This window comes from Panicum virgatum, chromosome 9K (assembly GCF_016808335.1).
Source record: "Panicum virgatum strain AP13 chromosome 9K, P.virgatum_v5, whole genome shotgun sequence".
NCBI classification, from domain to species: Eukaryota; Viridiplantae; Streptophyta; class Magnoliopsida; order Poales; family Poaceae; genus Panicum; species Panicum virgatum.
Window position 1 is genome coordinate 34268222 of NC_053144.1, and position 72089 is coordinate 34340310.

Genomic DNA, 72089 nt, shown 5'->3' on the forward strand with positions numbered 1-72089 from the left:
TTACAGCCCTGGCGGACCGTCCGCGCCCCAGGGGCGGACCGTCCGCAGTTAAGTGTTCCACACCACCAGAGACGAACATCGTCTCTGGTACAACTTTGAAATTAGCCGGCGGACCGTCCGCGCCCCAGGAGCGGACTGTCCGCATTTCATCCTTGAAATCCACCAGAGAAAACAATGTCTCTGGTACAAACTGTCAAATAGTCGGCGGACCATCCGCGCCCCAGGTGCGGACTGTCCGCAGCACAGATCATAAGCCCAACCAGAGAAAACACCCTCTCTGGTACATTTTGAGTTAGAGCGGCGGACCGTCCGCCCACCTGGGCCGGACTGTCCGCCAGACACATCTAATTTCCACCAGAGCCAAACATGCTCTCTGATACGTGTGCGGACCGTCCGCGCTCTAGGGAGCGGACTATTCGCTCTTGTGCAGTCAGCTCTCAAACTTGTTCTTTTTTTAAATCTTGTCAAAGCGTCATTAGCCCTCATGCATGCACCTAGACATTTTGAGCAAAATTGCACTAAAGACCCATCAAGCACGAGTACACAACCCCTCTTGATAGTACGGCTATCTATCCAACAAATCCGGTCACTTTTCATCCACTAAACGCCTTGTGAACGGTAAAATACAAAAGCCCTATTTTATACCATTGCCTTGAGCCCAAGCTTTGCATATCATCTCCAAACTTCACACGTTCACAACCAAAACCCTTTCATCCGTGGATCAACCTATGCTCATTATCTCGATTGAAATTGTTAATCCACAAAATGTTGTCATTAATTACCAAAACTCGAATTAGGGGCCTAGATGCTTTCAATCTCCCCCTTTTTGTTAATTGATGACAACACAAAATTTTGGAGTGATAAAAGTGTTTAAGTCAACTTTATATACTAGGCATAAGGTGGACTTGGAATTGAACTTTAGAAGAACTTACTCATTTTTCTTGAAAATTTCAGAATATGGTATGAATAAATTCACCAAGTTCGATGAGTAGAGAGAACTCCCCCTTGATATGTGCATATAAATTTGAATGAATACCAACAGCACATATAGATGAGATTTGAAAGTTTTGACGGAGTTTCCCCTACAAGTGGAAATCGAGGCATATGAGATACAAGATATATATATGATATGAATTTTAGCTTAGTTAGCACAACCTCACAACCACAAGATGATCATAAGTAGATAAGAGTAACACAAATCAACATAGTTCATCACACATTACAAACCAAATGTTCAAATCCAACCACAAATCACAAACCGAGTTCATGCAAGACACAAATCATAAACATGTAATGCAATAGTTCAACACAAATAAACACGAGTAGCAAGCGGAAGCCAAACGCGAATGATTTCCATGTGAAGTCCATGAGCTCCCCCTAGATCCAAGCACTCCAAAGCTCCTTCTTCCCCTTTGGTATCAATTGCCAAGAACGTCAATCCATTGGCGGTGGAGGAGGTGGCGGTGGGTAGAACGGTTGGTGCGGGTAGAACTCTGGAGGCGGCACTGGAGGCGGGAACACTGAGTAGAAGTGGTTAGAAAATCCGGCGAAGGTTGTGCTGAAAGTATCAAAGCTCTGCTCTAGATGCTGCTGTCTCTGCTCAAGCTGCTCAAGCTGCTCAGAAGAAGGCAAATCCTCAAACCGTGAGTCAAGAGCTGCTATGTCTAAGTGTAAACTCTACTCAACCCCTTGCATCTGAGCCATCATGGGCTGGAAGTTGAGGTTCATCTGACTTTGCATCTGACTGGCCAACCACGCAATCTGAGAGGACATGCTCTCCTCCATGGATGCAAAGTAAGGATCAAAGTAGCCAGCTGGAGGAGCCCACTGCTGCTGTACTGAAGGATGTGGTGGCGGCATGGCATGCTGAGCTGCAGCTGCTCCTATGTGAGCATCATCATCACTATCATCATCACCATCCTGCCCCTGTACTTCAGCATCTATATCATTTCCAGGGAAAGGAGTCAAAGGCCTCAAAAGAAAAGCATTGTCATTCTTGAATGGCCTGAAAGGAGTGTGCTTGCTCTCACATATCCCTCTGAAGCTAGACTTGATCTTGATGATGGACATAATATATGGAGCAAAATATAAGTTCATCTCCATGTTAAGCCTTAAATCTGCAACCTGATCCATAATAAGAGCAATGACATTTATTCTATTTCCGTTCATGATATGAGATATCACATTCCAATAGACCCCTCTAATCTTGTCCTTGTTGCCACTCTTAGGCATGAATGTGACTCTGACAATCTTATTAATCACCACAGGATGATGCCTCAGACCCTGAGTACCCCCAAAGCTTCTAGCAATACCAAGATGTGCAGGCTCATAGTACATGGGGTAGTCATTCTCATCTAGAGGGTTTTCTAACACAACATTCACACTTTGCTCACTAGTGATGAAATCATAATCCAACTGATTAGCCTCAGCAAACTGTGCAAATGTAGCATAATAGGTTCTCTTGCCAGTTGTCCACCAAAATGTTTCCTCAACCATGTTGATCTCTAGGGTGGAATAGAACTGATGTATGACTGTTTCATTCCAACCACACTTATGCTGCAGAAAATTTGCTAACCCCATTTGCTCAAATCTATCCACTAGATCAGACATGACTTGTTGTTGTCTCATATAGCCTAGGTCAATGGTCTGATGTTTGAATACATTCTTCTTAACTAGATGACCAAAGTAAACATCTTTTTGCACCTCAGTTTTGAAGAAGGGGATGTTGATGTCCCGAGGCAAGTTGAATTGATTCACTGCTCTAGCATTGACATAGCTCTCAGCAGTCCTCTGTCGGCTAGGAAGATCTAGCCCCATCAGATCTGTAACATCATCCTCAACTTCCTCAGTCTCTTCCTCTGAAGATTCATCACCAACTTCACCCACTGAAGATGTTGCAGCCATCTCACTAAGATTGGGAGCATAGTCCACATCATCAGAGTCATCACTGTCTCTTTGTCTTTTGGAAGTCATAGCCTTCTTGATTTTGGAAGTAGTGGCCTTGAGGACCTTCCGGGGTGGCTTGAGATCAAGATTTAACCATAAGAACAATTACTAAAGCAATAGAACCAATCCATAATGATATAAGTTAATTCAGCAGCCATCTGAAAAATCTGACACTGGCGGACCGTCCGCACTTCTGAAAGCGGACCGTCCGCGGTCAGAAGCGGACCATCCGCGGTCAGAAGCGGACCGTCCGCGACTCATCTGTTCTGTACAGGAACACAAGAATCGCCCCCAACTTTGATTCACCCATAATTTGAGTTTTGATTCAAATCCACCAACCAAAATTTAACCATAGTACCTCCTCATCACTAGGAACAAGATCCCCCAAATATTTTCAAGAATCCATATTCCAAAAACAGATCGGAGCACCTAAACCTAACCCTTTCCAATGAAGAAATCCAAGAAAAAGAGTTAGGGATTCGTCAAAATACCGAGAGGACATGATGTACAATCTTGAGAAGAGTCCAGGGATGTGCTCGGACCGTCTGGGAACCACGCCAAAAAGCCTTGACCTTGTCGTCTCCCCCATGTGCTTGAGAGAGAAAGAGGGAGAGCTTTTGGAGGTTTGGTGCGGGTTGGTGGGGGAAAGGAAAGGGACCCTTCTATATAAGTCAATTCTGGCTGACCCCACTACTCTGCGCAAGAGCGGACTGTCCGCGACCCTTGGAGCGGACCGTCCGCCTCTGAAAAATTTGATCTAACAACCGACTGGAACTGCTTGGGGTAAATTCTTCTCACCAACGGCGGGCCGTCCGCGGACCTTTGGCGGACCGTCTGCAGTGTAATTTTGATGTTGAGAACAACTCTGCAGAGCCTCTGGCGAACAAGACTCATGAACGGCGGATTGTCCGCCTCTTACCCGCGGACTGTCCGCTGTACCAAATTTGAGACAGCCCAGAATTTTGCCAACTTTCTCAATTCCAACTTCAATTTTGGATCATTGCTCATATAAAAATCTAAAAATCTCAAAACTTGCATGAAAACCTTCCAAAGACTCATATGAGCAAGTTTCAACAAAAAATTAAAAATAAATCAAATTAAATCATGAAAACTCATAAATGGTTCAAAAATACCTCAAAAAATCAGAAAATTGAAATCAAATATGCATGAAAGAAACATATGCCACATGCGCTAGTTCTCAAGCCACATTTGAGAAGTCAATGATATTAAGCTCATTTCTCAACTTGCAAAACCGAGATTCATCCAAAGCCTTGGTGAATATGTCCGCTAATTGATCATCCGTGCCAATTCCATCAATCTTGATATCACCCTTGTTCACATGGCCTCTAAGAAAATGATGACGGATATCAATATGCTTGGTTGTTGAATGTTGAACCGGATTAGTAGCAATCTTCACGGCACTTTCATTATCACACAACTAGAGAATTTCATCAAATTTCACACCATAGTCAAGAAGAGTTTGCTTCATCTATAACAATTGTGCACAACAACTTCCGGTCGAAATATATTCCGCTTCGGCGGTTGAAAGAGCCACGGAATTTTGCTTCTTTGAAGACCAAGAAACAAGATATCTTCCAAGAAATTGGCAACCACCGGAAGTGCTCTTCCTATCAACCTTATACCCCGCATAATCCGAATCCGAAAATCCAACCAAATCAAAATGAGCACCCTTGGGATACCATAAGCCAATATTAGGAGTATATTTCAAGTATCTCAAGATCCTTTTGACGGCGGTCAAATGACATTCTCTAGGTGCGGTTGAAATCGTGCACACATGCAAACACTAAACATGATGTCGGGCCTAGATGCGTTCAAATAAAGCAAACTACCAATCATAGAACGGTAAAGCTTTTGGTCAACTGGGTTACCTCCCTCATCTAGGTCGAGATGCCCATTGGTGGCCATAGGAGTCTTGATTGGTTTTGCATCTTCCATACCAAATTTTTTCAAGATATCCTTCACATATTTTGATTGACACACAAAGGTGCCTTCCTTGAGTTGTTTGATTTGAAGTCCAAGAAAGAAACTCAATTCACCAATCATGGACATCTCAAATTCCCGAGACATCATTTCACCAAATTCCTCACAAAAACTTGGGTTAGTTGAACCAAAGATAATATCATCAACATAAATTTGACAAATAAACAAATCCTTACCAATTGCTTTAGTGAACAAAGTAGTGTCAACCTTACCAATTTTGAAGCTCTTAGAGATAAGAAAGTCCCTCAATCTTTCATACCAAGCTCGTGGAGCTTGCTTAAGACCATAAAGAGCTTTAGAGAGCTTGTATACATGATTTGGCTTCTTGGGATCTTCAAAACCGGGAGGTTGCTCAACAAAAACAAGTTCACTAATCTTGCCATTCAAGAAAGCACTTTTCACATCCATTTGAAAAAGTTTTATGTTGTGAGAGCAAGCATAAGCTAATAAGATAATAGTAGCTTCTAGTCTGCCAATGGGGGCAAAAGTTTCACCGAAATCCAAACCTTCAACTTGAGTGAAGCCTTGAGCCACCAATCTTGCCTTGTTTCTCACAACCATTCCATCTTCATTTTGCTTGTTTCTTAAGACCCATTTAGTGCCAATGACATTATAATTCTTGGGCCTCTCAACTAGATCCCAAACTTGATTCTGGGTGAAATTATTTAATTCTTCATGCATAGCATTCACCCAATCCGGATCTCTCAATGCTTCATCTACACAGTTAGGTTCAAGAAAAGATACAAAAGAATAATGTTCACAAAATGAAGCAATGCGATATCGAGTTTGGACACCCTTACTAATATCACCCATGATTTGATCCACCGGGTGATCCTTTGCAAGAACATGATGCATTCTTTGAGGAACAATGGGTTCTTGAGTTGATGGAGAAGGTGCACTAGATGAACCAACTTGATCTTGTACTTGAGAATCATCATTACTTGAATCTTGTACAATTGGTTGTGCTTGATCATTTGAGATAAAAGTTGAAGGATTAACTCTAATAGAGATAGAAGGACCATCTTCATCTTCATCTTCTTCTCTTGGTCTAACATCACCAATTGACATATTTTTCATTGCATTTCTCAAACCATCACTTCTCACATCATCAAGATTTTCTTGTTCATTATGAGACCCATTGGTTTCATCAAACTCAACATCATATGCTTCTTCAACAATGCCATGTGTTTTGTTGTAGACCCGACAAGCCTTGCTACAAGATGAATACCGAAGAAGAAAACCCTCATCACATTTGCTTTGAAACTTTGATAACCGAGTTCCCTTCTTGAGAATATAGCATTTGCAACCAAACACTCTAAAATATGAGATATTTGGCTTTCTTCCAATGAGCAACTCATATAGAGTCTTGTTATGAAATATATGGCAATACAATCTATTAGAGGCATGACAAGCCGTGTTGATTGCTTCGGCCCAAAAGCTATCCGAAACATTGTATTCGGAGAGCATTGATCTTGCCATATCAATCAAGGTTCTATATTTCCTCTCAACAAGACCATTTTGTTCCGGAGTGTACTTGGTTGAGAATTCATGCTTGATTCCTTTCTCATCACACCATTCCTCAACTCTTGTGTTCCTAAACTCACTTCCATTGTCACTCCTCACTTTCTTCACCTTGAGCTCAAATTCATTTTCGGCCCTTGTCAAGAATTTCTTGAATGTGTCATATGTATCAGCTTTGTCATGAAGAAAGAAAACCCATGTATATCTTAAGTAATCATCCACTACCACAAGACAATAGCAATTCCCACCAATACTTCTATATGTTGTAGGACCAAATAAATCCATATGCAATAATTCCAATGGTCTCTCAGTTGACATGACACTCTTAGTGGGATGAGTATTTGCAACTTGCTTTCCGGCTTGACATGCACTACATAACTTATCTTTTTCAAACTTCACATTCTTCAAGCCAACTACTAAATCATGCTTCAAAAGTCGGTTGAGTTGCTTCATGCCAACATGACCAAGCCTTCTATGCCATAACCAACCCAAAGATGATTGAGTGAACAAGCAAGTAGACAAGTTTGCCTCTTTAGTAGCAAAATCCACAAGATATACATCCTCATGTCTAAATCTCATAAAGATGTGATCTTTTCATCCAAGCTAGTCACTACCACATCATCTTTAGTGAAACTACACTTATATCCAAAATCACAAAGTTGAGTGACCGCTAAGAGATTAAACTTGGGAGAATCAACCAACAATACTTTTGAAAGAGAATGATTGTGGTGGAACCACCCAAAACTACTGGGCCCGGGTGCACTGATCTTTGTTGCTAAGCAACTCTGACCCAAATTGGCACTCACCGGTAGTTCCTCGAGTGAAGCCTCGATTAAAGCCACGCTATTCCAGGATCAGCAGACAACACTCACACGAAGGTGAGCCCAGAGATTACAACACAGAACATTTCATACATCTCAGAGTGATTGCAGCGGAAAGGAAATTTATTACAAACCATGTTCAGAATAGTAAAGTACTACAGAGTTCCATCTACTCAAATTATTCAAGTTTCATTATTCAGCGGAAGCATTAAAAGATAACTAGCGAAATACGTGACGCATTGATAAAGCCCGTACAAAAGCGTCACTCAGCAGGAGGGCGATCAACACCAGCTGAAGGGCCATCCCACTCAACAGACCAACCCGGAGGCAAGGTACACGACCAATTAAGACTCGCAAACAGATCTTCAAAGTTAGTACCTGAAAAACAGTGCCACAAGCAAGGCTGAGTATACTAATACTCAGCAAGACTGACCCGTCACCGGATATAACATAGTCCGATAACTAGACATGCAAGGCTTTTTGGTTGGTGGGGTTTGTTTTGCAAAAATGCCGCTAAATGTTGATCCTTACTTTCAGGTTTTTACTTAGCCATATTCTAGTTGGATTAACCATTCTAAATTTGCAGCTAACTCTACATAAACATAGTAGAGCAACCATTTAATCAACCAGCAGTATTATCATCATCATGTCCACTTGTTACTCTGTGTGACCGAAAACATTAAGCAATCTCATGCCGTGAGAGGCGGACGATTCCAAATCGAATTTCAACCTGGCCAGGGGAACCTAGACCACACGCATGGGGATCGACTTCGCTCCCGCCCACGCTACAGTTCCCCTTTCTTTCCAGTCCGTGGATCCGGGGCACCCTCCCCGACTACAGAGCCCGACGTCTCTGCACCCGTACGTCGCAACAAAAATAAAACCTACTTCTACCAAGAGGGTGCAAAGGTCGTTCCACTCACCGGTCCAATCAGGTACTTAAGCTTACCGATTACCATATTTCTCGGCATGTGGCTAGTACTTTCAAACGCTTAACGCAATGAGCCACACACCGCGACCTTAGCCATTTTTGACTACACCAGCGGGGTATCACAACTACACAACCCCGCCCGTTGTCCTTATATTTCAGCAGGAATTAAAGTCAGACAAAATCCTATTTGCTCGCGAGAGGCAGGAAACCACTCGACTTCTACCGTACCTAATTAGCATGGCAACTAGTCGATAAAAAGATCCGGTATCAAACATAAGTACCTAGGGATCATGCATCTAAGGTTTCCAATCAACGCCTAGAAAACTTAAATGCAGAAAGAAACTATTACAACACATTATAAATAGCTAAAATGAATAATTCGGAAAATAAGGCATAATGCACCGGGGCTTGCCTTCTTGGGCACTGTCAGGCAGAAAAGCCTCTGGGGCTTGGCCCAGGTCTTGAGACACGTTAGCACAGTTCAGATTAACCTCCTATTCCACACGAGAGTCCGCGGGCACCAGTTTGTAGTCACCGTCCGCGAGATTAACCGTTTCTATATGCAATGTAAGATTATGAGTTATTCATGAATATCGATTTCTTTCCTTCACGATAAAGTTGTAGTTCAACAAAAGTGAATTCAAAGATGATCTTATCAATTTCATTTCATGGGCAGTCATTTATAGAGTAGTAAACATGACTATGATTCCTCATGAATGGGTGGGGGGTTTTCGTTTTCATTTTTAAATTTAACACATAGCATGCTTTCATTATTAAAAAACATAAATCTACTCATGGCTAGGGATGAAAAACTAAAGTAACACAGGTCCAAACTTAAGCACTTATGGTATAATTTTCAGTCTCTAACCATAAAGCAATTACCATTACTAACCATGTAAGTAGATTACCCTAGTTACTTCATCTTTTTGTGCAGAATGTTTAACATGGGTTCTGGTGCTACAACTTTTACGAGAGCAACTTTATAGCATACACTCAGCACTGTAAGTTTTCTATATTTTATACACTTATACAGCAGAGGTGACAAAAAGAACAAATTTAGCAAGCTTTTAACTAAGATTAATTCTACAGAGAGTTATACTAGGGATATGGTTCTCAAATTTTTACCAGAGCCTAGTCATGAGCTAAACATACTCCAGAAAATTTTTCAAGATTTATATCCACAAATTAGATTAGTTATGCAGTTAACTTAACATGAGTTAGCAATAATTTCTCAAAGTTCATTTGACCAGTAAAGCATGTGAACTTTTTATTATAGACAGAACATACTCTAAACAAGAACATGTCCAAAAAATCATGATCAGATAAGGTGTGGTTTACTCAGAACAAAAATAGTAAATCTAACCACAAGATGCTAAGCATGATTATTCACCAAAGCAAAACTCAGTAACTGCAGCTCAAAATTTTTAGGCAGGATCACAGAGGCAAAAAGAGACTTCAGAAATAAATATAGATTTTTCTGAGCATACAAACTATATATGATGAATTAAGTTTATTAAACAAGCATAAAACATGGTATATAGCAAATGAACTCTAATAAATTTGAAATTTCTTTTAACAAGGTTTCAGTTACACATGTACGCAGTAAAATTTCAAGAGTAAGTTCATGTATATATCTTCCAGTATTAAATCGAGAAAGCTAGCAACAGATTAGAGAATCTTGATTGTTCCAACATGATAACTGTTTTTTTTGGGTGTCATCTTTTCACTGTGATCTTAGTATTCCATTAGTAATAACATATCCAAAAATCAAGGTCATTTGCTGAGTATAACTTCCTGAACATGCATAGGTCGATTTTCTTATTCTTTTTCCTAGATTAAATTTGGTTGAGTTTCTACAGGTGTGACTGTTACAAAATTTGTAGATATTATTACAAGGATTCAAGATCAGTTGAGTTTACATTTTTACGATTTTTCTGTGATTTTTTGTGCATTTTAGAAGTTCACTGGTATACACTGGAATTCTTGCAAACACACCCTTGAACGAAAAAAAGAATTTACAACCGGGTCCTTCGCCGGCCTTCTCCGCCGTGACATCTTGCCGGTGGTGTTCAGCTAGGCAGGGCTTACCGGGGCTGCCACGGGGAGGCGCGTGGGAGAGTAGAGATCGAGGAACACCTACCCTGGTCGGCGTTCGAGGGTTCTGTGCACGGAATCAAGCTCGTCGGCGTCAATGGCGGGGCGGTTGTTCGGGTCGCCGGCGTTGTAGGTGAAGAAGGGCTCGGGGTAGGGGAACAGGGCGCGCACGAGCACCGATTGAGCTTGAGGATGCGCCTGGGGTAGCTGTAGTGCTCGGTCTCCCTCTGGGCTGAGCGGTCCGCGGTGAGCTTGAGCTCGCCGGCGGCGGCGCAGAAGAGGAACGGCATCGGGGGTGCATCTGGGTTCGATTTCGCGCGCGTGTAGCTTAACTAGGAGGTGGCGAAGCTGCTGCAGTGGTTGGATGGGACAATGTAGGGCTGTGGTGGCCGGTCCGCGCGAGCTAGATCTCGCCGGCCATGGCGGAGCGGCGGGAGGAGAAGGACGGAGGGGAAGCCACGCGATGGTGGAGTTCTGGGGGTACTTATAGGCCAAGGAGCTCCTGGGCGAGTGGAGTGGCGTCTGGGGGAGGTCAATTTGGTCCGGGGTGCACGACGGCGGGCTGGCGGGGCGAGCGGGTGGCGCTGCGCATGGCGGGGCGGCGTGGCAGCTCGGGAGAGCGTCTGGGACGCGTGTGCGCGTGGGGAGGTGCCAAGTGGCGGGCCAGGTGGCGCTGAGGGGTTTCCCCGGGTCCATTTGGCCGCGGGCGCGCGGTGGACGAAGTCCACCGGTGGCGTACGGCAGGCGGCGCGAAACAGAGCAAGCGGAGAGGAGAGAGATGGGGGTGAGGGCATATCTACAATTTCTGAAATTCCAGTGATTTTTGACTGAAATTCAATTGAGCACATTTCATTTGAAGTACCTCCCATGAGCCAACAAAAATTTTGTGCACATTTTTGAATTGAAATTTGAGTAGTTTTTCACTCCTTTTTCTTTGTCCTTTAATTTCTTTTGTATACTTTGACTTTTATTTGACCCCTTCTTTTTGAATTAATTTCCCCCATTTTTCTTTTAAGGTTAAATAAGGTACAGTGATATGTATTTAAGTGTACTGACACCTGAGGTGTCACAATGATCACTTGAGATAGAAATTGTACCAACTCCTTTAACTTTGCCCCGGCTATTGTCACCAAAGATGATGTCACTATAGCCACCCACATTCTCATCTAGAGAGGAAAACATCATTGGATCTCCGGTCATGTGTTGAGTGCATCCACTATCAAGCACACAATGCCTCCCTCCGGACTTGTAATTCACCTACAAAAAGGAAGTAACTCTTTTAGGTACCCAAACTTTCTTGGGTCCTTGAACATTAGTGACCAAGACTTTTGGCACCCAAATGGCATTCTTTTTAGCACCATCTATAGGTATCCCAACAAATTTTGCACTAACATTGCCATTTGAATTTCTCATAAGAATGTAACTTGAATCAAAGGATATGACTTTCTTGTTGGTGCAATTCTTCTCAACATGACCAACCTTCTTGCATTTTTCACAATATGACTTATCACTACTCTTCACAAAAGTAGTTTTGGTTTGCACAAAAGCCTTCTTCCAATTCTTAGGAATGTATCCAAACCCTTGCTTGTTCAAGGTGAACTTTTGGCTTGCCCAACAATGATTAAACTTGGCTCTACTATCATAGCATTTTCTCAAATCATTAGTCAAGCAAGTAATCTCTTTCTTTAACAAATCATTTTCCATAATGAGAGATTCATTGCAAGATGGGTTATCAATTTTGGTGCAAAAAGAACTAGTAGAGCTAGAGCCACAAGGTTTATCATCAATTAAATCACAACTAACACCAATGCTCAATGTTGCTTTCCTTTCATGATTAAGTAAGGTATTGTGAGCTTCCTCAAGATTCTCATGAGTTTCTCATGAGAAGTCTTTAGCTCCTCATAGGAATCTTGAAGAGAAGTAAACTTCAACTTCAAGTCCTTTAACTTAGCCTTTTCCTTTGTCATGAATTCATCGGCATCATTGAGCATTTCAACAAGATCATCATATGAAAGTTCATCAAGTTCACCATCTTGTTCTACCTTTGCACCATCCTTTGCCATAAGACAATGTGGTGTAGAGAAGAGTGATGGAGCCTCCTTGATGGCGATCCCGGCAACTCCCTTGGATGGCTTGTCATCATCATCATCATCATCATCATCATCATCATCATCATCATCATCATCATCATCATCAGAGCTTGCATCGGAATCCCATTCAATAAAATAAGTTTGGCCATTCTTCTTCTTCTTGATGAACTTCTTCTTCTTCTTTTCATCATTTTTCCTGTCCTTCTTGTTCTTGTCATCTTTCTTGTTTGAACAATTGACAATGATATGACCTACTTCACCACATTGGAAGCAAGTCTTGTCCACAAAAGGATTTTTTCTTGATGATTGACCTCTCTTGCCAAAGTTCTTCTTGCTCATCATTCTATTGAATCTCTTGACAAAGAGAGCCATCTCCTCATCTGATTCTTCTTCTTGGCACCCACTTTCTTCTTCATTTTTGCTATCTTGAGCTTTGAATGCCACACTTTTCTTTTTCATATCAATTTCTCCCCCATGAGCTTCATCTTGAGATTTCTTGAACATGTCATGGGTGAGAATTTCTCCCAATATTTGTGTGGGAGTTGCGGTCTTCACATTTGACCTTACAAGTAAGATCACAATTGTGTCATATCTTTCCGGAAGACATCTAAGAAACTTGTGGTTGAAATCCGCATCCGGTACCTCAAATCCAAGTCCCTTGAGGTCATTCACAATGTCATTTAGCTGGTTGAACATCTCGGCTATACTCTCATCCTTCTTCATGGTAAATTCACTAAAATTGCCCTTAAGCAAATATAACTTGGCCTCCTTCACACTTAATGTGCCCTCATGAATTTCCATGAGCTTCTTCCATATGACATTTGCATTTGTGAGGCTCTTGACTCTATTAAATTCAGTCACATCAAGAGCACTAAAGAGCACAATAACCCCTTGATCATTTAGTATCTCATTTTCCTCATCTAGGGGTGTAAATTTCATTGAGTCCAAAATGACATATCCATCACTTACTACTCTCCATAGCTTTCTACTCATGGCTTTGAGATGAGCCGACATCCTAGTCTTCCAATAATCATCCCATCAAAGAACGGTGGCTTCCCAACATGAATCCCATTATCACTAGTCATTGTTCTACTCCAACATGGTTAAATCTGCAATTAATGGAGTACTTAGCTCTGGTACCACTTGTAGGATCAAAAACACCGACTAGAGGGGGGTGAAGAGGCGGTTTAAAATCTAAAACCAACAACACTAGAAAATTTTAATTAGTAACAAAGGAAAGCCCTATGTCATGCTACTACTATCTCTAGATGGGTTTGCAACCTAGGGTGACAAGATACAAATCAAGCTCTAGTAAAGTAATTTGCTCAAAGTAAAAACAAAAATTAAAGTGAGCAAGAGAGGTAACCAAGCTTGACACACGAATTTATCACGTGGTGTCGATGACTTGCCGGTCACCCCTAATCCACGTTGAGGTGGATTCCAAGAATCAACTGCTCCTCTATCAAGAACCTCTTGATCTTGAGCCGGCATGAATCAAGGAACCGCTCCACACCTCGATTCCACTAGAGTTGCTCTTCACCACTCCGGTGAGGTGAGCACAAGACCTCTCACAACCGAAATCGGGGCTCCTCAACAATCTCCTGGAGGAGCTCCACGAAATCCTCTTCTCCAAGCCGTCTAGGGAGCGGCAACTCCCAAGAGTAAAAAGTCGATGACGCTTGCTTGAAGTTTCCCTAGTGCCACAAAGCTCAAACTATTGATGCAATGCACTAGGAAGCCCTCACACTCTGAAGAATGCAATCTCTAAGCAAGTGTGTGTGAGAGAGGGATGCCTTAGCTCTATAGTGTCAAGTATGTAGTCCAAATGGCCAAGAGAGAGACCCAATGGCCGGGCATTGGGTATATATAGACATCCCCTCAAAAACTAGCTGTTACACTCTTTTCTGCGAAGTCGCGGACCGTCCGCTGTTCAAAAACCGGACTGTCCGCCGTTGTAAGCCAGTGAGTCAGAGTGCATTTAATGCGTGTCAGAACTAGCCATTAGAGCCCTGGCGGACCGTCCGCGCCCCAGGGGCGGACCGTCTGCAGTTTAGTGTTCCACACCATCAGAGATGAACATCATCTCTGTTACAACTTTGAAATTAGCCGACGGACCGTCCGCGCCCCAGGAGCAGACCGTCCGCAGCACAGATCATAAGCCCAACCTGAGAAAACACCCTCTCTGGTACATTTTGAGTTAGAGCAGCGGACCGTCCGCCCACTTGGGCCGGACTGTCGGCCAGACACATCTAATTTCCACTAGAGCCAAACATGCTCTCTGATACGTGTGCCGTCCGCGCTCTAGGGAGCGGACTGTCCGCTCTTGTGCAGTCAGCTCTCAAACTTGTTCTTTTTTAAATCTTGTCAAAGCGTCGTTAGCCCTCATGCATGCACCTAGACATTTTGAGCAAAATGGCACTAAAGACCCGTCAAGCACGAGTACACAACCCCTCTTGATAGTACGGCTATCTATCCAACAAATCCGGTCACTTTTCATCCACTAAACGCCTTGTGACCGGTAAAATACAAAAGCCCTATTTTATACCTTTGCCTTGAGCCCGAGCTTTGCATATCATCTCCAAACTTCACACGTTCACAACCAAATCCCTTTCATCCATGGATCAACCTATGCTCATTATCTCGAATGAAATTGTTAATCCACAAAACATTGTCATTAATTACCAAAACTCGAATTAGGGTCCTAGATGCTTTCAAAGCTGAGCCTTAAGAATACCCGTTGAAGAGTTGCCACTCTCCACTGGAAGGAGTCGGCAGATGGCAGTGCCAAGTGTCCGCGCTGCAACTGTAGCGGACAGCTCACACTTGAAGTCGGCGCCAGACCGGGCCATCGCCAAGGAGGCACGAATCCAGCGGAAGAGCTCCGCCACTTCGATAGTCTCCTCTTGCGACATCTCTGGGGGGTCAAGGGCGAACTTCCCAAGCAGCTCATGCATATCAGCCAGCACCGAATCTGCTGCGGAGCTGATAGCAGTGCGCCATCGCTGGATAGTGTCCCTCCTGCGCGCACTGTTGACGTTCACTAACGCCCCCGATTTGTATACCGCAAGCGCACGGTTCGTGGTAGCTTTTCCCTTAGAGTATTCCCCCAAGGTTTATCAATCCGTGGATCGACAATGAACTTACTAGGGTTTTCCATCTAATCTAACGGATCTATCCTAACATGAAGCATTAATTGCATATAAAAGGTGAACCTTTGATAAATATGAGTGATGTACGAAGGTTGATCTCATCCATGAACATCGGTAAGGATAAAGCATGACCGAAGGCATGACTAAACCTATCACACGCATTCTAGTTGTAGTTCTAGCTAAACGAGTAAGCTCAACATGCATCTCATCCAAAGCCTCTTTAAATCAAAACCTCCAAACCGATCCCTCGATACCCAACCTACTCTGTGGAGACGGCCTGTCACGACGCCCCCCTTTTCAACGGGATACCCTGAAGCAAGTCGAACCCCCTTTGGGTAGATCCGGTATGAACTCCTAGCCACCATAGCTACAAGAACACCCCATGCAATCTATCTTGAGAATAGATCTAGGAATAAGCGCATCCAAAGCAAGAACGAAATCGAAAGAGGAGAGACATGATCACTAAATAGATCGGATGACATGAAGACATTACTCACATAATAGATTCGTTTGGATCGCCACCACCACGTATACACCATTGACGACTCCAACTAGCTCATGAACTCCACCATGACACAACCACGCAAGGAGGCCATGGCGGCTAGGGATGGCCTAAGCCATCTCCTAGACAACTTCGAAGACTTGCGGCGGCCGTCGTCTCCCTCCGGTCTTGGCCCTAGGTTTTCGTCGAGTTCTGGTTGGATGGATCCTTCGAGTTGAATAAGGTGCGAGCTATTTATAAGCCGAGGAAGCCACCGGTCGAAGGGGAAGGCAAACCGCCTCAGAAAAGGGCTGGGCCGGCCGGCCCCATGGGCCTAGGCCGGCCGGCCTACCCCTTTTCGGGCTCGCCTCGGTCTCATCTTTGGCTTGTAGACTCCTCGCATCTTCTAGAGTTTCTGTCCTTCACGATTGCACCCCTTTTGACGTCGTTATCTTGGAGATATCTTCGAGGAAAGGATAGGATAGGGAATCCTTCCCTAAATCTTCATTTGCTTTGCTTAATCCCGAAGTATCTTGATCTCATCTTCGTGGGCTTGGTCCTTTGGGCTCTCTTAGAGGATGGATGTGCATGAATGTGCTTCGAATCAACATGGGCTTTGGTCCTTCCTTTGGGCTTTGGCCTTCGTCTTTCTCCGTGTTAGTGCTCTATCACGGGCCTTGTCATTTCATGCTCCAAAATAGGCCAAAAACCTACAAAAACGAAGTTCCTCCAAAATATATGTGCATATGTGAAAATGACCAATAATTAGGCCGGGGTTAGGACGGTTAGTGATTTTGATATTGAATTCATGCCATTATCAAGGATAAACAAGGGATAAAAGGGGTACTTAAGGAGCGCCAACATTCCCCCCATGCTTAAACCTTGCTCGTCCTCGAGTAAGTCTAGGAGCTTTGCTTATAAAGAAATCAGCGTTGCCCCTCAATGTCCTCTCTGCACTTAGTCATACATAACAAGACATATTGCTCTCTCAAGTATTTAGTATTTAAGTTCATGTTGTGACCGGCTACTTTTTCATTATGGAAGATAGACTAGCAATTAAAGAACAAGCCACAATAATAAATAAATGCAATGCTCTCAAACTTAAGCGAACTTCAAACCTTTACCTTGTTTCATCGTGAAGAGTTTTCAAAAGAATGCATATCAAACATAAGTGAGGTTCTCTTGCAAAAGATCATGGAAATACTCATCTCATCAAGTTGCTCAAGCCTACATTAGATTGTTTTCAACCTATTATACTCATATGTAAAAGTGGAAGGCTTATGTGGAGCTTGGTAGGTAAAAACAATCCTAACAAAACATTATATCTGAAATATTGTCAAACTAAGAGAGAGATCTATTGGATTTACTGAGATTAGTCAAAAAGGCCATTGGAAAGTAATATTGGAGAGGAAGAAAGATGAAACACACACATTTAGATAGGTGGACATGTGCAAGTGCAAATGGATGATCCCGAGACACAAATGAAGTTCTCGTTATCGGATTGCACATGGTTGGAAGATTTGAGTATGGAATAATTCTTCAAAGTAACTTGGAAAATTAATGAAACCAAAAAGAACTAAGGAGCATTTTATTCTTCTCTTTTTTTTCTTTTTTCCCCTTTTTCATTTTTCTTTTTTTTCTTTCTTTTTGCTCCTTAGAACTTTTGATAACATAGAATACTTACCCAGCCATCTTCCCCCCATGCTTAAACCTTGCTCGTCCTCGAGTAAGTCTAGGAGCTTTGCTTATAAAGAAATCAGCGTTGCCCCTCAATGTCCTCTCTGCACTTAGTCATACATAACAAGACATATTGCTCTCTCAAGTATTTAGTATTTAAGTTCGTGTTGTGACCGGCTACTTTTTCATTATGGAAGATAGACTAGCAATTAAAGAACAAGCCACAATAATAAATAAATGCAATGCTCTCAAACTTAAGCGAACTTCAAACCTTTACCTTGTTTCATCATGAAGAGTTTTCAAAAGAATGCATATCAAACATAAGTGAGGTTCTCTTGCAAAAGATCATGGAAATACTCATCTCATCAAGTCGCTCAAGCCTACATTAGATTGTTTTCAACCTATTCTACTCATATGTAAAAGTGGAAGGCTTATGTGGAGCTTGGTAGGTAAAAACAATCCTAGCAAAACATTATATCTGAAATATTGTCAAACTAAGAGAGAGATCTATTGGATTTACTGAGACTAGTCAAAAAGGCCATTGGAAAGTAATGTTGGAGAGGAAGAAAGATGAAACACACACATTTAGATAGGTGGACATGTGCAAGTGGCAAATGGATGATCCCGAGACACAAATGAAGTTCTCGTTAACGGATTGCACATGGTTGGAAGATTTGAGTATGGAATAATTCTTCAAAGTAACTTGGAAAATTAATGAAACCAAAAAGAACTAAGGAGCATTTTATTCTTCTCTTTTTTTTCTTTTTTTTCCCTTTTTTCATTTTTCTTTTTTTTTCTTTCTTTTTGCTCCTTAGAACTTTTGATAACATAGAATACTTACCCAGCCATCCCCCCATGCTTGAACAAATGCTCGTCCTCGAGTATGAATAGTGGGAGAACCAACTAGCTAGGGTAAGTATCTCAAATTCACCTTCTTCTTCGTAAAACCGCTTGAAGGTGTGTTCCAGGATCAAAACCTTTCCCTCCCGCATACTGTCACTACACGAGGATAATCGGTAACGAACAACAAGAACACGATAGTTGATGTACTCTAGGTAAACCATGCAAGAGCAAAGCAAACCCAAAGCCAAGTCGCGATTCTATTAGGCATCAAAGTATCTCCGGGGAGCCTTGTCTCCCAAAACTTTTCTTTATATGGTGCCCTTGATTCTTTTGATTCCGTCGAAATGATAATCCATACTCAAATTGGGTTGTGGTCAAGGAGGTAATCACAAAAAGATATTTTTGGTTTAGGGTGGATATCCAGCGAGGTTTGCAAAATTCCCGAAGTGGAAACTCACAATGCATGGATAGATAGGCTAGCTGACAGAAGGTTACACAAAAAAAAACAGAATGACCAGCTTCTTAGTCTCATACCAAAGAAATCAATCTTAATCCAACTCATCAAAATATAAGTTTGCAATCTAAAGATTTCATCATGAAAGAATGTGTATGTATAGGCTTTGGTAGGTAGAACTTTGCAAGAGATTCACAAATGTAGATAGCATATGAATTAAGTTTTCAATTTAAACAACACAAAGTGTAAGGTCATCGGTAGACTTAAATCAAAGAGCAACATAGAATATGTGGGTTTAGAATTTAGTCATTTAACCTCCACAAATAAAAGAGCCGGTATTTAATCATTTTAATTCCATTTAATTGAGAGCAAGTGGTCAAGTCATATACAACATAGCGTAGGTAAAACAAAGCAGCAACTTTCATCATTTTTCCATAAGCATAAGGCATTGCCAAAATGTATCATTGTGGTGAGCTCAAAGTGATGGTGATCCTACACTTATTGAAAACAGAAACAAAACTAGGTTGTCCTCCTAGAAGCCATGTGATAGGTTGAGAGATATATACAAAGGTTGCATCTATGGTTGAAGGCATATATGTACAAGCATTTAGAAAAAGAGAAAGTTGAGGAAGAATTACCGTCCTTCTCGATGCTCGTAATGAAGTGTAGCGCGGCCTCCCCCATACTTAAGCATTGTGCTAAGCATGGAAGAAGAATCATGAGCATCTTGTGGCAACTGTGATTATCTTACTTCATGAGATCTTTCTTCCTTGTCCACGAAATCCTCCCCCATGCTTAGCATGATGCTAGGCGTGGAAGGAGAAGATGGACCATCTTGAAATTCTTGAAGTCCTTCCCTCATGTGTATGAATATCATCTTCAATGTGTCTTCACCTTTGTTGCCTCAATTTCCTTCAACTTCTTCTTGTACTAAGTCATGGTCCCAATCATTGCTTCACGTCGTCGTCGCCACCTTCAATTCCTCGTTGTCTCATTGCTGCCTCATCTTCACGAATTTTTCTTTCAATTTCCAGAACAGAACCTGTACTGAAACATTACTCCATTGCGAAGTGCACGAATTTTCCTTTCCAACGAGTCCTTATTCGCCCAAAATTGATTCCGAACAAGAGAGTTATGTTCATTTTATCCAAGCGCTGCAATCTGTCCCGACGAATTTCAGAACGCGCAACGTCCAATGTTCTTGTCATATCTCCTTGTACGGGTCTTCAAATTCATTGATCTTGAATGCGTTGGAATGGGAATTTGATGGAGCTTCTGAATATCAACTTTTTGCTTCTTGTACAGCTCTGAACATGTTATCAAATTGATGAAAACAGCTGCGTCCTTCTCGGGTTTCGATGATGTTGACGATCTTGATTGAAATTATTTTGGTCTTGAACTCATGGGAGCGCTTCTTCATACCTGCAAAACATTTTAAACACACACTACCCCCGGGGTGATGGTCGGGAGTAGAAACAAATGCCAACAAGCTGTGACACCTCTGGTGTCAGTTTAACTAAAGCCAGGCAATTAACATAACCTCACACTTAAATGAGCCAAGAAAGCTTAAATAAAACCTCATCAAATTGCTTTTGTAAACTTGTGTGTAAATGTAGGTGTGCATGTGTTTGAGTGCAATGCTTGAAAAATAATATTTGGTACACTTTTAATCTTGGCTTAACATGTGTGGTAATAAGGCAATACAATACACCTTTCATAATGGGCCATAAACTTTCATTGCAAATCAAATTTCAAACTGGAAAACCATCACATGAAATGATTAATGGAACCATTCTTTGATTTGTGAAGATCTACTAGTTCAAACAAAATAATAAAATGAGGCCACAAATATTCAACGCACAAGTAGTTTGAAATCTTGAAATTTCTTTAAGGAAAAGAAGAAATAAAACATACTTACTTCGGAGGTCTAGTAAGAAAATATTTAGTTCTTCCTTAAATGACAAATTGGAGTTGTGAACAAACTGAAATTTTGAACAAGGGACCATAAACATTCCTTTGGCTCATGATAACAAAGATTTTTTGGCAAATACAAGATTTAAACAAATCAAATAAACAAGAGTTCAATTTCTAGTAATAAGGAAGTTAAAAATAACTTTCAAACCAATGCAAACATGCATATGAAAATAAATAGACATATTTACCATGTCATGTTAAACAAAAACCTAGTTGAAGCCTAGGAGTAAAAGTGCCAAAATTCACATGAAATGATAAGTACTTTAAATGGTAGTTTTTGAAAATAATTAAATAACTCTCAAACCATTGCTCTAATGAAAAAGTGCATAACACGAAAGTTGTAGATCTCGAAAAACTGAGCAAAAGTGGTATTCAACACTTTTTCATTTGGAGCCAAGAAGATGGAGAAATTTTGAAATTACAGAACTTCTTTTGGAACTTCGGTTTATTTACGAGACTGCCCCTGACCGTTTCTTCAACCTCTCGCTTCCCTGAACCGTGCCTACGGCCGGAGCCGTACGCCGGCGCCGCCACCTGGCCGCCCACGCATCGCAGCCCGACCCAAACCACCCTCGAGCGCCCCCTGTATTGCCGAAACCAAGCTCCCCTGTCGCTCGCGGAGGTCGCCACGCGCCCCCACCCTTCCTGTGTTGCCACGACGCCATGGCCGGCCACCACTGCCGCCAGTCCGAGCTGCCCCGGTTCTGCACTCCCCCAGCCCCACTTTGCGTCCCAGGCGAAGGAAACCGGCCCCCAGTGACACCCATGCGCCTATAAAAGCCCAGGCCGGCCCCCTTCGCGCGCCTAAAGCGCCCCAGCCACCATTGCCATGGCTGCCGAGCTCGGCTCGCCGCGGAGCCCCCTTCTCCGGCCATCGACGCCCCGAACCAACCCCTGAAATGGAACCCCATCGCCCTCCTGAAGCTCTCCGACCCATCCTTTCCCTCATTCCCTCACCGGAGCATGGACGCCGGCGAGCAGACCCACCGCCGGCCGCCCCTCTCCGCGGACCCGCCTCCTCCGACCCTCTCCCGATGAGCCACGGCCACCCAAAGGTAGCTCTCGAGCCCCTCTCCATTTTCCCCCACTTTCCCCTCGCCGCCGGCGACTCTCCTCGCCGGAAATCCCAGCGCCGCTACCCCTCTGTTCTGTGCAGTTCCGCCAGGGACCTCCCTGGAGAAGAAACAAAAGTTCCAGGGGTCCAACTGCAAAATGTACATGAACCTCAAAACAGCAAACTTCAAAAATTCCTAGAAAATCGTAGAAAAATCGTAAAAATGCAAACTCAACTGTTCTGGAATCCTTAGAACAAGAACTACAACTTTTGTTACAGTCACATGTTCATATTTTGCTCACATTTTAATCTATGAAAAAGATTAAAGTAAATGGCACTTAAATGTTCTAGGAGTTTGGTTCAGCAACTATGCTTGATTTTTGGATATGTTGAACTTAGTACTGTTAGAAGAACCTGGTAAAAATATGGGCTCTTTTTGAAGTTGTTTGCTTGCTCAAATGATCAAGATTCCTAAATCTACTAGTATTGCTCATATATTAATTCTGGTAGAAATGTTAATGATCTATGTATGAAACTTTTTCTGTGTATGAATGTTACTAAATCATTACTGTTGTGCAAGTTTGAGAAATTATTGAACTAATTAACTATATATTTGAGTTAATGCTTGATAAGTAGGCTTTATTTGTGATATATAGTTTCTGTGCTTAGAAAAATCTAGGTTTATTTCTGAAACCTTGGTTTAGTCATATAAACATTCCTACAAAGTTTGAGCACCATTTACTGAATATTCTTACAGTTATAATCCATGCTTGAGATATCATGTTTAGTTTTGCTATTTTTGTTCTGGAAGGAATATGTCATTTTTGGCCTTCAACTTTGGACATGTTACTAGTTATAATGATAAGTAGTTATGGTAAAAGTTTCATATGCAGTACTAGTCATGTTAAAGTCCAAATGAATATGCATGTTCATATCTAGTTTAATGCATGAGTAATTCATCTTCTAAAAATAATGCCTAAAAATTTTACTGAAGCATGCTTAGTCCATTTTTAGGCTCTGGTAAAAATTTGAGAATCATATCCCTAGCACAACTCTCTGGAGAATTAATCTTAGTTAATGGCTTGTTGTTTTTGTTCTTTTTATTACCTCAGCTGTATAAGTGAATAAAATCTGGAAAAATTACAGTACTGAGTAGATGCTTGGTAGATGCTCCCATAAAATTTGTAGCACCAGAACCCATGTCAAACCTTCTGTGCAAAAAGGTAAAGCAACTAGAGTAATCTACCTACATGAGTTAGTAGTGGTAATTGCTTTATGGTTAGATGCTGAAATTTATACATGAATGCTTAAATTCGGATCTGTGTTACATTAATTTTTCATCACTAGCTCATTAGTAGTTTTGTTGTTATGAAATAATGAAAGCATGCTATGTGTTGAAATTGAAAATGAAAACCAAAACCCCCACTCATTCATGAAGAAATGTAGTTATGTTTACTACTCTATAAATGACTGCCCATGAAACTGAAATGTTGAAATCGTCATTAAAGTAACTTTTGCTGATTTCAACTTTATCGTAAAGGAAAGAAATCATTATCCATGAGTAACTCATAATCTTGCATTGCATATAGAAACGGTTAATCTCGCGGACGGAGATTACGAGTTGGTGCCGCGAATAATACCACTCTGGAGGGTGTCTCTCTTAATTATACTGACTTGAATCAAGACCCGAACTAATGTTCGGAAGAGCCCAATGCTACTTTTGAACAGTGCCCAAGAAGGCAAGCCCCGGTGCATAATCCCATTATTTTACGTTTTATATTCATCTTACTATTTGTATATGTTGTAATAATTTAATTGTGCATTTACGTTTTCTAGGAGTTGATCGAAAACCTTAGGTGCATGATCCCTAGGTACCTATGTTTGTTATCCGGATCTTTTTCTCGACTAGTTGCCCCGCTAACTAGGTACGGTAAAAGTCGAGAGGTTTCCTGCCTTTCGCGAGATTATAGGCGTTGACTGACTTTATTTCCTGCTGAAATATAAGGACAACGGGCGGGGTTGTGTAGTTGTGATACCCCGCTGGTATAGTCAAAAATGGTTAAGGTCGCGGTGTGTGGCTCATTTCATTAAGCGTTTGAAAGTACTAGCCACATACCGAGAAATATGGTAATCGGTAAGCTGAAGTACCTGATTGGACCAGCGAGTGGAACGATCTCGCACCCTCTTGGTAGAAGTAGGTTTTATTTTTGTCCGGACGTACGGGTGCAGAGACGTCGGGCTCTGTAGTCGGGGAGGGTGTGCCGGATCCACGGACTGGAAAGAAAGGGGAAATGTTGTGTGGGTGACTTGGTTCCCATACGTGTGGTCTAGGTTCCCCTGGCCAGGTTGAAATTCGATTCGGAATCGTCCGCCTCTCACGGCATGAGACTGCTTAATGATTTCGGTCACATAGAGTAACAAGTGGAACATGATGATGATAATGCTGCTGGTTGATTAAATGATTGCTCTACCATGTTTGTGTAGAGTTGGATGCAAACTTAGAATGGTTAATCTAACTAGAAGATGGCTAAATAAAATCTGAAAGTAAGGATCAACATTTAGTGGCATTTTTGGCAAACAAACCCCACCAACCAAAAAACCTTGCATGTCTAGTTATCGGACTATGTTATATCCGGTGACGGGTCAGTCTTGCTGAGTATTAGTATACTCAGCCTTGCTTGTGGCACTGTTTTTCAGGTACTAACTTTGAAGATCTGTTCGCGAGTCTTACTTGGCTGTGTACCTTGCCTCCGGGTTGGTCTGTTGAGTGGGATGGTCCTTCAGCTGGTGCTGATCACCCTCCTGCGGAGTGACATTTCGTACGGGCTTTATCGATACGTCACTTCCTTTCGTTAGATGTTTTATTGCTTCCGCTGAGACTATAACACTTGAATAATTTGTGTAGTTTGGAACTCTGTAGTACTTCGCTACTCTGAACATGACTTGTAATAAATTTCTTTTCCGCTGCAAACTCTGAGGTGTATGAAATGTTCTGTGTTGTAATCTCTGGGCTCACCTTCGTGTGAGTGTTGTCTGCTGATCCTGGAAGAGCGTGGCTTTTATCGAGGCTTCACTCGAGGAACTACCGGTGAGTGCCAAATTGGGTCAGAGTTGCTTAGCAACAAAGATCAGTGCACCCGGGCCCAGTTAGTTTGGGTGGTTCCGCCACAGCTGGCATCAGAGCTCGCAGACAGCCTACCAGAGATGACAACCTTGTTTTCTAACAACAAACTTAAAACTTGACTTAAAAACTATTTAAGTCTTTGAAAAAGTTTAGGATCTCCAAGGACAAGTCTAGAACGTAAAGCCCTAGGGGATCTTATGGGTATAATCAGGTGGCTTATTTTGTATGGCTAACTTTCAGCACATTACTTTCTAGTATTTAAATTCTGAAATTTAAATTATGCAACTACATCGTCGCCGCGGAGGTATGCTTACTCAGTCAGCTGAGGGAGTCTGACCTTCCCGTCGGTGATGCGAGCCGAACGCTGAAGCTCAAGCAGTGGCCTACTTGAGCTGCTGCCCATATACCAACTTCGGTTGAGTATATGGGGAGTAATGGTTCGAAAGTTGGAATTCAATTCCCCGTCAAAGACGGTACACAGTCAATACGTTATTTCGATAACATATGCTTAACGTTGTCCATACGGCGGTAATTGTATGGATGCCGGTTCTATAGTAATCGGTAATGAATGGGAACGCTTTCATGTGTGCTGGCACGAAAGGTTCATTTTATATACTGTCAATCTTCTGCAGGTACGCTAACTCGAAATCGAATCCTAAGCTAGATATCTATATCGAGTAGCTATATAGCGAGAGACGTATTATGTATGCCACCGAAGCTAACCACGTAAGACCAAGGTTACTTGGCAATTGTTTTCCTTGGTGAGGACGAATAGGCTCTGCATTCATTCTCAAATCTTCAGCAAAGAAACCTTTGGAAGAAATTGTAATCGAAAAGGTCACAAATCCATCCTTAAGGATCATCTAGCAAATCTGTGTAATCTGGAAAATCTGGATTTCTCGAATTTTTAAGATATGAAGATTTGCTCAAATCAAGTTTGGTCTGTAATATGAAATATAGCTACATAAAATTCAAATCTGCTGTAAAAATTTGAGAATTTTTGAAGCTTCCTACCTTAGTGTTTTCAAATTTATAGTAACCTTCTGCAAATCTGTCAAATTAGAGCAATCTGTCTAAAGTGAATTTTTTCGACAATCTTAATTTGCTCATCTGAAAAATCATTCAACACAAGAGTTGTAGGTAACTTAATATAGAACTCACTGTAAAATTTTGACTTATCTTTGTCCAGTGGTTTGGGAGATATGGTCAATTTACTCACTCTCTGGACAATCTGTTTTCTGGTTTCACATCACTTCCAAACCTTGAGCATATCACCTTGTTAGGATCTGAACTGGCCTTAGTGTTGACTAGATGAAATGTTCCTCACTACCTTGGGCATCTTCTGTAAAAGTTTGAGAATTTTTGACCAAGTATATTGTCCTTGGAGAAGAAAACACTAGCTCTCTATTTGCTGAATTTCTTGGACATCCAGTGAGGAAAACTTTTAAGGAAAAGACCATCATAAGGTTTTAATTAGACTTAGTCTTGAGTAGAAAAGTTGTGCACAATTACTTAATCCATGTCCTAGAAAAAAAAAATTTCAAAAATTTTTTGGACCCCTAAATTTCGAGTTATGAAACTCTAAGGTTGCTTCCGGAACAATTGAACTCTCATTGTCTAGTCTAAACCCCACGAGATATTGCTAAAATTTTCACCCTTGTAGATGACTTTTCTTGGATATGAGTTGAATACCAAAGTGGTCACAAATTACATGATCTAGGTTCTCACAAATTTTCATCTTCTTAATGTTAGAATACTCCAAGTTATAGGCAAAACACTATTGCCCGGCCTGCTGAAAACAGCCAGAACCGAGAAGCAAGGACCGAATATTTCAACCATTTTAACCATTGTTCCAGCCTTGGGGTTGAATACCAAAGTTTCTCCAAACATCCTAATCTACATGCCTACAAAATTTCAACTTCATTAGATGTATATAGTAATACTTATGGCCAAAATACCGAGATTCTGTTCAGAAAACCAGAGGTGTAGTAATGGAATTTTTTTTGACCATCTTATTCTTAGAATTAGCCTCTGAGTTGACTACCAAAGGTGTAGCACGTCAAATTATCTAGTTGCTGTCAAAATTTCAGAAAGTTTCAATGAACCAAAAGAAAGTTACAAATTTCTTTGTAACGACTAACGCAGCACAAACTGGTTACACAGCATTTGTTGTGTTCTATTGTGTTGCACACTTGTTCATTGCATCTTGGAAGCTATACGAATCATATCGCTGATGCTTGAACTCATATATTTCAGATGGTGAGAGCAACCCATAGTACTCTAGATAATTTCGGTGCCAGTGGTAGCAGATCGCAGCCACCACCACCCGGCCTTGAGGAATTACTTGCCACCCAAAATGAGTTGCTTCGACAACTTGTTCAGGGACAACAAGCGATTTCTCATTTTCTACAGCAACAACACTTTCAACTAGATGGGCACAAGGTCCACCAATCTCCAGTTGCAGACTATCAAGAGCTCCATGAAGACACACAAGAAATAAAGGATGTTCACTCAGACTCCCTAATGCCACCATCACAACTTCCGATGAAACTTAAGGATGACCAAGGAAAGTGTCTGGCCCCCAAGCATGGCTCAAGCAATATGGACTTGACTGGATGGGAAATTACATGCACAAAATTTGTTCCCCGTGGTAAAAGGCAAACCCGCAATGCTATTGCTGCCAATACCGTCCTAAGAGCAAGAACTCGCTCGCCTGTCCGTGAAACCATGGACCCAGCTAGGTGCACTATACCCGAGAATGGTTCAGTAGATATGCCAGTGATGACATCCTTACTATGCAAACGGCGCAATGGTCCGAGTGAGACGAACCGTTGTTTCATCTGTAGAAGTCCTACCCACTTCGCTCGAAGATGTCCTCAAGCCACACAACAAAATCAGGACCAAGGTTCTAGCCAAACAAATAAAAGCATGCGCAAAAGATTGCGGGATGAGCGCAAGAAACAGGCTGATCAGGTCGAACAAGGAAGGATCAATTTCACCACTCTTGAAGAAATTCATGAAGGTCAATAGAAATATAAAGAACTTACATAACTTTCTTTGTCAGTACACTGCATTGCAACATGTGCAACGCATTCCCACGCACATACTCAGCACACTTGTGTGTACCACCTTATGTGCATAAACCATGTGTACCATCACACCATGAACCGCACATCCACTAGCTTACCTCAGGACAAATGCACCAATCCGTGTGCATATTTCTTAGGAGTATGGGTCGTTGTATCCGTATATTACATCGACACAAACTTATCTCCCATGGGTGTTTTCACTCATTTAACCACATATCTGCATTGCCACATTGCAATCTCCATCCTAGAAAGCAGTCAAATGTAAGCGGACCGGCAGGTACAAAAGAGAAATCCAAATTTTTAGACCTGGCCAACTACCTCAAAATATGTTGACCCTGTGGAACCAAATGTAGTAAAACAAGTCTCCTTACTTCTGTAAAATTTTGAAAATTTTTGGAGAATTGTAACCCTCAAAATCCAGTCTTTTGGTAAACCCCTATGATTCTGTCAACTTGTAGCAGTCTGGCCACATGAATTTTTCGACCCACTTAAACGCCTTTCCTGAGAAAACTTTCAACATGAATGTTGTGGAGAACTGAGTCTAGAAGCTACTGAAAAATTTTGAGAATTTGTTTTCAAGTGGTTTGGTACTTACAGTCAAAATACTAGCCCTCTGTTCAATCCGAAATCTGGGTCAACCTTCCTGCAAACACATAAGGATTTGACTATTTTAAGCTCTGTTTTGGAGTTGGAGTTGACTAGAGGAAATGATCAAAATTATCTTAGGCACCTCCAGTAAAAATTTGAGAATTTTTCGACCTTGAATTCCTCAGTTATGATCAATTCTATCAACTACCCAGAATCTGTTTTGCAAAAGAATCATCAAGTACAAGCTCTCTTAAAGAGTGGAGAAGCCTACTGCAACAAGGATAGAGTTGTATGGTTTGAATCTCCAAAGTGGATCAACTGAATCGTGATCTTTGAAAACCAATTCTTGATAGGTCCCCGCTTCCAAAGCTTTCCAGTCACTTGGGTATTAACGAAATATATCAAGACCCTAGGCAAAATTTCTCGCTAAATATATATCATAATGCTATAACGAGACCACTTATAAATATCCGTTACACTCCAATTTTTGCCGATTATGGATTTCATGATTGGTTTGCCAAGCACCTCTCCAAGGCCTGATTCCATTTGGATCATTATCGACAACCAACACCTTTTCTTCAATTACACACTATTCATACTACCAAGAAGTGTACCGGTATTCCTCTTGAATACATTGTGGTCTACATATCATACCACATACAATTAAATTCAATAATAGTGCTCAACTCCTAGCACACTTTTTGGGAAATCCCTTGCAATCTTCTCCTGTCACCAAACTGATCCTAAGTTCAGCTTATCATCCTCGAACCGACGGCCAAACTGAAAAGTGGACCGAATCTTAAAAGACATGTTAAGATCTTACATCATTCATTATGACAACCATGAACACAAACGCCTGTTTTTAGCAGAGTTCTCACCCAGCTATCAAGCAAGCTTGAAAATGGCACTATTTGAAGCCTTGTATGGTCAAAGGTGTCGAACTCCACTGAATTTGTCACAAACCAAAGACCACTAAATATTTGGACTAGACTTGATCATTAGGCAGAATAACAACCAAAGATAATACAAGAAAATCTTAAAGCTACCCACTCTAGCCAAATGAGTTATTTGGATAAAAAGAAGAAAATCTTTGCAACTCGAAGTTGGTAAAAATGTCTACCTTCTGATTTCACCAACCAAAGGCACACACACTGTCCACACTTAGCTTATTCACCTAAATCTCGGGACGAGATTCTTTTTAAGGGGGGTAGGCTGTGACACCTCTGGTGTCAGTTTAACTAAAGCCAGGCAATTAACATAACCTCACACTTAAATGAGCCAAGAAAGCTTAAATAAAACCTCATCAAATTGCTTTTGTAAACTTGTGTGTAAATGTAGGTGTGCATGTGTTTGAGTGCAATGCTTGAAAAATAATATTTGGTACACTTTTAATCTTGGCTTAACATGTGTGGTAATAAGGCAATACAATACACCTTTCATAATGGGCCATAAACTTTCATTGCAAATCAAATTTCAAACTGGAAAACCATCACATGAAATGATTAATGGAACCATTCTTTGATTTGTGAAGATCTACTAGTTCAAACAAAATAATAAAATGAGGCCACAAATATTCAACGCACAAGTAGTTTGAAATCTTGAAATTTCTTTAAGGAAAAGAAGAAATAAAACATACTTACTTCGGAGGTCTAGTAAGAAAATATTTAGTTCTTCCTTAAATGACAAATTGGAGTTGTGAACAAACTGAAATTTTGAACAAGGGACCATAAACATTCCTTTGGCTCATGATAACAAAGATTTTTTGGCAAATACAAGATTTAAACAAATCAAATAAACAAGAGTTCAATTTCTAGTAATAAGGAAGTTAAAAATAACTTTCAAACCAATGCAAACATGCATATGAAAATAAATAGACATATTTACCATGTCATGTTAAACAAAAACCTAGTTGAAGCCTAGGAGTAAAAGTGCCAAAATTCACATGAAATGATAAGTACTTTAAATGGTAGTTTTTGAAAATAATTAAATAACTCTCAAACCATTGCTCTAATGAAAAAGTGCATAACACGAAAGTTGTAGATCTCGAAAAACTGAGCAAAAGTGGTATTCAACACTTTTTCATTTGGAGCCAAGAAGATGGAGAAATTTTGAAATTACAGAACTTCTTTTGGAACTTTGGTTTATTTACGAGACTGCCCCTGACCGTTTCTTCAACCTCTCGCTTCCCTGAACCGTGCCTACGGCCGGAGCCGTACGCCGGCGCCGCCACCTGGCCGCCCACGCATCGCAGCCCGACCCAAACCACCCTCGAGCGCCCCCTGTATTGCCGAAACCAAGCTCCCCTGTCGCTCGCGGAGGTCGCCACGCGCCCCCACCCTTCCTGTGTTGCCACGACGCCATGGCCGGCCACCACTGCCGCCAGTCCGAGCTGCCCCGGTTCTGCACTCCCCCAGCCCCGCTTTGCGTCCCAGGCGAAGGAAACCGGCCCCCAGTGACACCCATGCGCCTATAAAAGCCCAGGCCGGCCCCCTTCGCGCGCCTAAAGCGCCCCAGCCACCATTGCCATGGCTGCCGAGCTCGGCTCGCCGCGGAGCCCCCTTCTCCGGCCATCGACGCCCCGAACCAACCCCTGAAATGGAACCCCATCGCCCTCCTGAAGCTCTCCGACCCATCCTTTCCCTCATTCCCTCACCGGAGCATGGACGCCGGCGAGCAGACCCACCGCCGGCCGCCCCTCTCCGCGGACCCGCCTCCTCCGACCCTCTCCCGATGAGCCACGGCCACCCAAAGGTAGCTCTCGAGCCCCTCTCCATTTTCCCCCACTTTCCCCTCGCCGCCGGCGACTCTCCTCGCCGGAAATCCCAGCGCCGCTACCCCTCTGTTCTGTGCAGTTCCGCCAGGGACCTCCCTGGAGAAGAAACAAAAGTTCCAGGGGTCCAACTGCAAAATGTACATGAACCTCAAAACAGCAAACTTCAAAAATTCCTAGAAAATCGTAGAAAAATCGTAAAAATGCAAACTCAACTGTTCTGGAATCCTTAGAACAAGAACTACAACTTTTGTTACAGTCACATGTTCATATTTTGCTCACATTTTAATCTATGAAAAAGATTAAAGTAAATGGCACTTAAATGTTCTAGGAGTTTGGTTCAGCAACTATGCTTGATTTTTGGATATGTTGAACTTAGTACTGTTAGAAGAACCTGGTAAAAATATGGGCTCTTTTTGAAGTTGTTTGCTTGCTCAAATGATCAAGATTCCTAAATCTACTAGTATTGCTCATATATTAATTCTGGTAGAAATGTTAGTGATCTATGTATGAAACTTTTTCTGTGTATGAATGTTACTAAATCATTACTGTTGTGCAAGTTTGAGAAATTATTGAACTAATTAACTATATATTTGAGTTAATGCTTGATAAGTAGGCTTTATTTGTGATATATAGTTTCTGTGCTTAGAAAAATCTAGGTTTATTTCTGAAACCTTGGTTTAGTCATATAAACATTCCTACAAAGTTTGAGCACCATTTACTGAATATTCTTACAGTTATAATCCATGCTTGAGATATCATGTTTAGTTTTGCTATTTTTGTTCTGGAAGGAATATGTCATTTTTGGCCTTCAACTTTGGACATGTTACTAGTTATAATGATAAGTAGTTATGGTAAAAGTTTCATATGCAGTACTAGTCATGTTAAAGTCCAAATGAATATGCATGTTCATATCTAGTTTAATGCATGAGTAATTCATCTTCTAAAAATAATGCCTAAAAATTTTACTGAAGCATGCTTAGTCCATTTTTAGGCTCTGGTAAAAATTTGAGAATCATATCCCTAGCACAACTCTCTGGAGAATTAATCTTAGTTAATGGCTTGTTGTTTTTGTTCTTTTTATTACCTCAGCTGTATAAGTGAATAAAATCTGGAAAAATTACAGTACTGAGTAGATGCTTGGTAGATGCTCCCATAAAATTTGTAGCACCAGAACCCATGTCAAACCTTCTGTGCAAAAAGGTAAAGCAACTAGAGTAATCTACCTACATGAGTTAGTAGTGGTAATTGCTTTATGGTTAGATGCTGAAATTTATACATGAATGCTTAAATTCGGATCTGTGTTACATTAATTTTTCATCACTAGCTCATTAGTAGTTTTGTTGTTATGAAATAATGAAAGCATGCTATGTGTTGAAATTGAAAATGAAAACCAAAACCCCCACTCATTCATGAAGAAATGTAGTTATGTTTACTACTCTATAAATGACTGCCCATGAAACTGAAATGTTGAAATCGTCATTAAAGTAACTTTTGCTGATTTCAACTTATCGTAAAGGAAAGAAATCATTATCCATGAGTAACTCATAATCTTGCATTGCATATAGAAACGGTTAATCTCGCGGACGGAGATTACGAGTTGGTGCCGCGAATAATACCACTCTGGAGGGTGTCTCTCTTAATTATACTGACTTGAATCAAGACCCGAACTAATGTTCGGAAGAGCCCAATGCTACTTTTGAACAGTGCCCAAGAAGGCAAGCCCCGGTGCATAATCCCATTATTTTACGTTTTATATTCATCTTACTATTTGTATATGTTGTAATAATTTAATTGTGCATTTACGTTTTCTAGGAGTTGATCGAAAACCTTAGGTGCATGATCCCTAGGTACCTATGTTTGTTATCCGGATCTTTTTCTCGACTAGTTGCCCCGCTAACTAGGTACGGTAAAAGTCGAGAGGTTTCCTGCCTTTCGCGAGATTATAGGCGTTGACTGACTTTATTTCCTGCTGAAATATAAGGACAACGGGCGGGGTTGTGTAGTTGTGATACCCCGCTGGTATAGTCAAAAATGGTTAAGGTCGCGGTGTGTGGCTCATTTCATTAAGCGTTTGAAAGTACTAGCCACATACCGAGAAATATGGTAATCGGTAAGCTGAAGTACCTGATTGGACCAGCGAGTGGAACGATCTCGCACCCTCTTGGTAGAAGTAGGTTTTATTTTTGTCCGGACGTACGGGTGCAGAGACGTCGGGCTCTGTAGTCGGGGAGGGTGTGCCGGATCCACGGACTGGAAAGAAAGGGGAAATGTTGTGTGGGTGACTTGGTTCCCATACGTGTGGTCTAGGTTCCCCTGGCCAGGTTGAAATTCGATTCGGAATCGTCCGCCTCTCACGGCATGAGACTGCTTAATGATTTCGGTCACATAGAGTAACAAGTGGAACATGATGATGATAATGCTGCTGGTTGATTAAATGATTGCTCTACCATGTTTGTGTAGAGTTGGATGCAAACTTAGAATGGTTAATCTAACTAGAAGATGGCTAAATAAAATCTGAAAGTAAGGATCAACATTTAGTGGCATTTTTGGCAAACAAACCCCACCAACCAAAAAACCTTGCATGTCTAGTTATCGGACTATGTTATATCCGGTGACGGGTCAGTCTTGCTGAGTATTAGTATACTCAGCCTTGCTTGTGGCACTGTTTTTCAGGTACTAACTTTGAAGATCTGTTCGCGAGTCTTACTTGGCTGTGTACCTTGCCTCCGGGTTGGTCTGTTGAGTGGGATGGTCCTTCAGCTGGTGCTGATCACCCTCCTGCGGAGTGACATTTCGTACGGGCTTTATCGATACGTCACTTCCTTTCGTTAGATGTTTTATTGCTTCCGCTGAGACTATAACACTTGAATAATTTGTGTAGTTTGGAACTCTGTAGTACTTCGCTACTCTGAACATGACTTGTAATAAATTTCTTTTCCGCTGCAAACTCTGAGGTGTATGAAATGTTCTGTGTTGTAATCTCTGGGCTCACCTTCGTGTGAGTGTTGTCTGCTGATCCTGGAAGAGCGTGGCTTTTATCGAGGCTTCACTCGAGGAACTACCGGTGAGTGCCAAATTGGGTCAGAGTTGCTTAGCAACAAAGATCAGTGCACCCGGGCCCAGTTAGTTTGGGTGGTTCCGCCACACAAACCTACCATTCCTAAGATCTCAATTTGTGGCAAAGTTAGCTTAGCGAAACTAGTGAGTGTACGTGTGTGCTAGTGTAAATGCAAATGAGAGGAAGGTATATAAACAAAGACAATGTTTACACCTAGTTCTAAACACCATGTTTACAACTAGGTTGCCGAACTTCTCCATAGCCACAAAGACTTATTTAACAAAGGTCAAAACACCATGTCTATCCCAAGATCAATAGGCCTTCATAGCACAAGAAAAAAAATAAAGCGCATTGCAAAGCTTATAAACCAACCAAATGCAACCTCATAGCTTGGTAACTAAATGATGATGGTCTTCAATCATGTCTAAACACCATGTTTACACAAGATTGCAAAAAGAAAAATGCTCACGTGAAGCATTAACATGGATATGAAAGCTTTCATCAAAAAAGTTGAGACCAAGCTAGCAAAATGAGTGCATGAACAATGGAATGGACGCAAAGTGCAAATGCAAAGTTAGCAAAAACAAGTGTTAGCAAGGTTGAAAGGACCTTTCGATGTTGTTCCGCAACTAGCTTATTCAAAAACAATTGCTAAGAGTGACAAAAAGCCTTCGCGGCACTTCATAAGAAGTGAGGCTTTTGTCAATGAAAGGGTTATTTATCGAAAAAGGATCAAGCAACCGAGCTAACAAGGTTTTAGAAGTAGGTTTATGGGTTTCCTATATTTTTGGCTTAAAACAAAAATTTTGAAGAGAGAGAGTGTTGGGTATAGAAATTCTATCTAAGGTGGTTTCAAAAAAACTAGAGAGAAACAAAAGTTAGATTTTTTTTGAATGAAAAACATACCCTATGGTTTTAGGATTGCTCTATGAGTGGCTTTCCTAAGGGTTTTAGGATCTCAAAAGCGAGGCTAGTCAATGTTTTTAGAAAAGGTTTTTTTAAGTGCAACATGCAATGCAATGCAAGGGTGAGACGAACAACATGGTATGCAATGCAACACGGGGTGGGTGAACAAAATGATATGACATGATGAGGTGGTCTAAAACAAAACAAAAAGTTAGCCTAAGTTAACTAGCCACAAGTTTAGAATCAAAGGGTGGTGCAATGCTTCATAAATCTCTCTAAAAAGACACAAAGAAAAAGACTCAAAACGCTAATAGGCACACAAAAAGGTCTACAAGTTTCCCAAGATCAAATAACAAAGTGCTCCCTCAATAACATTTAGAATGAACAACATGAAGTTGTGGTTTTTGTTAGAGCAATGGTACAATGTTACTTGATATTCCGATTAAAGAGTGCAATGTAGACGGTCATATTAATATATATAAAACAAAAGATCGGGTTGCCTCCCACAAAGCGCTTCATTTAGAGTCATAGAGCTCGACTTTCTCACATACCTTCTCCTTGATGCGAAGCCATGGTCCTTCATGCAAGAGGTGAAGGTGTTCCATGCAGCTCTTATTCCACTTCCCATGTTGGACATGATCAATCACGCTTAATGGAAAACTTGCCCAATCGTCTCTCACATCATGGTCACCTCCTTTGTTGTCCTTCATCGCTACCTTTCTTTTCACGGATTTTCCTCTCTGTCCAGATTGGAAGTTGCACCAACCAATTGATCCAATGCAAGGTGCACGAAATCTTCTTTCCAACAAGTCTTCATTTACCCAAAACGCATTCCAATTGAGGGAGTTATGCCCCTTTTTCCCCGTTACTGCAATCTGCCTCGTGCTGATTTTAGCACGTGCATCTCCGATGTTTGAGACATAGCTCCTCCCGTGGGTTTTCAATTGTATCAATCATGGATGTGTTAAATCGAGGACTTGATGGAGATCCTAAATATTCAACTTTCTTGCATTGCAAATCTCTGGACTTGTGCACAAAATTGATGAGGCTTAGCGACCTCCGTTCTTGAAACTTGAAGATGTTGATGATGGTGTTCAAAATTTTGGGCACAGTTTCCCTCCTCATCATTTGAGTTTCTTGTCCTACATGGTTAGTGAAATTCGGGGCTTCTCCCGACATGTGCTCTTTTAGGGTCATGAGCTTGACCAAACGCAAAGCAAGATCGAGATTTGCAATTATTTGTAAACATATGCAACATAATCACATCCTCCATTAATTTTCATCAACAAGACATGGTGTAATTAAATGCAGCATGTGTTTCTTGCATAGCGCGGAGCTCATTATTAGGCAAAGGTTCTTTAAGTATGAAATCAACCTTCTCAAGAAACTCTAGCCTATCATCATGAAAAGAACAAGACATAGAATTTAAACTTTCATTCCGACTATCGGTTCGAGCATGAGATTTTTAAAGATTGTCAACGAAACCAATAGAAGCTTGAGAATTCACTGTATACCTTAGCCTCGGAGCTTTTTCATACTCATTGGAGTCGTGGTGCTTTGTGCGAGATGTCATCTTGATGCACTCTTCGTGGTCCGTCGTGATTTGCTTCTCACGTCTCCATGTGTTGAATGTTGCGCTCTTTGTAATCCGTCGTGGTTTGTTTGCAACATCTTCATTTGTCTAAGGTCGACCGCTTGTGCCTTCATTTGCCAATGTCATTGGGGTTCTTCCTCTACGCCAAGCCTCTGAATTTTATAATGTACGCTTGATGAAAACATCGCCCAAGCTCCTCTTCATTGTTGTCATCGTCATCTTTTCTATCTTGCTCTCATCGCGTTGCTCCTACCTCTTCTTCGTAGAATCTCTCCTGTAAACTCAACAGAACATATAAAAAAATATAGATCTATTGAAAAGTTTATGAAATTACCTTTCCAACGAGTGGTCACTCGCTTTAAACGGAGTCCAAACGAGAGAGTTATGACCGTTTTACTTTAGCGCTGCGTGCTGTCCAGAAAATTTCAGTGTGCACGACTTTTGATGTTTTGGCCATAACTTCTTGTGGGAAACTTCGATTGACTTCATTCTTGATTCGTTGGAATCGGAACTTCGTGGAGCTTTTGAATATACAAAAATATACTGCAATTTTCTTCTGAGGTCGAGTAGAATATTGATGAGAATAGTATCTTCTTGTGAATTCATCCGAAGATGTCAATGATCTCAATCATGTGGTCTTTGGAGCGTCTTGTCGTGCGTCCTTGGCTTCAAGGTCATCACCATTGATTTACCAGCATATAGCATGGCTTCAATGAAGTGTCTTCTCCATGATTCTTGCTTTACCCAAGGTATCGGGATTAGTGGAGGCTCCCGTGCTTTGTGTTGATGATCTGAGCGGTTTTCTTCCGTGATAGCATCACTCGACTAGAAGTATATCGAGCATCCCACTGGAAAAGATAGGTGGTGTCATGATTCTTCTAATCTTGTTGCCTCCAGCTTTGGTCAACTTCAAATCATCATCTTTTGTGCACTCGGCCTTCCAATCATCCTTTGACATCGTCATCACTTTCTCCGTTGTTTGCTGCTGCACCTTTCTTCATTGAATTGCTCCTTTGTCCAGTGCAGAACATGTACCAAACTCCAAGCTCATTGTGAGGTGTATCAAATCATGTTTCCAACAAGTGGTCATTTACCCAAATTGGACCTCGGATGAAAAAGTTATGCTTGTTTTACTCCAGCGCTACGCTTCGTCCCGAGAGATTTCAGAACGCGCAGCGTTGAATGATCTTTCCATAACTCTTCACACCGATCTCCAAAATTAACGATTTTTGATGCGTTGGAAAGAAGACTTGACGGAACTTCATAATAATCTATTATTTCCTCATGGCACATATCTGATCTTGGACGAAAAACTCATCACAACAGCGACACTTCATAGATGATGATGATCCAATTGCACGATTTTCTTTTCGGACATGCTTCATACCTATTGCTTGAGCAAACAAATCTTACCAAAAACATTAGTCTTTAAAATCAATTGACACGGCGGCGTACCTTATTTATCATCTTTTGCTTTAGGGAGTGGAGACTCGATAGCGGATGCTGGGCCACTAACAAAAGTTAGCACCTACCACTAAAGAGCGAAACTTGATGTTATTCACATCTTGTCGAAGTGGATCTAGGGTTTTTGATGTTGATGTCGAGAACTCCTCGATCGTCTTGTCGTCGATTGTCGAAGTTTGTTGGAGCAGGTTGTGGACTTCTCGAAGCCCAAGTTTGGTGTCTAGCTTTTTCCACCTGCTTTCAAGGACACGAACAAGAAAACAAGGGTATATGCAATAATAAAATTTAGGGTTAGCCCAAAAAAATTAGATAGATCGCCCTAGGGTTCGAGTTGCCGATCCCCGGCAACGGCGCCAGAAAAGCTTGTTGACGTTCACTAACGCCCCCGATTTGTATACCGCAAGCGCACGGTTCGTGGTAGCTTTTCCCTTAGAGTATTCCCCCAAGGTTTATCAATCCGTGGATCGACAATGAACTTACTAGGGTTTTCCATCTAATCTAACGGATCTATCCTAACATGAAGCATTAATTGCATATAAAAGGTGAACCTTTGATAAATATGAGTGATGTACGAAGGTTGATCCCATCCATGAACATCGGTAAGGATAAAGCATGACCGAAGGCATGACTAAACCTATCACACGCATTCTAGTTGTAGTTCTAGCTAAACGAGTAAGCTCAACATGCATCTCATCCAAAGCCTCTTTAAATCAAAACCTCCAAACCGATCCCTCGATACCCAACCTACTCTGTGGAGACGGCCTGTCACGACGCCCCCCTTTTCAATGGGATACCCTGAAGCAAGTCGAACCCCCTTTGGGTAGATCCGGTATGAACTCCTAGCCACCATAGCTACAAGAACACCCCATGCAATCTATCTTGAGAATAGATCTAGGAATAAGCGCACCCAAAGCAAGAACGAAATCGAAAGAGGAGAGACATGATCGCTAAATAGATCGGATGACATGAAGACATTACTCACATAATAGATTCGTTTGGATTGCCACCACCACGTATACACCATTGACGACTCCAACTAGCTCATGAACTCCACCATGACACAACCACGCAGGGAGGCCATGGCGGCTAGGGATGGCCTAAGCCATCTCCTAGACAACTTCGAAGACTTGTGGCGGCCGTTGTCTCCCTCCGGTCTTGGCCCTAGGTTTTCGTCGAGTTCTGGTTGGATGGATCCTTCGAGTTGAATAAGGTGCGAGCTATTTATAAGCCGAGGAAGCCACCGGTCGAAGGGGAAGGCAAACCGCCTCAGAAAAGGGCTGGGCCGGCCGGCCCCATGGGCCTAGGCCGGCCGGCCTACCCCTTTTTGGGCTCGCCTCGGTCTCATCTTTGGCGTGTAGACTCCTCGCATCTTCTAGAGTTTCTGTCCTTCACGATTGCACCCCTTTTGACGTCGTTATCTTCGAGGAAAGGATAGGATAGGGAATCCTTCCTTAAATCTTCATTTGTTTTGCTTAATCCCGAAGTATCTTGATCTCATCTTCGTGGGCTTGGTCCTTTGGGCTCTCTTAGAGGATGGATGTGCATGAATGTGCTTCGAATCAACATGGGCTTTGGTCCTTCCTTTGGGCTTTGGCCTTCGTCTTTCTCCGTGTTAGCGCTCGATCACGGGCCTCGTCATTTCATGCTCCAAAATAGGCCAAAAACCTACAAAAACAAAGTTCCTCCAAAATATATGTGCATATGTGAAAATGACCAATAATTAGGCCGGGGTTAGGATGGTTAGTGATTTTGATATTGAATTCATGCCATTATCAAGGATAAACAAGGGATAAAAGGGGTACTTAAGGAGCGCCAACACGCACACTGATCTTAGGCAATTCTCTGTGTAGGAATATGGGGTAGCAAAAAAAATTTCTACAACATAAACCAGGATTACTGCAGTTATAGATCACGGGATTACCACTAGACGCGCGGTTGCGGAACTTCTGTAGCGCGTCGGTGTAGTGTAGATGGAAGCCGGCAGTGCAATTGCATGAACCACCTCACGAACAGCTCGTCCTTGTGCATCAAATGCAGCACCTCCACGAAGGCCACACGTACAGGAAGAAGCTTCGCACTCCGGATTGCTAGATCCGCGAGAACGAACTAGGGCTAGATGCACAAGGAAGAGGAACAGGGAGGGGGTGCTACTGTTCATGGTATTGTTCATCTGCGTGAATACTAGCCAGGGTTAGGGTTTTTAGGCGCCCCCTCCTCTGTTTATATAGCCCCTTAGGTGGGCTGCCTTGGGCCCCACCTTGGGTGCCCCCTTTGGGGCCTAAATGGCCCATTAGTGCACCTAAGCCCAGTCTAATTCGGATCTCATCCTTATTAGGCTTCTTTCAATTAAGTGTGTGACCCTATGGGCTCACATGCGAATAGACATGGCCCAAGTACTCTTACTCGGCCCAATAGTAGACAGTGGCCTCTAGCAAGACATGTCAACTCCTATACGCACACAAAGATCATATCAGACGAGCCGCCACAATATCATATACATGTTGTTCCCTTTGCCTCACGATATTTGGTCTAGCTTAAAGCCGACCACTCTTTCTCGATCCTGTGATTCGGAATCCTTGGTTAACTCTTAACCCCAGCATGGCCATGCATTTCCTGATCCGAATCACTCGAGGGGCCCAGAGATATCTCTCTCTTATAGAGAGGGGCAAATCCCATCTTGACCGACTATGTCTCACATCATGCTTCTTGACAGACCCGAAAGCCACCTTTATGACTACCCTATTACGGTGTAGCGTTTGATGGCTCCTAAGTAAGTCGGTTCACATCTTGAGTACATACGACGATCTCAGGTCTTAGGACATAGCGTACATATTGTGTAATGAGAAGTCATCATCTTGTGTTGGGTCAGTTCAGTCTCATGTCTCACATGAGCCCACATTATTAGTTTGACATCCCCATGTCTATGACTTGTGAAACGTAGTCAATCAACTAATACATGTGCTAGTCTAATATTCATGTGTGTCCTCACATGAACTCCGACTAGGAACATTTTAGAATATTCATACAAGTATAGAGTTTCACAAATACTTCACATAAGCATTAATCAATACAAGTTGTCATCCATGAATATTCAAGGTACACTTTATTAACCATGAATACAAGGAAATATGATTGCCTCTAGGGCATATTTCCAACAGTCTCCCACTTGCACTAGAGTCAATCCAGAATGTATCTAATACCCATTGCTCTTGTGTGCCTCTCATGCTTGGGCAGTGGAAGGGGTTTTGTCAATGGATCTGAAACGTTCAGGTCCGTGTGTATTTTGCATATCTTGATCTCACCCCGATCGATGAACTCTCGAATGAGATGAAATCGCCGCATAACGTGTTTGCTCTTCTGGTGATTCCTTGGCTCCTTGGCTTGCGCAATGGCTCCACTGTTGTCACAGTAGAGACCCAGCGGGCTAGAGGCATTAGGAAATACACCAAGCTCAATAAGGAACTTCCTTATCCAAACACCTTCCTTCGCAGCTTCCGAAGCTGCGATGTACTTGGCCTCTATCGTAGAATCGGCCACCGTCTCCTGCTTGGAACTCTTCCAGCTAACAGCACCACCATTTATTGTGAACACGTAACCTGTTGGGACTTTGAATCATCTTTGTTAGTTTGGAAGCTAGCGTCGGTGTAACCCGTTACAACGAGCTCTTCCTCACCTCCGTAGACCAAAAACGCATTCTTAGTTCTTCTTAAGTACATAAGAATGTTCTTCACAGCTGTCCAGTGACTCTCACCCGGATCAGACTGGTATTTGCTCGTAACACTTAGAGCATAAGAAACATCTGGGCATGTACTTACCATTGCATACATGATAGATCCAATTGCTGAGGCATATGAAACTTTGCTCATGGGCTCTCGCTCATCAGTCATCGTAGGACACTGAGTCTTGCTAAGATGTATGCCATGTGACATAGGCTAGAACCCTTTCTTTGCCTCTTCCATGTTGAACCGCTTCAACACTTTGTCAATGTAAGTATCTTGGCTTAACCCTATAAGCCTCTTTGATCTATCTCTATAGATCTTGATGCCCAGTATGTATGCTGCTTCTCCTAAATCCTTCATCGAAAAACTATTTTTCAATGAAATCTTTACGGACTCAAGTGTAGGAATATTATTTCCAATCAGCAGTAGGTCATCTACATACAAGATTAGAAATGCAACATAGCTCCCACTTTCCTTCTTATAAACACAAGCTTCTTCTTCATTTTTAATGAAGCCAAACCCTTTGACTACTTCATCAAAATGAATATTCCAACTCCGAGATGCTTGCTTTAATCCATAAATGGATTTTTGAAGCTTGCATATCTTTCCAGCATTGGTCGGATCGACAAAACCCTCGGGCTGCATCATATACACGTCCTCAGTCAGATTTCCATTAAGGAAAGTTGTTTTGACATCCATCTACCATATTTCATAATCGAAATATGCAGCAATAGCTAGAATAATCCGAATAGATTTAAGCATCGCCACGGGCGAAAAAGTCTCGTCGTAGTCAACTCCTTGAACTTGTCGAAAACCTTTTGCGACAAGTCGAGCTTTATAGATGTGAACATTTCCATCTATATCTTTCTTCTTCTTATAGATCCATTTGTACTCGATGGTTCTCACACCATCAGGCGGGTCTATCAATTTCCAAACTTGATTTTCCTTCATGGATTCTATTTCGGATTTCATGGCATCTTGCCATTTCTCAGAGTCAGGGTCTGCCATCGCCTCTGCATATGTTGCAGGCTCATCATTGTCTAACAATAATAATTCCCGCGCTGCGCGGAGCCTTGCTGACCTTCATGGTTGCGGAGGTGCTTCTGTTGCCATAGGCATCTCAACTTGTTCAGCTACATTAGTGTCACTTGTAGAGTCTTGTCCTATTGGCTCATCTCGAACTTCTTCGAGTTGCACTGTTCTTCCACTTTTTTCTCCTTTGAGAAACTCTTTCTCTAGGAAAACTCCGTTCCGAGCAACAAACACTTTGCCCTCAGATCGATTGTAGAAGTAATATCCTAAGGTCTCCTTTGGGTATCCCATGAATATGAACTTATCCGATTTGGGTGCAAGCTTGTCAGACTGGAGTCGTTTGACAAATGCTTCACAACCCCAAATCATTAGAAATGACAAATTGGGAGTCTTGCCAGTCCATATCTCATATGGTGTCTTATCTACGGATTTTGATGGCACCCTATTTAATGTGAAAGCTGTTGTTTCTAGAGCGTAACCCCAAAATGATAACGGTAGGTCCGACTGGCTCATCATTGATCGAACCATGTTCAACAGAGTTCGATTACGTCGCTCAGACACACCGTTTCTCTAAGGTGTTCCAGGCGGCGTAAGTTGTGGAACAATTCCGCAACTCTTTAGATGATTGCTAAACTCATGGCTCAGATATTCACCTCCACGATCAGATCGTAAAGCTTTAATTTTCTTGCCACACTGATTTTCAACTTCACTCTAAAATTCTTTGAATTTTTCAAAAGTTTCAGACTTATGCTTCATCAAGTAGACATAGCCATATCTACTCAAGTCATCAGTGAAAGTTATGAAGTATTGGAATCCACCTCTAGCAATCGAGCTCATTGGTCCACATACATCAGTATGTATGAGTTCCAGTAAGTCCGATGCTCTCTCTGGAAAATCTGTGAATGGCGTCTTGGTCATCTTGCCTAGCAAACAAGCTTCGCATGTCTCGTATGACTCAAAATCAAACGAAGTTAGAAGTCCATCCAAATGGAGCTTTTTCATGCGTTTCTCGCTTATATGACCGAGACGACACTGCCACATGTAGGTAGGATTCAAATCAGCAAGCCGAGGCCTTTTAGCATTAATATTACAGATAGGTGAATCATCAAGATTTAAAACAAATAGCCCATTCACAATGGACGCAAAAGCCACAAACATATTATTCTTAGAGATAGCACAACCATTGTTTTCACTCGCAAATGAATAACCATCCTTCATCAAACATGAAGGAGACAGAATGTTTCGACTCAAACTAGGAACAAAATAACAATTACTAAGCTCCAAGACAAATCCTAACGGTAGGTGAAGTTGTATCGTCCCGACGGCCACAACAGCAACTCTTGCATTATTGCCGACGCGGAAGTCAACTTCTCCTCTTTCAACGCTTCTACTCTTTGTCATTCCCTGCATCGAATTGCATATATGAGCAACCGATCTGGTATCAAATACAAGGAATTAACATAAGAGTCAGTGAGAAATATTTCTGTAATATGAACAACAAGCGTACCTGAGGTGGAAGAACGGTTCTTCAACGAGGTGAGGTACAGCTTGCAATTCCTCTTCCAGTGTCCCTTCTCGTGACAATGAAAGCACTCATTATCTGCAGCTGGTCCAGGTTTAGCCTTGAGTGCAGGGTTTGGCTTAGGGTTCGCAACCTTAGCCTTGCTCTTCTTCTTCCAAGAAGAACCTTTCTTCTTGAAAGGAGGCTTGTTCTGGACAGCCATCACATGGCCGCCGCTTGTGCTCTTCTTGATGTCACTCTCTGCTGTCTTGAGCATTCCACACAGTTCAGTCAGGCCCTTTTCAGCCCCATGCATATGGTAGTTTGAGATGAAGTTCCCATAGCTTGGCGGTAAAGAGGCGAGAATGAAATCAGTGGCCAACTCTTGGCCAAGTGGGAAGCCCAGCTTCTCCAACCTCTGTGTGTAACCAACCATCTTGATTACATGCGGACCCACTGCAGTGCCTTCTGCCAGCTTGCTCTCAACAAAGGCCTTGGACACATTGAACCATTCAGTCCTGGCCTGAGTTTGAAACATGTCCAGAAGCGCCACGATCATATCGTGTGCCTCATGGTTTGTCTCGAACTACATCTGTAAGTCAGGTTCCATGCAAGCGAGCATAAGGCAGCTTATTTCAAGGTTGTTGTCACAAGCCTTTCTGTAAGCAGTCTTTTTCTCAACAGGTGCATCATCAGCAAGCTCTTCTGGTAATGGGGTATCTAGAACATCTTCCTTTTTCTCTGCCCTGAGAACAATTCTCAGGTTGCGGATCCAATCCGCATAGTTAGTCCCATTCAGTTTGTCCTTCTCAAGGACCGAACGCAATGAAAAGGATTGGGTGTTATTGCAGACCATGATCTACAACAAAATAATAATGCAAAATACTAAGACAAATGTATTCATGATGGAGTAAACGATATTAAGCAATTAACAGAATTTACTCCCACTAAAATCAATATCCCTCTATTGATTCTTAGCAATTCAAGACCCACAACTATCAAGTCGACTAGTGAGCTTTAGCATCACCGCTAGAAGACTAGATAGATCGGTAAGAAACTCTTTGCTAATCATATCACATATGACTCTTGTTGTTGGGTGACATCTCCATGTCTCGCTCCCAACCTTTATGCCCCTAGGTCCTTAACCGTTAAGATGACCTTGTCAAGCTAACCAACCCTTTATGCGTGCATGTATCCGGTACAGCCTGTCTAGTCAAGGAAAACCAGTGGCGCCCTAATTTCATAGACCCACCACCAATCGTACAAGACATGTGACAGTGCAAGGTTTAGTTGGTAGGACATGATAGCTCGAAATTTGTGAGGGATCGTTCTACTTCTACTCTGACGCATGTAGTAGTAAAATGTCAAGAACGGCAAGCACATAAATGTGAATCAGTATGGCCCTTGTTCTTCTAGTGATCTCCATCTCCATGTACATGTGCACCATCCTTCATGTGATGAAAAATCCAAGAACTACAACTTGCTATTACACCTAATAGCTAGTAAATAAAATTACATTCACGACTTGGATCATCACAGGTTGGCATGCAGGCCATTACATCAAATGCAACAATTCATATGGCTCCAGCCGAATTGTCATAATCACGATACGCAGGTCATGGAACAATTACACACATGCATCACATACACATAGGGGCCATACCGATCACAAAACCTCCAAAACAGAGTTATGCGATTCCGACGTCCGAACTTAAAACGCCAAAAACTATATCTTCTGGGCCGAATTTTGCAAATCTAAATTTCGCGAAAATAGAAGTTTTGTTCTGAACCAAGTCTAACTTTTTCTGTAGATACAAATCGATATGAAATTCGCCAAAATCCGAGTTCGTATGCAAAAGTTATGACTATTTTACTGTAAAACACGCTTTTGCAACAAAACGGAATTCACAGTAGATCTAATCTACTGCCCTATGCATCTCATGCATCTGGCTTATGCCCTAAGTTTCGATTCGACCAATCACATTGATCTCCAACCGCAGCGACCGGGTTTATGTGCATCACTTAACTCCAATGGCGGAAAACCGACCGGTAGGAGTATGTCATTGCACAACCTTCGCAGCTAGTTTACGAAACTAGGTCATAGATCGATCTGAAACTACGCATATCTCCATATGCACATATCCAAATCTATAATGAGACAGCACTGGCTCTTGATACCTGTAACATCCTAATTTAAATTTCAGCATTTATTAATAAATTTAATTGGCTTTATTTAATTTTCTAAGGTTTATTGTGCTTAGTCTTGCATTTAATTTAATTTTTTTTCTTTCGCAAGTAAATAAAATTTATTTAAGTTCAATATGTATGTGCATACATGCTGGTGCATAAGTTTTAATTGTTTGAGTGCATAGGAGTTTGAATTCAAATTTGACTTGAATTCAAATAGTTAGTGTGAGTTAGTTTGAAAAAGAAAAGGAAATAGAAAAGGAAAAGAAACCCAAAACCAAACCCCAAACCCGGCCTCATTCTCTTTTCTTTGGCTGGCCCAGAACGCCACCGCGCAAGGCCCAGCCTTCTGCCCACCTGCACACGCGGCCCAGCACCCTCCGCACGCGCTCAGCCGCTCAGCGCTCGGCCCAAGCGCTAGCCGCCTCAGCTACTTACCGTGCGCCGCTCCGCACCAGTTCACCCCGCACGGCCCGCTCCACGTCGCTCGCCGCGCTCGCTAGCAGCCAGGCCCCACCTGTCGGCGCCATCCCCTTACTCCTTTCCTTTAACCGTCAGCGCAACGCCGTGCCCGACATCACCGGCGAAACTGCCGGGGATCCCCTTCCTCAGCTGTGCCCCGTAATCCCCGGCTCCCCCACCTTTAAACACCCCGGCCTTCCTCTTGCACCCTCGCCCTACCACCTTCGCTGCCCCAAACTCTCGCACCACCCCCGCCGTGCTTCGCCGCATAGAACACCCCTGCGCCGCCGCGGCCACGTTGCCCCGCTGCCCCCAGCCCCACCGGAGCAGCGCAGCGGCCTCGCCTCAATGCCAGGAGCGACGCCGAGGCCTCCCCGCACGACCCCAGCACCTGCAGCGGCCGGGATTTCCTTGGAGCGCCGCCGCAGGTAAGTGGTCTGCCGCCCGATTTCTCGCTGCCGGCGACCCCTGAGTTCCCCCCTGACCCCATCACACCTTCACAGAGCCGCATCGACCTTCCCCGAGGGTCAGAAGGACCGGAGCAAGCCCTGCAGCGCCACCTCCCCGAGCTCCGCACCATCCTCGCCGCCGGATGTCGCCGTCGCGCCATCTTCACAGACCCCCCGCTCGTTTCAGGCCCGCGGTGAGCACCTGTATCCTCCCCTGGACCTTTTGCGTTAGCTTCTGTAGGCCGTAGCCCACCCCCGCGGCCGGAACGCCATTCACCGGCGCTACACCGCCGCGCTTGCGCAACCCCACTGTGGCACGCCCTATCTGTGCCCAGAACCGCGACCCTGAGTGCTCAGGCGAGTCCTCCATAGCATGTAGATCACCCCTGACCCACGCACGGGTCGGTTTGACCCCCGGATGGCCGTTTCGACCAACTCCGGTCACCCCCGCCGCGGAAACCATTGTTCCGGCGATCGGCGCCGCCGTCCCGCGCGCCCAATGCTCCCTGGCCGCCCGATCGAGATCTAACAGCCCAGAAACACTCGAGCCCGAGTCAACCGAGGGAATAACGGTAAGCGCTGCTACTTTTGCATAAGAGTCCCTCGGTTTCTCAGTAATCAACCAGCAGTCCTCTATAGTTCAAAAGTATTTGTGTTTCAGCCCCTGATCTTCTAAAGATTAGAACCCGCAGTCCAGCTGGTTGTTTTAGCGCTTTAGCCCTCATATCTTTTCTGTTTTTACGTATAGGTCCCTGGTTTTTGCAGAAAAACCCCAGAAACTCTGTTTTTCTTGCAGTTAAGCCCCTGGATCTTGTTTTAGGCCTAGTTTTCGCGTTCTAGCTCCGTTTTAGGCGTTCTTTATGTCCATGTGATCGTTGTAACGCATAGAATAGTTCTAGCTTGGTTTTGTTTGTTGTTTTCATGTATTGTTGTATTGTTTCTTAGTGTATGCTATTGTTTACATGTATGTTTATGTTGTGTATTATTTTTGGCCATGTGTTCGTGAGTAGACGTTGAGCTACCGGAGGAGCCCCAGTACTAGTACCCGGAGCATCCATCTTCTGAGCTGTTTGAGCAGCAGGAGCAGTTCGAGGAAGGCAAGTATAACATGAACAACACCTATCACTTTTAATACAATTTCATACTGCATTTTAATACCTTATGCCTACAAGGACTTTCCTAGCCACTTTATATCCTTTATATATATATATATATATATATATATATATATATATATATATATATATATATATATATATATATATATATATATATATATATATATATATATATCCCTTGGGTTGCATTTTGGTTAGTTGTGCTAGGTTTCTGCGCTATAACACACTTGATCCTTTTTAATTAATTTGATTAATGGTATATGCAACTTAATTCTGGGAGTGGCCCGTTTGAGTGGCTCGCACTGTGTTTTGTGCTACCTACTCTCCATAAGGACCGTACGTCATTAGAGCGACAACCTAGGACAACCGCGCAACCACAAGACAGGAATGGGACGGTCTTGGCTTACTAATTAGGTCATTTTGGTTCGGGAGTAACTTACCGATGGGGCAAGAGGGGGGTGAGCTTCAATGGTCCCTACGCTACGAGGCTTGGTCTGTGTTATCTTGTACCCCCTCGAGGTGGGCCCCATCGTTGCGGAGCCTGAATCCTTAGCGGTTACCCCTTACCAACGTGGTCCTTTGTAACGGCCTCGTAGTGTGCTTGCTAGCCATCTCACCTAAGGAAGTGTGACGAACAACTAGCGTAGCTCACGACTTGTGGGTAAAGATGTGCAACCTCTGCAGAGTGTAAAACTGGTATACTAGCCGTGCTCACGGTCATGAGCGGCCTAGATCCTCCTTTTGATTAGTGGGGTTATCTTCCTTTGGTTAGGAGGGTTTCCCCGGGTGGTTGGTTTGGTTTGGTTCTCAGTAGCATCATAATTAATTCTGATTAATTTCTATGTAACTGGGTTTATGGTAATTCATCAACTTGTAGTAAATAGTTGTAATAAAACTTTGCCAAGACTTAAAAGCTAATGCAGTTGAGTCAACCAACTTTAGAGCCTCATAGTTTGTGTTATACTTGTTGAGTACAAGTTGTGTACTCACTCTTGCCTACTCTACTCTTTTTCCTCCTGGGGATACTCTACTGCTGCTCAGTTCCTGCCGATGCGAGGGAGTTCACCCGGAGCTACCAGGAGTACGAGGACTTCTAGGCGTTCATCTCCCAATCGATGTCCCTGTGGTGCCCAGCTTCCGAGAGACTTTGTATATGTATTTTACGCTTCCGCTGTATCAGACATTTTGTCATTAATGTAATAAATAACATTTGTATTCATTTTATTATATCTTTTTACTTGATATGTGCTGTGATATACTGTTCATTCTGTTGTATATACGTGTGACTTGATCCTGGCACGTATATGATTGCTCGGTTTATGTCCTTTTATAAACCGGGTGTTACAGAGTGGTATCAGAGCCATATCGACTGTAGGACGAAAGCCTAGATAGAACTGGTCGAGTTTTAGGTCTTCTCTCTCTAAGCCTTGTCTGCTGAAACTATTTTGCTATTATATTCCTTGAATTCTGAGATTTTTACTCATCTTACCTTGATTTCTCTCTACAGAATAGTTTTCGTAGATTTCTGGCTAGAAGTAGTCGACTGACCATCATAGGTGTAAGCTAAATGACCCCTTTATAATAGCACGATAGAACGTTCTGCGACGCGTTGTGTTAGTCGAGTTGTGTGTTAAACTCGACTAAAGTGTGAACTTTTGAATGCTTGTTATTATGCTACATGTTTGATTTGGATCTTTGGTTGATTACATAGCTTAGTAGTTAAATTTGTTTAATGAAAATCAGTCTTAAGTTAATTAATTAATAAAATGAGTTAGAACGTTGGGGTAAAACCGTCCACTCTATCCTGTCTACTTTATCATGCCTAAGACTTTCTTGCAGAAAGATATCATATCCGTCTGAAATTACTTCTGCAATATCTTTGCTCATACATCTTTTGTTCGAATCAGATGGTGAACACTAGGAGCACCGGTTCCAGTTCTGGTTAGCAGCAGGGGCAGAACAACCAGGGTACCGGGATGCCGATGCCTCCACCCTTGACTCCAGAGCAGTTCTTCCAGCTCCAGATGCAGATGATGGCTACCCTGAACAATACCATTCAGGCACTGCAGCAGGTCCATGCTCAGCCACTGCCTACACCTCCACCACAGCAGCCCCGCGACAGGCGTGTGGAGTTTCTGAGGGGTCACCCGCCGACGTTCTCCCACACGTCTGACCCACTTCAGGCAGACGACTGGCTCCGTGCAGTGGAGCACCAGTTGGACATCGCCCAGTGCGATGATCGGGAGCGTGTCTTGTACGCAGCAGGACAGCTGCGAGGGGCAGCTTTGGACTGGTGGGAGTCCCAACGAGTTCAGGACCGCGAGGCTTTCACCTGGATCCAGTTCTGGGAGCGGTTCCGCAGCCACAACGTCCCCGCGGGCGTTATGAAGACGAAGAAGAAGAAGTTCCTTGCACTTAAGCAGGTAAACTCAGATATAATCTTTCAGCATTTCCTTTAGAGCTAGTATCCCCCTTGTTCTATCTTTCTGAAGCATGAGCTAATCATTCGTCATACATCTGTCCTTTTCACTTCAGGGAACTATGATGGTCACGGAGTATCGTGATCGCTTCCTTCAGCTCGCTCGCTACGCCCCTGCCGAGGTCGCGGATGATCGCGACAAGCAGGAGCACTTCATGGAGGGTCTCGAGGACTACATCCAGTACGTGCTGCTCAACCTCCGCTTCGACGACTTCAACCATCTGGTTGACAGCGCGCTCAACACGGAGCGCAAGCACCAGGAGATAGAGGATAAGAAGAGGAAGATCACTCCAGTTGCTTCCGGCAGCAACACCTGTCCTCACCTCCAGCCGCCCCAGCAGTACCAGCAGCAACAGCAGCAGTACCGGCCGCCTCAGCAGTATCAGCAGCAGCCGCAGCAGTACCCGCCTCGACAGCAGCAGCATGCAGGGCAGGGCCAGAGGTTTCCGGCACCTCCGGCTCATGCCGCTCCACCAGCTCTGCCAGCACCTCAGGCTCCACGGCAGGCCGCTCCTCCTGCCAGACAGCAGGCTCTAGCACTTCCTCGCGCATGCTATCACTGCGGCCAGCCGGGGCACTACGCCAACTCTTGCCCCCGAAAGGCGTAGGCGGGACAGCAGGGGCGCCCAGCTCAGCCCAGGGCGCCACTTCAGGGGAAGGTGAAGCACAATACGGCCGAGTCAGCAGCCGAGGCTCCCAATGTGGTTATTGGTACGTTCATGGTCAACTCCCATCCAGCTACAGTGCTTTTCGATACTGGTGCTACTCATTCATTCATCACCAAGTCATATGTTGAGCAGCATAGTTTCTTTACCATTGCATTAAAGAAGTGTCTGCTAGTCTCTTCACCGGGAGGGGAGTTGAGATCCCATATTGTTTGCCCCCGAGTTAGTATAGCCATAGGGGGGGCAACGTTCAGTGCTGATCTGAGGGTGCTAGACACCAAGGGTATCGATGTGATTCTGGGAATGGATACTCTTGCCAAGTGGGGAGTCATAATTGATTGTGCTCAGCGGGCAGTTCACTTGTCAGGATCTGATGGCCAAGAGGTGACAGTCAGTGCTTCAGAGCCCTCGGGGTTTCTTCATCAGATGGAGGCTAGACCCACGGATGGTATTCGCGTGGTGTCTGAATTCCCGGATGTCTTCCCGAACGATTTGCCAGGTATGCCACCTGAACGCGACATCGAGTTTTCTATTGATCTCTTGCCTGGCACTGCTCCTATTGCAAAGCGGCCCTACCGTATGGCACCTATAGAGCATGAGGAAGTCAAGAAGACTACTGATGGGTTGCTAGCCAAGGGCTATATCCGTCGCAGTTTTTCTCCTTGGGCTTTTCCATTATTACTAGTAGATAAGAAGGATGGCTCGAAGAGAATGTGTGTTGATTATCAGGAGCTGAACACAGTTACCATTAAGAACAAGCATCCACTACCCCGCATTGAGGATCTGTTTGATCTGCTTCGAGGTGCTCATGTATTCTCGAAGGTTGATTTGCGTTCGGGCTATTTCCAGCTGAGGATCCGTCCTGAGGATATCCCGAAGACGACATTCACCTACAAGTATGGGCTATATGAGTACACGGTCATGTCCTTCGGCTTGACTAATGCCCCGGCTTTCTTCATGCACTTGATGAACATGGTTTTCATGGATTATCTGGATGTCCTCGTGGTGATCTTCATTGATGATATTCTGATCTTTTCCAAGACTGAGGCAGAGCATGAAGTTCATCTGAGGCTCGTATTGCAGAGATTGAGGGAGCATCAGCTGTATGCTAAGTTCAGCAAGTGCGAGTTCTGGATTGACGAGGTTCCATTCCTCGGTCATATTATCTCCAAGGGAGGTATTGCAGTTGATCCGAGCAAGGTGAAGGATGTGCTCGAGTGGGAGACACCGCAGACAATGAAGGAAGTCTGGTCATTCTTGGGCTTAGCAGGATATTATCGGAGGTTCATTGAGAATTTCTCCAAGATCGCGAAGCCCTTGACTTCCATGCTAGAGAAGAATGCGGCATTCATATGGACTGATGAGCGTCAAATGGCATTTGATGAGCTGAAGAAGAGGTTGACTACGGCGCCGGTCCTTACTCTGCCAGACCAGAGCAAGAGGTTCACAATGTACTGTGATGCTTCGAGGGATGGTCTTGGTTGTGTTCTGATGCAGGAGGGCAGAGTGATTGCTTATGCTTCACGGCAGTTACGTCGGCATGAGCTGAACTATCCCACTCATGATCTTGAGTTAGCCGCAGTTGTGCATACTTTGAAGATTTGGAGGCATTACTTGTATGGGCCGCAGTGTGACATCTACACTGATCACAAGAGCCTCAAGTATATTTTCATGCAGAATGAGCTGAACATGTGGCAGAGGAGATGGTTAGAGCTGGTCAAGGACTATGACCTGGAGATTCACTATCATCCGGGTAAGGCCAATGTTGTGGCAGATGCTCTGAGCAGAAGAAGCTATGTCAACATGGCCGTGGCTTTCAGATGCCTCCAGAGTTATGCGAGGAGTTTGAGCAGTTGAGTCTGGGTTTCTTGCATCATACTTCGAGTGCGGCATTCGAGGCAGAGCCCACTCTAGAGGCAGAGATCCAGCAGCATCAGAAGGAAGATGAGAAGGTGCAGGAGATCCGTGAGTTGCTCAAGAAAGGCAAGGCTCCTCATTTCAGAGAGGATGATCAGGGTACCTTGTGGTACAAGAACCGGATCTGTGTGCCAGATGTGAAGGATCTCAGGAAGTTGATTTTGAGTGAGGCTCATGATACAGCTTACTCTATTCATCCGGGCGGTACCAAGATGTACTATGATCTTAAGGAGCGTTTCTGGTGGCCCGGGATGAAGCGTTCAGTCACCGAGTATGTTGCCATCTGCGACACATGTCAGCGTGTGAAGGCAGAGCATCAGAGGCCAGCTGGTTTGTTGCAGCCGTTGAAGATTCCCGAGTGGAAATGGGAGGAGATCACGATGGATTTCATAGTGGGATTGCCTCGTACTCAGCAGGGGTACAACTCTATATGGGTAGTAGTGGACCGTTTGACGAAGGTTGCTCACTTCATTCCGGTGAACACTACTTACTCCGGTGCCAAACTTGCAGAGTTGTACATCTCCCGGATTGTCTGTTTGCATGGTGTGCCCAAGAAGATCATATCTGACAGAGGATCTCAGTTCACTTCACAGTTCTAGGAGCAGCTCCATGATTCGATGGATACGAAGCTGCGCTTCAGTACCACTTATCATCCTCAGACAGATGGGCAGACAGAGAGAACCAACCAGGTGTTGGAAGATATGTTGCATGCTTGTGCTATTCAGTATGGTACTAGTTGGGATAAGTGCCTGTCGTATGCTGAGTTTTCCTACAACAACAGCTACCAGACCAGTCTGAAGAAGTCCCCCTTTGAGGCATTGTATGGCAGAAAGTGCAGGACTCCTCTTTATTGGGACCAGATTGGCGAGAAGCAGCTCTTTGGCCCTGACATTATAGAAGATGCAGAGCAGATGGTACAGACTGTGCAGGAAAATCTGAGGATTGCACAGACTAGGCAGAAGAGCTATGCAGATGGAAAACGGAGGGACCTGACCTTTAAAGTGAACGATTATGTGTACTTGAAGGTGTCACCAATGCGGGGAATCCGCAGGTTTAATATTAAAGGGAAATTAGCACCAAGGTACATTAGTCCATTCAGGGTGCTGGAGAGGAAAGGCGAAGTTGCTTATCACCTAGAGTTGCCCACTGATCTCTCTAGAGTGCATGATGTCTTTCACATTTTTCAGTTGAAGAAGTGTCTACGAGTACCTGAGGAACAGGCACCACTGGATGGGTTAGATGTGCAGGAAGATTTGACCTATATTTTGCATCCGGTGAAGATTCTGGAGACATCAGAGAGGGTCACATGGAACAAGCGCATCAAGATGTGCAGAGTTCAATGGAGTCATCACAGTGAAGCTGAGGCTACATGGGAGCGAGAAGATGAGCTGAGGAAGACATATCCAGATCTCTTTGCTAGCCAGTCCAGCTGAATCTCGGGGACGAGATTCCTATAAGGGGGTAGGGTCTGTAACACACTAATTTAAATTTCAACATTTATTAATAAATTTAATTGGCTTTATTTAATTTTCTAAGGTTTATTGTGCTTAGTCTTGCATTTAATTTAATTTTTTTTCTTTCGCAAGTAAATAAAATTTATTTAAGTTCAATATGTTTGTGCATACATGCTGGTGCATAAGTTTTAATTGTTTGAGTGCATAGGAGTTTGAATTCAAATTTGACTTGAATTCAAATAGTTAGTGTGAGTTAGTTTGAAAAAGAAAAGGAAATAGAAAAGGAAAAGAAACCCAAAACCAAACCCCAAACCCGGCCTTCCTCTCTTTTCTTTGGCCAGCCCAGAATGCTACCGTGCAAGGCCCAGCCTTCTTCCCACCTGCGCACGCGGCCTAGCACCCTCCGCACGCGCTCGGCCGCTCAGCGCTCGGCCCAAGCGCCAGCCACCTCGGCCGCTTACCGCGCGCCGCTCAGCACCAATTCACCCCGCTCGGCCCGCTCCGCGTCGCTCGCCCCGCTCGCTGGCAGCCAGGCCCCACCTGTCGGCGCCATCCCCTTCCTCGTTTCCTTTAACCGTCAGCGCAACGCCGTGCCCGACATCACCGGCGAAACTGCCGGGGATCCCCTTCCTCAGCTGCGCCCCGCAATCCCCGGCTCCCCCTCCTTTAAACGCCCCGTCCTTCCTCTTGCGCCCTCGCCCTACCACCTTGCCGCCCCAAACCCTTGCACCACCCCTGCCGTGCTTCGCCGCGCAGAACACCCCTGCGCCGCCGCGGCCACGTTGCTCCGCTGCCCCTAGCCCCACTGGAGCAGCGCAGCGGCCTCGCCTCGACGCCAGGAGCGACCCCGAGGCCTCTCCGTACGACCCCAGCACCTGCAGCGGCCGGGATTTCCCCGGAGCACCGCCGCAGGTAAGTGGTCCGCCACCCGATTTCTCGCCGCCGGCAACCCCTGAGTTCCCCCCCTAACCCCATCACACCTTCACGGAGCCGCATCGACCTTCCCCGAGGGTCAAAAGGACCGGAGCAAGTCCTGCAGTTCCACCTACCCGAGCTCCGCACCATCCTCGCCGCCGGACGTCGCCGTCGCGCCATCTGCACGGACCCCCCGCTCGTTTCAGCCCCGCGGTGAGCACCCTTATCCTCCCCTAGACCTTTTGCGTTAGCTTCTGTAGGCCGTAGCCCACCCCCGCGGCCGGAACGCCGTTCACCGGCGCTCCGCCGCCGTGCTTGCGTAACCCCACCGTGGCACGCCCTGTCCGTGCCCAGAATCGCGGCCTTGAGTGCTCAAGTGAGTCCGGCATAGCACGTAGATCACCCCTGACCCACACACGGATCGGTTTGACCCCCGGATGGCCGTTTGCGACCAACTCCGGTGACCCCCGCCGCGAAAACCTTTGTTCCGGCGATCGGCGCTGCCGCCCCGCGCGCCCAACGCTCCCTGGCTGCCCGATCGAGATCTAACAGCCTAGAAACTCCCGAGCCCGAGTCAACCGAGGGAATAACGGTTAGTGCTGCTACTTTTGCATAAGAGTCCCTCGGTTTCTCAGTAATCAACCCGCAGTCCTCTGTAGTTCAAAAGTATTTGTGTTCAGGTCCTTCTTTTTGTGTTTCAGCCCCTGATCTTCTAATGATTAGAATCCGCAGTCCAGCTGGTTGTTTTAGCGCTTTAGCCCTCGAATCTTTTCTGTTTTTACGTATAGGTTCCTGGTTTTTGCAGAAAAACCCTAGAAACTCTGTTTTTCTTACAGTTAAGCCCATGGATCTTGTTTTAGGCCTAGTTTTCACGTTCTAGCTCCGTTTTAGGCGTTCTTTATGTCCATGCGATCATTGTAATGCGTAGAATAGTTCTAGCTTGGTTTTGATTGCTGTTTTCATGTATTGTTGTACTATTTCTTAGTGTATGCTATTGTTTGCATGTATGTTTATGTTGTGTATTGTTTTTGGCCATGTGTTCGTGAGTAGACGTTGAGCTACCAGTGGAGCCCCAGTACCAGTACCCGGAGCATCCATCTTCTGAGCTGTTTGAGCAGTAGGAGCACTTCGAGGAAGACAAGTATAACATGAACAACACCTATCACTTTTAATACAATTTCATACTGCATTTTAATACCTTATGCCTATAAGGACTTTCCTAGCCACTTTATATCCTTTATATATATACATATATATATATCCCTTGGGTTGCATTTTGGTTAGTTGTGCTAGGTTGCTGCGCTATAAAACACTTGGTACTTTTTAATTAATTTGATTAATGGTATATGCAACTTAATTCTGGGAGTGGCCCGTTTGAGTAGCTCGCGTCTCGTTAAAAATTGGTTTTTCTAGAAACATGGTTTAGGCGGCTCGCACTGTGTTTTGTGCTAGCTACTCTCCATAAGGACCGTACTCATTAGAGCGACAACCTAGTACAACCGCGCAACCACAAGACTGGAATGGGACGGTATTGGCTTACTAATTAAGTCATTTTGGTTCGGGAGTAACTTACCGATGGGGCAAGAGGGGGGTGAGCTTCAATGGTCCCTGCGCTACGAGGCTTGGTCTGTGTTATCTTGTACCCCCTCAAGGTGGGCCCCATCATTGTGGAGCCTGAATCCTTAGCGGTTACCCCTTACCAACGTGGTCCTTTGTAATGGCCTCGTAGTGTGCTTGCTAGCCATCTCACCTAAGGAAGTGTGATGAACAACTAGCGTAGCACCTCCACGAAGTCCACACGTACGGGAAGAAGCTTCGCACTCCGGATTGCTAGATCCGCGAGAATGAACTAGGGCTAGATGCACGAGGAAGAGGAATAGGGAGGGCGCTACTGTAGCGCCCCGTACTGTTTATGGCACTGTTCATCCATGTGAATAGTAGCCAGGGTTAGGGTTTTTAGGCGCCCCCTCCTCTGTTTATATAGCCCCTTAGGTGGGCTGCCTTGGGCCCCACCTTGGGTGCCCCCTTTTGGGCCTTAATGGCCCATTAGTGCACCTAAGCCCAGTCTAATTCGGATCTCATTCTTATCAGGCTTCTTTCCCTTAAGTGTGTGACCTTATGGGCTCACATGCAAATAGACATGGCCTGAGTAATCTTACTCAGCCCAATAGTAGACAGTGGCCTCTAGCAAGACATGTCAACTCCTATACGCACACAAAGATCATATCAGACGAGCCACCACAATATCATATACATGATGTTCCCTTTGCCTCACGATATTTGGTCTAGCTTAAAGCCGACCACTCTTTCTCGATCCTGTGATTCGGAATCCTTGGTTAACTCTTAACCCCAGCATGGCCATGCATTTCCTGATCCGAATCACTCGAGAGGCCCAGAGATATCTCTCTCTTGTAGAGATGGGCAAATCCCATCTTGACCGACTATGTCTCCCAGCATGCTTCTTGACAGACCCGAAAGCCACCTTTATGACTACCCTATTACGGTGCAGCGTTTGATGGCTCCTAAGTAAGTCGGTTCACATCTTGAGTACATACGACGATCTCAGGTCTTAGGACATAGCGTACATATTGTGTAATGAGAAGTCATCATCTCGTATTGGGTCAGTTCAGTCTCATGTCTCACATGAGCCCACATTATTAGTTTGACATCCCCATGTCCATGACTTGTGAAACGTAGTCAATCAACTAATACATGTGCTAGTCTAATATTCATGTGTGTCCTCACATGAACTCCGACTAGGAACATTTTAGAATATTCATACAAGTATAAAGTTTCACAAATACTTCACATAAGCATTAATCAATACAAGTTGTCATCCATGAATATTCAAGGTACACTTTATTAACCATGAATACAAGGAAATATGATTGCCTCTAGGACATATTTCCAACACTCCGGGCCTCTTCAGCTTCCGCTCTGGCCTTTCAGCGCTGGCCTTCGCCTTTTCCGCCGCGCGAGTGTCCAGTCTGGCGGCTTCGGCAGACTCAGCATAGCTCTTCGCCTCGGCGCATGCGGCAACGAGGGCCTCCTCAAGAGCCACTGCGTAGCTGATAGTAGCGCGCCATCACTGGATAGTGTCCCTCCCGTGCGCATGCTGATCTTCGGCAATTCTCTGGGCCTCTTCAGCTTCCGCTCTGGCTTTTCACCGCTGGCCTTCGCCTTTTCCGCCGCGCGAGCGTCCTATCTGGCGGCTTCGGCAGACTCAGCATAACTCTTCGGCTCAGTGCGTGCGGAAATGAGGGCCTCCTCAAGAGCTGCTTTCCCCTTCTCGAGGCTAGCCACACGCTCCTCTACCCCCGCCAAATGCGAAGTCCGCTCATTGTCAATCCTGAGTTGACGGGAGGCGCAGCGGGAAGCAACGAAGGCCTTCAGAGAGAGGTCTTCGACGTCTTGAAGAATTTGGCTCACTCCGGTGGACATCAGGCATTTCTCCATAAGGGGAAAGCCGAAGGAGGAGCCGGCTTCGGCGAGGAATCTCCTCTCCCGATCGCTGCTCGAAAATCGAAGACTGCCGACGATGTTGTCCCCGATCAGCTTCACCTCCGGCATCCCGAGAGTGGCAGCCACCTCAACAGGGTTGGAGGTGCTTACATGGTAGCCGTTGCTCTCTGTCGACGTGAACGTCGCGGGCCTTCGACTGGAAGACCCGGTGGGAGGAACCCGGCCGCCCTCGCCGACAGCGCCGGTCGGGCCTGTCTCGGGGGCAGTGGCATCTCTCTGAGGACCAGGACCGGACCCCTCCACATCCTCGCCGCTGGACGACGACGACGAATCCGAAGACGTCGATGATGAATTCAGAGATGAAGGGGCTACGGCTGAGGTTTTCTCACGGGGCTCCGTGGTCGCCAGGACAGATTGGATCTCCTGGACGAGTTCATCATCGTTGTCTAGCTCCATGGCGCTGTACTCCAAAGCCAGCGAGGGCTTCGGCGGTGGATCGGCGGCGATGATAGGCCGAGTGGCAATGGGAGGCGAAGAAGCGGTGATGGGACTTCCGTTTCCCCCGTTGTCTTCGGACTCCCCAGCGCTGCGAAAGGGCGAGGAGGTCAGGAACTCTAGAAGCTTCGAGCGTTTTGTTCCGCCAGGGCCAGAGCCCCCTTTTTTTCCGATTTTTATTCTCAAGTGTGGCAGTGGCGCCACCGGTGCCTCCAACCTCCCCCCCTGTAACGTCCCGCCTCCCCGAGGTCGGGCCCGCTTACATCTAGCTACTTTCTAGGACAAAGGTTGTCCTCACAGACCAACACCAGTCTTTTCTGCACACTTTGTCCTCACTCGTGCGCACCCGGGAAGAACTTCCCGGTCGGTCACCCATCCCCAAATTTCTCCGGGCCAAGCACGCTTAACCTCGGAGTTCTTTGGAGACCGGCTTCCGGAAAAGAAGTTGCAACTTGTTGACATGAGTATTCTATCAATCCTATTAAGCCTTGGACCGGGATGTCACATCCTCACCCCCTTAAGAGACCGATGTCCTCGTCGGTCAATCCCAAGCCAGGAATGTCCTCTCTTGGCCACGTCCCGTACGTCCAGTGCCAACGGCCCATGTGCCACGTCCGTGCGTCCAGTGCCAATGGTCCCTGTGCCACGTCCGTGCGTCCAGTGCTAACGGCGCATCCCAGATGCCCGCGCACTGACCCGCCATGCGCCCGTCCACATGCCGGTGGCATCTGCGCCCCCACGCGCACGTGCTCATGCCCGCGTACATACGCCCGTACGTGCCCATGAAACCGCGAGAGTCGGCTCTGATACCATTCTGTAACGTCCCGCCTCCCCGAGGCCAGGCCCACTTACATCTAGCTGCTTTCTAGGACATAGGCTGTCCTCACAGACCAACACCAGTTTTTTCTGCACACTTTGTCCTCACTCGTGCGCACCCGGGAAGAACTTCCCGGTCGGTCACCCATCCCCAAATTTCTCCGGGCCAAGCACGCTTAATCTCGGAGTTCTTTGGAGACCGGCTTCCGGAAAAGAAGTTGCAACTTGTTGACATGAGTATTCTATCAATCCTATTAAGCCTTGGACCAGGATGTCACACCCCCCCCCCCCCCCGCTTTCTGAACAGCGAGAAGAGCTTCAGCAGCGCGTTGAGGGGCTTCGATGCCGAAGAAGGAAAACACCTGATTGCCTCGAGCACCGGCAAGCTTGGACAGTAGTACATCATACTCATTACCAGATATTTGTCCAAGCATCTCATCAGCACGGGTCTCCACCTCCGCTACATCTATTTCTAAAAACGAAGACAAAGGTTCTTAATGTCCTCGCAAAAAAACAAAAAAAAACTTATGTTCTTTTCGAAGTCCGAAGACTTCGCTGAAGTTGGGCATCGGAAGCCCATAAACTTCCCTCTCCAAAGGAGCCCAGGAGGAAATGGTCCAGCCTTCTCTCAGAGGGAAGCACCGCGACAAACTCTTCTGTTATGTCACACATGCTGAGAACTTTTGACACCCCACGAAGGACGGTCATATATGCTTTGTTGGCAGGGATGCGAGCCACGTCCACCTTTGGGGTGTCGCCCAAATTGCCAAGCTTACGGAGAACCAAAGGGTGGTGCTTCATCTCCGGGTCGAGGGAAACCTTGTGGTAAAACCAGAACGAAGACCAATCCCCCAGCCACTTGTTCTTCGAGGCCCCAATGGGGCTGGGAGCAGTCTGTTGAAAGGCGAAGGTGTAGCACCCGTACTGGGGCTCCATCTCCGTTGATGTACCGTCAGAACCACGAACGAAGATGCTCTTCGGCTGGTAGTGCACCCGCATCACCCGAGTGAAGTTCTCCGGGGTCGGGGCGATGCTGCAGGTCTTCGACAACCACATGAAAAGGTTGACGCGGGCAAAAGAGTTCGGGGTCATATTGTGAAGGAAGACGCCGTACCGGGTGAAGATGTCGACGACGGCGGGGTCGAGGGGGAAGCGAAGCCCAGCGGGAAAGATGTACTTAAAGACAACCACTTCGTCTTCTCGGGGCTTCGCATAGGTGTCTACCTCCGGGGGAACCCGTCCGAGGACAGGGGTCATAACTCCTTGCTTCTCCATTTCTCCCAGCATGGCCAGAGTCATCTTCGTCTAGCCGAAGAAGGTGGTAGGCGGAAACTTGTTCTTCTTCGGAGCCATTGCAGGATCAGGTGAGTTCGCCATGGCGCTAGCGAAGGGAAGGAGCTAAAGCAGTGCCAGTCGAAGACAAAGAGACTCAAAGATAGAAAGAAACAAAAGAGCTCAAAGCAGGGGGGCAATGGGAGCATACTACCCCCTGCCCGAGCGCCCTCACTTATATAGGAGGGGGGAACGTGAAAAGTCTGGTTTACCCCTCCAGAGTTTTCGCGGAATGAGCGCGCGTGGGGGGCAATGACGGAAATTCGAACCAGACACCTCATTCGGCGCATCGATGGAAAAAGTCAAAATTATTTTAAGTTTTTAAGTAATTCATCAATGAATTTATCAATACGCCTCGATGTCTTGCCCATTTGCTTAACAGGTAAAATTGAGAAGACTTAGGCCTCGACGGACCGCGAAGCGATCAGTCGAAGCCCGAAGGGTGGCGCTTCGGGAGAAAAAGTTGAAGTCATCGCCCCTCCAAGGATGGACAACGACTCCAAGGGGCTACTATTGGGGGCGCCACCTTCGGCCGTCGACCGAAGGCCCGCGCACAATTTGGATGCAACGACAAGGTCTTCTGCCCGCTCGGCAAACTGAGCAATCGAAGGACCTCAAGCTTTGAGCAGAGAAAGGCGAAGACCAGCGCGCCGAAGGCGAAGACAAAGGCAAGCGAAGAGAGGCGAAGACCAGCGCGCCGACGACGAAGATGAAGGCAAGCGAAGAGAGGTGAAGACCAGCGCGCCGAAGGCGAAGACGAAGGCAAGCGAAGAGAGGCGAAAGTTAAGGCGCCTACGGCGAAGACCACGGCGCCTATTGCGAAGTCGAAGACCAGCGAAGGAAGGCATAGGGTAGCAAGCACTTCGGAAGCCGCGAAGGGGTCTTGTCCTCCGAGCAATGATGTGCAAGTCTGGGCCAAATGGGCTGTAATGGGCCAATGGGCAGAAGGGGCCTGGATGTAATCTACCAAATGATGTAAAAATATGGATGTGCGAGTCTGGGCCAAATGGGCTGTAATGGGCCAATGGGCAGAAGGGGCCTGGATGTAATCTACCAAATGATGTAAAAATACACTTGTACCCCGAGAATATTCCGAGAATATAGTTGTTAGGGGGCATTACAGTGTAATAACATAGGGTGGTAGGTGAACCATCACCTATAAATACCCAACCCCTGTACATTGATGGGATTGAATTGGACACAGAGGGAGAATTTTATTTGACTGTGCGAAGCCTCGTTTCTGGCTTGAAGTTATTATCTTCGACTGGTGCGCTCTTTCCTCACTGTTGTAGTGTTCATCCATTCCGGAGGCACTCTCCACCAACATTTCACTACACTTACTGATCTTCCTGAGGGTGCACCAGTCATGACGGGCACATTCTCTATCCACCACAAGCCTATTGTTATATTATTTGATTCTGGGGCATCACACAGCTTCATTAGTCCAAATTTTGGTTCTCGCATGGGATTTGATTTCAGCCACACGAGAGGATCATATATGATTTCAACACCAGGTGGTAAAATTGCTTCCAACCAAATGATACGGCTTGTACCAATCAAGTTGGGAAGCATAATCATCAAAACCGACCTTATTCTTCTACCACTTGAAGGCATGGATATTATTTTGGGGATGAATTAGATGGCTCAACACAGAGTTACAATTGACATTCCTGCACGGGCTGTTGAAATAAATTCACCCAATCATGGAGCCACAACTCTTTATTTACCTTTCCGAGAGTGAATAAATTCTTGTGCCTTCGCATTGGAAGGAGTCAAACTAGAAGAAATCCCAGTGGTATGCGAGTATGCCGATGTTTTTCCAGATGACTTGCCTGGAATGCCACCAGATTGGGATATAGAATTCATTATTGAACTTCAGCCCGGTACCGCTCCTACATCAAAAAGATCGTACTGAATGCCACCCAAAGAATTAGTAGAACTGAAAATCCAGTTGCAAGAACTTTTAGACAAGGGTTATATCCGCCCAAGTCTTCACCATGGGGTTGCCCAGCTCTGTTTGTAAAAAAGAAAGATGACAGCTTGAGGTTGTGTGTTGATTACCGACCTCTCAATGAGGTTACTATCAAAAATAAATATCCCCTTCCTCGCATTGATGTATTACTTGATCAATTGGCTGGAGCCAAGATTTTTTCCAAGATCGATCTTCGTTCGGGTTATCATCAAATTAAGACCAGACCTAGTGATATTCCGAGGACCGCCTTCTCGACAAGATATGGATTATATGAATATCTAGTCATGTCGTTCGGTCTGACAAATGCTCCTGCCTATTTCATGTATCTCATGAACTCGGTATTCATGCCAAAACTTGATAAATTTGTTGTGGTTTTCATTGACGATATCTTGATCTACTCCAAAAATGAAAAGGAACATGAGCAGCATTTGCGTATTGTTCTTCAATGTCTCCGTGACCATCAACTATATGCTAAATTTTCTAAATGTGAGTTTTGGCTGAACAGTGTGAAGTTTTTGGGTCACACTATATCTAGCGAAGGCATATCAGTGGATCCCAGTAAAGTTCAAGAAGTGATGGACAGGAAACCTCCTACTTCCGTTCATCAAGAAAGGTGTGAAATATAATTGGGATGCGAAATGTGATGAAGCTTTCCACACCTTAAGAGCACATCTGATCACAGCACCAGTCTTAGCTCAACCCGACAACAGTAAGCCGTACGATGTTTATTGTGATGCATCAGGAACTAGTCTTGGTTGTGTTCTTATGTTAGAAAATTGGGTTATTGACTATGCTTCATGAGCTCTTCGACCTCATGAACTCAATTATCCAACTCATGATCTTGAGCTAGCAGCGGTTATTCATGCTCTCAAGATTTGGAGACACTATCTTATGGGCACTCATTGCAACATCTACACTGATCATAAGAGTCTCAAATATATTTTCACTTAGAGTGATCTGAATATGAGGCAAAGAAGATGGCTGGAATTAATCAAAGATTATGATCTTGAAGTTCATTACCATCCTGGCAAAGCCAATGTTGTAGCCGATGCTCTCAGCCATAAAGTTCACTGTAACTGCCTGTCAGTTGAATCATACAATGAGACATTATGTGCTGAAATGTAGAAGCTAAATCTGGAGATTATTCCTGAAGGAACTTTGAATCATATCTCCATTGAACCAACCATTTATGACCGAGTCATCATGGCACAAGTACATGATAAAGGTGTTGGGATTATCAAACAGAAAGTGTTAGAAGGTGAACGGAAATATAAATGTTTCCATATAGATCACAAAGGGATTTTGTGGTTCGAAAGTTGTTTGGTCATTCCTAAAAATCAGGAGCTCAGAAAGCAAATTCTTGATGAGGCGCATATATCTAAATTCTCAGTCCATCTTGGTAGCACCAAAATGTACCAAGATCTCCGACAAAATTTTTGGTGGACACGAATGAAAAGAGAAATTGCTATATATGTTGCAGAGTGTGGCACTTGCCAGAGGGTGAAAGCTAGTCATTTGAAAGTTGCTAGAACCCTTCAACCTCTACCAATTCCATCTTGGAAATGGGATGACATCAGCATGGATTTTATTGTGGGCTTACCCAATACCTCGCAGCATCATGATTCTATTTGGATTATTGTTGATCGACTCACAAAAATAGCTCACTTTATTCCAGTACATACTGAATATCGGGTTAGAAAATATGCGGAAATTTATCTTGATCGCATTATTTGTCTGCATGGTGTACCCAAGACGATTATTTCTGATCGTGATACTCAGTTTATCGCACGCTTTTGGGAACAACTCCAGGAAGCTCTTGGAACCAAATTGATCCGAAGCTCTGTATATCATCCGCAGACCGGTGGACAAACTGAGGGAGTAAACCAAATTTTGGAAGATATGCTTACATCATGTGCCATTCATTATGGCAAGAATTGAGACAAATGTTTACCTCTGGTGGAATTCTCGTATAACAACAGCTATCAAGCCAGTTTGAAAATGGCACCTTTTGAGGCCTTGTACGGTCGCAGGTGTCGAACTCCTTTGAGTTGATCACAAACAGGCGAGCGTAGAATATTCGGACCTGATTTAGTGGTCGAGGCTGAGGAACAAGTAAAAGTGATACAAGAAAATTTAAGGGCAGCTCAGTCAAGGCAGAAGATCTATTTTGATAAAAGGAGGAAGCCTTTGCAATTTAATGTGGGTGAACATGTCTACCTACGGGTTTCTCCAACCAAAGGTGTTCAACGCTTTGGAATCAAAGGCAAATTAGCTCCTCGCTACATCAGACCTTATGAGATCATCGAAGCGTGTGGACTAGTGGTTTATCGACTGCGACTTCCTTTGCATCTAGCCGCAATCTATAATGTGTTTCATGTATCTCAACTCAAGAAATGCGTCCGAGTTCCTACGGAAATTATTGAACAGCAAGAGATCTTCGTGGAACCCGACCATTCTTATGATGAACATCCTATCAAAATCCTTGATCAAAAAGAAAGGAGTACTCGTCGAAATGTGGTTAAAATGTATAAAATTCAGTGGAACCATCACACTGAAGAAGAAGCCACCTGGGTGACTGAAAGTTATCTCAATCAACATTATCCTGGTTTTCTCAACTCTATCCCTGGTATTTCTGTATCCATCTCCGTTTATTTATCCAATCTCAGGACGAGATTCTTTTTGAGGGGGGTAGACTGTGACACCCTAGGTTTTCAAAAGTCTTTAGTAGACAAATTCAAACAAAGAGGAGAATTAATGAGAGGACAAACCAATTATTAATGGCAACAAAATGCAAATCAAATTCAATTCAAATAGTGGTTTCACTTTGTGAGGGCAAATAAAGGAAGTTTCAACTATATTTCATGTACAAAACACCTCACCAAAAGATGTGGATAAAAATCTGGTGCATTTAGTGACATGTGTCTAATTGGAAGTGGGCCCAAATTCATCCCAAATAAACAAATTAATTTAATCCTTTATGGAGTTTCTGAACCTTTCAAAATAACTCACAAACCATTGCTCAAATGAAAAAGTGCCTGAAACGAAAGTTGTATATCTCGAAAATCTGAATAAAAATGGTGTTCAAAAGTTTTTCATTTGAGGCCAGGTTGAAGGCGAAAAATTGAGTTTACAATCTGAACATCGAACTTCAATCTAATTACACATTTGCCCCTGCCGGCATCTCTCTCCTCTCTCACGCCCGCCGCCCGTACGCCGCCGGTGGGGGAAACGGAATCCCACTCCGGTTTCGGTGACTCCGCCCCCGGTTTGCCTCCTGGGCGTCGGAGCTGGCCTCGCGGACGCACGCCACGTGCCCCAGGCCACCTTGACTGGCGACACGCAATTCCGCCATGCACAGCACCGTCTCGACCGGCCGTCACCTCACCGTCGCCGCTTTCCGACCTCTCCCAGGCCGCATTACCTCCCAGGCAAAGCAAACTAGCTTCCCAGCTCACTCCTCTACCCATCACAGGCCTATAAATAGGAACCCCAGTCCCGGCGTCGTGTTTTTCTCCGCCGCCCACATCCTCCACCGCCGGCGAGCTGTGCTCGCCACGAACCGACTGCCTGCGCCCCCACATTCCACAAATCCAGATAGGCCACGACCTTCCTCGACCCCCATTGAAGCTCCTGGGCCCGGCCTTTCCGCCCAATCGTCGCCGGCGGGAACCACTGCCGCCGGCTCTGCTCCACTATGGACCCGCCTCCTCCGGCCATATCCCGACGAGATGAGCACACCCAGAGGTGCGCCATGGTCTCCTCTCTCTTTTTCCCTATGGGGCCCCCACCTCCGGCGACCATCCTCGCTGTGAAACGCTGCCGCCGCCTCCTCTGTTACCAGCCAGGAGCCTCCCCTGAGAAGAAACAGAAATTCTAGGGGTCCAAGTGTAAAAGTGACATGAACTATAGAATCCCAAAATAGCAAATTTTGAAAATGCCTAGAAATTCGTAGACAAAACAGAAAAAATGCTAATCCAAATATTTTGGAATCCTTGCAACAAGATCTACAAGTTTTGTAACATTGACATCTTTATTTTCTGTTTGCATCTTAATCTACGAAAAAGATTAGATTAAATAGGCTATAATTGTTCTAGGAGTTCTACTCATTATCTATGGGTGATTTTTGACTGGTAGCTACTTCATGCCATGCTTAGCTTTGTGTAAAGAATTGAACACTAGATAACTATGGTAGTTAGATGAAACCCTAGTCTTGGCTAGATCTAGCAAAATAATTTGCTTTTTATTTCTGGATGTGCTACTATAAATCTATGTATGAAACTTTTTCCCTACATGCATGTCATTAAATCCCAACTGTTGCGCAAGTTTGAGGAATTTTAGATCTGGTTTATTATATATTGGATTTAATGCTTTTTAAGTAGGCTTATTTCATGGTAAATAGTCCTGTACTTAGAAAAATCTAATAATATTTGTGGAACTCTCTTTTAGTCATATATTCAAGTCTGTAAAGATTGAGCTTCATGTGATGAACAGAGCTGTAGATGTAAAATATGCATTTTATATCATGTCTAGTCTTGTTATTTTTGTTCTGGATAAAATCTTGCATATATGCTCATGATTTTTGATTCCATGCCTTCTCAGTCTGACTAGATGCAGTAGACAAAGTTTGACATGCTATACTGGTCGTTTTATTTTTTTTTCGAATCTTTATATATGTTCATGTATAGTTTTATTCATAAGTAAATGTACTTGTGGATATAATACTTTATATTTTTAATGAAGAATGTTTACATAGAATCTAAGATCTAATAAAAATTTGATGTCCAGAAATAGTGTAGAACTCTCTATAGAATTTAAGTTTTTTAAATGCATGTTAATGTTGCTGATTTTATAACTCCTGTTATATGCATAGAATAAATCTGGAAAAACTACAGTACAGTACATATCATGTCTAGTTGTTGCTGTTAAATTTTGAGCTCTAGAATCCATGCATAGCTGTCTGTACAAAATTATGATGTTGCTAGCATAACCTGAGTTTATGAATTTTTCATGCCTAGGTACCTTGCTGTTAAATTCTGAAATTTTTACAGTATATTCCAGAATGTCTGATATGCTAGATGTAAAATTTGCAATACCAATTCATGTCGATAGCTTCTGTTATAAATTTTGTACATATCCTATGTTCTAGTCTAGAAATTAAAAACCACAACACAATTTATTTTATGAAGTAAAGTAAATATAATTACTACTCTATAAATGACTGCCCATGTGTTGGAATTGAAAAGTTAATTACTGAAATCAACCATTTTGTTGGATTGCAACTTTATCGTGAAAGAAAGAACATTCATATCACATTGTAACACTTAACTTCTGCATTCGTATAGAAACGGTAAATCTGATCGATGGTGATTACGAGTTGATTCCCGTGGACTTTATCACTCCGAAGAGTGCTTCGGCTAATTATACTGATTTGAATAAAGACCTGGGCCAAGTCCCAGAAGAGCCCAAGGCTAACAGTGCTCAAGAAGGGAAGCCCTGGTGCATCTAAATGCCTACTATTTTCAATTATATGCAATCTGTATTGTAATTTATTTACCTGTCCATTTAAGTTTTCAGGAGTTGAATGAAACCATAGATGCATGATCCTAGGTACCCATGTTTTGAATACTAGAGGTTAAGTTCGACTAGATGCTCTGCTAACTAGGACCGGTAAAAGTCGAGTGGTTTCCTGTCGCTCGCGAGATTATAGGTTTTGACTGGTTGACCACATACTGCAATCATATGGTTTACGGGCAGGGTCATGGGATGATATTTATGGTTGCGACCCCATCGGTTTAGTGAAAATGTACTAAGGCCGCAGTGTGTGGTATGAGTTGTTAAGCATTTGAACGTACTAGACACATGTCGAGAAAATGGTAATCGGTAAGCTCGGTACCTAATTGGACCGTGGCGTGGGACATACCACCCCACCGTCAGTTGGTGCAGAGTTGTCGTACTTGTAGTTGAGGGCGGTTGGCCTATCCCGCAACACGAGAAGAAAAAGGAAAAGTTGTGTGGGTGACTTCGTTTCCCATGCGTGCGTGTTAGGTTTGCCTTGCAAGGTTAAGAAACTCGATTCGAATTGTTTCGCCGCTCACGGATAATGAGACTGCTTAACATTTTCTGCCACATAGAGTAAGAAATGGAACAATGATGATGATGAATATGGATGGATGATTAATTATTTTCCAACATGGATGATTAGAGATAGATGCTCATCAAGAATGGTTAATTGAACTAGAATAATGAAAGCTAAAAATATGAAAGTAAGGATCTACTATTAGTTGCTTTTTCGGCAAAACAAACTCCTCCAGCCAAAAAACCTTGCATGTCTAGTTAAGTGGACTAAGTTATATCCGTTGATGGGTAAGCCTCGCTGAGTATTAGTATACTCAGCCTTGCTTGTGGCTTTGTTTTCAGGTGTACACTTGGGGTTTGGGTTGATGTCATGTACGGGTTTCATCGTGACGTCATGTTTCGTCGATAGACTATCGTTTGTTTTCCGCTGCAATCAAGAACTATGATGATCTCTTTTATGTTCAAAAGTATTTTCTAAATTTCAAACTCAGTTTGTAATAAATCATGATGTACTCTGTGATGTAAGAAATGATGAAAGGTTGTAATCTCTGGACTCGCTTTCGTGCGTGTGTTCTGCAAGCTTTCAGTTCGATCGAAGCGTAGGTGGTTTCATCGGGACTTTACCTGACTGAGCTGCCGGATTACTCCGTTTGAAGTGCGTGTTAACTCATATGGCCTTTAAGGTGATGGTTAGCGCACTTGAGCTGGATTAATTCGAGCGGTTCTGCCACAATCATAACGCTAGTTCAAGTCGTCGCTATACCCTTAGAGGATATCACAACGCCAATAAGAGTCGTTGTTATATCCTTAGAGGTTATCACAACACAGTACTAGTCATTGCTATATAATTAGAGGATATCACAACACCTGTAGGATTCATTGCTATATCCTTAGAGGATATTGCAACACGAGTTAGAGTCACTATATGCTTACTAGGTAACGCAACGAAATTTAGGTCGTCCCTATATGCTTCATTCATATCGTAACAAAATATATCATCACTATATGCATCTCGCTACGACTTACGGAGTAATGCAACAAAACATAGATCATCACCAATTGCTGATTCTTTAATGCAGCAAACTATATAAAATAGAAATTAATGCAACACATATATATCATGAATGAAATAATCCATCATTCACTCTCACCATTCATGATAAAAATGATCTAACATCATAAAAATAAGAGCCTTGTCCATTCATCCATCACTCCCAATAATTAAATATCTAGAAAACCTATATTATTCATATGCATCTATAATTTTGATCACTCACACCATTCATGATTTTCAACTTTGCTCCAGCTCAAGGTTGAATGCCTTCTGGTATTCCCAAAACCATATAGTAGTTTCTGCACATTAAAAATAATGATTGAAAAGGTCAAAATAAGCAAATGTAGTTTTAA